General features: G+C 32.0%; 4 protein-coding genes across 11 annotated transcripts; 2 read left to right on the top strand and 2 right to left on the bottom strand.

Moving 5' to 3' along the window:
• Positions 1-8743: 8743 nt before the first annotated feature.
• Positions 8744-22258, top strand: LOC122628530 (retinal guanylyl cyclase 2-like). 6 transcript variants are annotated; one of them, XM_043810913.1, is made up of 25 exons: positions 10774-11368; positions 11447-11599; positions 11881-12252; positions 13190-13330; positions 13840-14152; positions 14607-14770; positions 14861-14987; positions 15061-15213; positions 15652-16018; positions 16090-16388; positions 16469-16571; positions 16760-16862; positions 17001-17189; positions 17468-17548; positions 17696-17872; positions 18203-18362; positions 18470-18619; positions 18703-18874; positions 18984-19124; positions 19184-19376; positions 19479-19650; positions 19733-20003; positions 20178-20189; positions 20295-20890; positions 20998-22258. In XM_043810913.1, the coding sequence occupies exons 5-25, from the start codon at positions 13891-13893 to the stop codon at positions 21246-21248; spliced, it is 4143 nt and encodes a 1380-aa protein (XP_043666848.1). In that variant the 5' UTR covers positions 10774-11368; positions 11447-11599; positions 11881-12252; positions 13190-13330; positions 13840-13890; the 3' UTR covers positions 21249-22258. The 6 variants fall into 6 exon arrangements, with proteins under 6 accessions (XP_043666849.1, XP_043666851.1, XP_043666847.1 ...); XM_043810914.1 differs by lacking the exons at positions 10774-11368; positions 11447-11599 and adding an exon at positions 8744-8868; XM_043810916.1 differs by lacking the exons at positions 10774-11368; positions 11447-11599 and adding an exon at positions 9026-9217 and having other exon boundaries at positions 17001-17168.
• Positions 22259-22741: 483 nt separating this feature from the next.
• Positions 22742-31580, top strand: LOC122628543 (eukaryotic peptide chain release factor subunit 1). Of its 2 annotated transcripts, XM_043810946.1 has the most exons (12): positions 22742-23132; positions 23280-23506; positions 23978-24153; positions 24290-24417; positions 24606-24756; positions 24875-25065; positions 25184-25313; positions 25394-25614; positions 25722-25869; positions 26302-26412; positions 29665-29681; positions 30427-31580. In XM_043810946.1, exons 2-10 carry the CDS (start codon positions 23421-23423, stop codon positions 26379-26381), a joined length of 1311 nt encoding a protein of 436 aa, XP_043666881.1. In that variant the 5' UTR covers positions 22742-23132; positions 23280-23420; the 3' UTR covers positions 26382-26412; positions 29665-29681; positions 30427-31580. The 2 variants fall into 2 exon arrangements, with proteins under 2 accessions (XP_043666881.1, XP_043666879.1); XM_043810944.1 differs by lacking the exons at positions 26302-26412; positions 29665-29681 and having other exon boundaries at positions 22743-23132.
• Positions 31581-33619: 2039 nt separating this feature from the next.
• Positions 33620-42538, bottom strand: LOC122628531 (E3 ubiquitin-protein ligase SMURF2). 2 transcript variants are annotated; one of them, XM_043810919.1, is made up of 13 exons: positions 42127-42538; positions 40956-40994; positions 40772-40880; positions 40555-40688; positions 40199-40463; positions 39649-40118; positions 39314-39563; positions 39014-39186; positions 38764-38951; positions 38280-38677; positions 37757-38217; positions 37486-37677; positions 33620-37251 (listed from the first exon to the last, which is right to left on the bottom strand). In XM_043810919.1, the coding sequence occupies exons 1-12, from the start codon at positions 42179-42181 to the stop codon at positions 37490-37492; spliced, it is 2730 nt and encodes a 909-aa protein (XP_043666854.1). In that variant the 5' UTR covers positions 42182-42538; the 3' UTR covers positions 33620-37251; positions 37486-37489. The 2 variants fall into 2 exon arrangements, with proteins under 2 accessions (XP_043666854.1, XP_043666855.1); XM_043810920.1 differs by lacking the exon at positions 42127-42538 and adding an exon at positions 41289-41827.
• Positions 42539-42620: 82 nt separating this feature from the next.
• On the bottom strand, positions 42621-50624 carry LOC122628553. The gene is made up of 4 exons (XM_043810964.1): positions 50510-50624; positions 45465-45519; positions 43829-43987; positions 42621-43605 (listed from the first exon to the last, which is right to left on the bottom strand). The coding sequence occupies exons 2-4, from the start codon at positions 45507-45509 to the stop codon at positions 43417-43419; spliced, it is 393 nt and encodes a 130-aa protein (XP_043666899.1). The 5' UTR covers positions 45510-45519; positions 50510-50624; the 3' UTR covers positions 42621-43416.
• Between the last annotated feature and the right edge of the window lie 7338 nt (positions 50625-57962).

Genomic DNA, 57962 nt, shown 5'->3' with positions numbered 1-57962 from the left:
ATGAAATGAAATTTCTTTCTGTTCTCCGTTGGTATCGTTTACACAACCAACGTGTTTATAACCAACGCTGGTAGTAATCTTATCATTGAGTACGACCCTGTCGACCCTATGTTTTCTCGTGTCCTATATTCCAAATATTGTAACTTGCATTATCGATAAATACAAAATAATCTATGAAGAAATGTCGAAATGGCAGAAATTGAAAATTCGATATTCGAAGCTTAAAAACATACAGAAATATTCAAAGATTATATTTTTGAAACGAAATTCTTTATACGAGCATAAAGATCAGCATTAGATAAAATAATAAGTTTTAGATTAATTACTCGCGATTCATTACTTGTATTTTTAAGCTAATTACACTAATGAAAAAGTCGACTCATCCACCCATGAAAGGGCGTAGGTCCCTTCGGGGTAGGTAAAAGACGAGTTCTTTATCGCTACGCGTAAAATTTCTATACGAACAGTTAGATATGATTTCTGAAAAAAAGAAAAAATGATTATTTAAAAATACACGATATTCAAACGGAGTAAAAAAAGAAGAAAAGAAAAAGAATTATATAAAAAAAAAGGACGTTATGTGATTAAACATGAATATCTTTGAATTCGAAAGACATACTATTTCACTTGCAAATTCATCTTTTTTGAATATATAGAAGGATAGAATTCATGAATGTCGAGTTGCGTTCGACTTTAATGAATATTTAATTAGTCTACATCATGTGTTTCCTTGCGTTCCATAACGTATGACATTACATCAATACATATTTTCTTTTTCTTACGTTCTTCATCGCGATTGTAAGAATTTCTAAAAATCGAGAGAATCGCATTAGCTTGTATCAGAAATCCTTTTCTTAACTGTTGATTCTAACTATTCTTGATTTTTTTCGAGATCGCAAAAAGAATATCAAGCGCGTTCTGCATTTAGAACGAGCTATTAATAGTATTAGAACGGTTTTGCTTATTAGAAAATCTGTCGATGTGTATACACGCATGATCGGATAAAATAGGTTACGGTCGTGCGATCTGGAAGTAATTTTTCACGTTCCATTATCTGTGTATTGCGAAGCAATCGTGTAAGTGCATCGATAGAAAGAATATTCAACGCGAAAAAAAAAAAGAAAAGGAAGTAAGGTCAGCATCGAAGAAATCAAACAATCGAGCGATTCGTAAAGTTCAAATGATAATAAGACCGAGGAAGTTAAGGGAACGTAGATATTTCTGGAAGAAATGGGGGGAAACTACGTAGATACACACACACACACACACACACACTTTTTTCGAAATTCACATTTTACGTAATTTTTCACAAATTTTCGTAAATCTATCGAAGAGTCATCCTCGAAAGCATGGAAAAACTTTGGACTCATGGAAAGAGGACGAATTCACGTAGTATATTAGTAGGCCACGACGAAAATATTGGAGAGTTGGAAAAGAAAGGAAGGAGAGAAAAAAGGAAAAGAAAGAAAGAGGCAGAGAGAGAGAGAGAGAGAGAGAGAGAGAGAGAGAGAGAGAGAGAGAGAGAGAGACTAGTAATAGCCACCATCTCTAAACGACATTGACCGCGCCCGAATCCATGCAAGCCGTTCCCCGTTCTCTTTATCCTTCGCGGTGGTCGTTAAGGTCGCATTTAGAGAAGTACTTTACGGACGCATTTAGGTGCGGCTCGCCATACATCGTCGTACCCCCGTCTCATGGTTCGCTTTTGTGTCACGCAGTCGCTCGGCTTTATCATCGCAAACCTTTTCTCGAGATTCTCGTCTATTCCCAGTTTGCTACTGTTACAAATTTTACTTTCGTTTCTCTTTTCCCTTTTATCTTTTTCGATCGAAAGTAATTTATAATGTACCGTTTAATGCAGTTTAGAAGTATTTCATTCAAAGTCAAAATATTTCCTAGATCTTTTCGTATTTCCTTTCGTATATTATTTCACGAGATATTAAAATAGTTTTCAATATAATGTTATTTTGTCCGTAAGTCGAGAAAAAAAGTAACAAGCACGGCACGACTCTTGCGTATATCGCGCGTTTGGCGTGCAGAAGTATCTGATTTCTGTAATACGTATACCGGAAGTCTGACACTTGGCTCATAAAGGAACACATTTGCCACGCCTAGATAGAAATAGAGCAGAATGCGTGTAACGCGGCAGAAAAGGATCGACGTTCGTCGTTCTTTTCTCCTCCTCTTTCTTCCTTTTTTTTCTTTTTTTACGGCGCTCCCATGTTTGTCAGCAGCGTACATCCCCCGATCGCCGTATAGTTTTACCAACGAGGATAGCAGGACGATAAAGTCATCCGAGCTTTTCTCATTAGCCTACGTATCGTTACCGTTCACAAAAATATTCATTCTGTCGATCGATAACAGAGAACGACGTTTCATCCTTTCCTATCAAAAAGTACATAATATTTTCGTTTGTTAAATAGTAATTATTTTTCGGAGATAATCGAGATAACTCGAGGAATTTTTCAAAATATCAATCATAAATTGTTGTTTTTACGTTCTTAAATACATGTATCTATAACGATTAGATAAATTATCGGTATTTATCGATTCTTATATATTTACCTTAGTTTGGATCAACATCGAAATAGTACTAGGAAAATATTTGATTAATTAATTGATTGCAATGTAAAGTAATATGTATAACCTAATGGAAAAATAACTCTAAAAGAATTGTTTTCGAAAGATATTTTATGTACTTATTGGATTAGTTTTCTTGCTTGTATCAAACGGTACATATGTAAGTACGTAATCTCTCTTTCTCTCTCCGTTTAGATCTTAAGTTTTACATAATCTTGCGTCATTTCTCGCGGATCAGGTTTAGGGTCGAACAAACATACTCGTACGTCGTATCGGATCATTTTTAAACGTTTTCCCGCGAATACGATCGGCGTCGTAAGAGAAGTTCGTTTTTTTTTTTATCAGCAATATCGACATTGCTTGCACTCGATGTTTACGCCATTCGAGTCCGATTCCTTTGTGAGCGATTTCGGTATCGCTTTGTAGATTTATTTGCTCTTCCAAGACTCCTATCGAAGTTGTGATTCGATTTCAACGAAAACAGCATAGTAAATAATTTCAAATAATTTCAGACGATGAAAAAAAAGAAAATAAAGAAATACCGATTGACAATTTGTACACTATGATTGCATCTATATATATATATATATACATGAATGTATCTATGCATCTATGCTCCCTTTACTAAAGAATAAGTAAATTTCGATATAGAAGAGGCACGAAAGAATACTATAATATTCGAGGAAGGGAAAGACGATAAAACCGGAGCACGACTCGGTTGGCAACACGAGCAGCAATTTATTATGAGAGAACGATATCGAGACGAGTCGTATGTGTCTGTCACGATATCTCGGGTTATCGGTTTCAAGGAGTCAACTTGTAAGGGAGAGGGAGCAGTAACTATGAAAGATCAAGTCGGTTCACGGGTCATCAAGAGGACCGGTGGACTCTCTCGTCGATTTACCCAACTTACTTCCAGCTTGAATCTAGCAGGGTTCGCTTTTATTATAATGTATATATCGAAGCTAATCCTAGCAATTTTCCAGGCCTTCTAGTTTATCTTACCCAATTTCAAGATACAGAGGGAGAAAGAAAAGGAGAGCGAGAGAGAGAGAGAGGAAGAGAGAGAAAATGATCCTTTTTCTTAATTTAATCCAGCAATAAGTCACGGCTAATACGATTCCATAAGTAAGAAGAAAAATGTACAACATAATCCTAATTCGTATGCGAAGATAATGAAATAAGTACGATTCGTTCATGCAAATTTACTTATATACCTAAATACACGTATACGGATACTGCACGTGTCCCTCTTGAATATTTATGTTACGGCAAAAATTCATCGATACCCATCTCCTGGCTCGTTCTCTCTTTCTCCGTCTCTCTCTCTCTCTCTCTCTCTCTCTCTCTCTCTCTCTCTCTCTCTCTCTCTCTCTCTCTCTCTCTCTCTCTCTCTCTTAAGCTCCTTTTTTCTTTCTATTTTTCATTCTTTCGTTCCCTATCTTTTGCGATACCAGGGAAAAAATAAAGTATTATGTTGGGTTAGGCTAACTTGAGGCGTCGTAAAGTCGACGATTTTTAGGGGACGAATCCATTCGATACTCACGTTCTCTTCAACTTTGGAATAGAAATGAGATTTCTTATGGGGGAATCCGCAGATTCCATTTGCAAATGCAAAATTTCGTCGAGGATATATTTCATCGTCATTTCGAGTTTGCTTTTTCGATCTTGGAAATACAACTTGGAACAGGCACGTGATAGAAATCGATTCGATTATCGCCTATAAAATAGTCTTTCGAATCGAATGAAATACTTATTGGCTCGAATAATTATATTTTGTCTACAAGAAAAACTAACTTGGAAGAAAATAACTTGGTCATTTGGATCGACGTTTTATTTGGTAAATTTCCGGCGATGATATCCATCGATATGATTCATTATTAAAGTTAAGAGACCCTATAAAAGTTTTCAAATTTTTCGAAATTTGGCAGAAAGTTGAAGTTTCGGATGCTGCTTTAACTCGATAATAAATGTCTAGAAAATTCTCTCAACGTCTATAAACTCTTGAGTTTTCGTTCGACTGTACTTAATTATACCAGACGTTCTTTTAACGTCACAAGCTTAAAAGGACACGATCGGTAATGAGTCTTTCATTAGAGTTACCATTTTAAAATCAGATTTTTCCTAACACCGTGTTCTTTATCGTCTACTCGTTAGATATATTTTACTTTCTTTTTTTTTTTTGCGAACGAATTATATAACAACTTCGGCGGAATATCAGGCGCTATTACAACAGAATCGTGAACGATTAGAACGTTCTGTTCGAATTCATTTAAGATATTTCTTATCGCATTTTATCCTGAGGATTTCAACGCCATTTTGTTTGGAAAAAATTACATATATTTCTCTATCATTCGCGATGAAGATGAGTTGGAGAAGGAGAAGGACAACGAGGACGATGAGGACGACCCGTGAACTCGACGTTCAACACGAATCGTGCTTAGACACGCATATTGTTGCGATTCTCGCCTCTGGACGAGGTCGCCGTATCCGCTGACGTCACAACGACCCGACGACCCCACCGAACTCCGTACTATCGGACGATATTAACATAACGATTTACAAGCTCACGCATTCCTTTTCGGTTTCCGTTCATTGTCGTATTTCCGTCAATGAGATACAATTTCGCCATGAAAATCGATTCAAAATCTCGATATATCTCTATTAGATGCTCAAACTCATCCCGAAGAAACCATAACCAGATCGGGGAAACGCATGTAAGCCATTTCTCGTGACTTCGTAAATAGAGTTCTCCATTTTTGTCTAACGAAGATAAAAATATAATTGAATAATGAGAATTGTGAAAATGTTAGAGTATGTACAAGTGTCTTTTCATTAATCGTGTCGTAAAGAACATCATATTTTAAGGAATGGAAGATTGATAATAATGTAACAGGTGTTCGCGAACGATAACGTTCCTAAAATATTAGCTAATGTCAAACAATTTGTAATATAATTGAAATCGTACGTACATTCGGTTAGAATGCGATTACGTGCCTAGATGTATATATGTACGTACGTATGTATATACACACATACACACGTACGTACGTATGTATTTCGTTTCTTGCTATCGTGTAAGAGATTAATTCGTGAATACTAGCGCCGACATATAAGAAATTTCGTTTTACGTAAGTTGCTTGTTTTGGAGAGTGTGGTAACATTATTTTTTCGTCGTACCTAAGAGCAGCGCTTCTCAACCTATGAACCGCGTTAAATTTTTGATGGGCCGCGAAATGATAGCTACTACCTTATGTCAAAGCGAAGAAAGCGATTAATTTATAAGACACTTCCAGAAAGTTCTCTCGCATAATGTCCTTCGGGTTCGCGAGTACAGATACCGCTGTAACAGTCGTATCTTGAAAATAATATACAGTGACTTCAGTCTATCGGGTTCTTAAAAATATTATATCGTAAGCATTTGAATCGCGATAACGTTACAAACAATGTATTAGATCGGACGGCGAAAAGATTGAGAAACACTGAGTTAGAATACGAACATGTTTAGAGATTTATGAAATTTGAGCGAAGAAAAACGTATATACTTTTAATGATAATATCGAAGTATTTTTTACGAAATGAGTTCTCCCGACTTTCTCGTATTGCTGGGAGAATGAATAAAAATAAAATTGATTTACGACCTGGACCCAGATTACATCCCAATGGACTCATAAATAATCTTAAGTTATTATTATATTACGGAATACTTGATAGCATTAATGTCATACATATTCTTTATTCAACCGTTAGGATCAGAATATGTATCTTGTTATTAAAAAAATAACTGTGGTAATACAGTTACTTTCTACGCGGAGAATACAACAGTGTAGGAATGTTTATTTATAACATAATTTGTCAAACGCGTTTTCTTCTCCCGAGATAATTAGAAATTGAACGTCAGACTCTAATGACGAATTGCTTCTAACAACTGGAGAGTTTCATGGGGGTGGAAGCTTCAAGTCGATAAGAAAAAGGTCAACGTGGGGACGTCGGGCCGGGCACGTCGTTTATCGGCCTGGACTATATCGTCTTCGCGTTCTTGTGGTAAACTTTCTTGTAGAATTCAAATTTACTAGCTGGCAACGTGAATTCCGAAATACCCCATATTTTACGAAGTATAGCCTTATTGGCTCGCAAATAAGAAAGAAAAATCAATAAACGGTATTCGTTAAACTAAGCTACGTGCCACGCAGAACAAATGATAATAATTAGAGTTTGGATGATTTGACGTAACGTTAAATAATATAATGTGAAATTCTCTTGAAATTATAATATATAATTAATAACAAATATAAAATACTTGCATTAATAAGAAAAATTTTTTAATATAATTAATGTATGTTAATTATATTAATATGAAATATTAATATAAAATTCTCTTTTTATTCTCAAATCTGTCGTGCTGTGTAGCGAAACGACACCGATGTTAGATGAAAAACGATTACGTGTTACATGTGGTTCCCCATACATACATATGTACGTGACGCATCACGCATTCCACTGCAGCTTAAAGATATATAGGGAGAGTTGGGAACAGTGGCAGCTTCTGCCGCTTTTCCATCACCATCAGACCGAATATTAATCCTGAAGGTTTGAAAAACGCATCTTCGAGAAGCGTCAAAGTAATTCGTATATCGTTATAAAACGTTATAAAACAATGCTCATAAAAGAAAGTACTAATATAAAAATGTTTTTAGCATTATTTAGCTTTTTTTTCTTAAGCGACTCATTGTCATTTAAAAAGTAATTACAAATGAATGGACAAATGATAGTAAGTCTTGACGTCAATAGTACCGCCATCTGGTGACGATGCCAACGAAATAGTCATTGACACGCTGTTGTTATCGACCGAATGATCGATAAGGTCGTTGCTAAAACGATACTAACTCCATCTATAGGTTTTATGTCCAAGTTCCCTCGACAAATGAAGTTATAATTTATTATCTTACGAGTATTTGAAAGAAATTAATCGAAAGCATGAATTTTTCAAAGGCAAAATTAACAAGATCTAAAAAGGCTCTCGATCAAGTAAAAAAGTATACCTAACAAATTAAATTTTTATAAATTTTCTTAAGAAGAAGCATCGTTTGATATAACCAATAGTAAAGCAGTTTCAACATTTTAACATTTTAAAAATTACGATGGTTATATTAACGAAGTAAGAAATGTTATAAAAGTAGAAAGCAGAGATATTTATCGATATACCGTGTATCTATGTTATCGACAGATTACGATCCACGGTAGATGAAACAGAATATGTATGTTGATATGTAAGTTTTGAAAAAAAATCAGAATCTACAAGAAACTGGTTGTTATTGGTGATTTCATAGTTTCCGCAGTTACTATCGAGAGCTTTTCTTGTACAGAGTGAGCATTTCTATCCTATCCAATGAATCGATGTACCTTCATTGATTCGGATATATATAATATATAAGTCTTTAATCGAACACAGTACTCTTCAAGTTGTTTTACGTATCGAAAGGCATCGGAAAAGAGAGGAAAATAGAGATAGAGGGAGAGAAAGGAGAGAGAGAGAGAGAGAGAGGGAGAGAATACACAGAGGGAAAGAGATAAATAAACAGAAATAAGATAAAGTAAAGAAAGATACCACGTGGAGTTCAGAATAACGATAGTTGTTTCTGAATACTTACCATATACAAATACACGTTTCACTACTAGTTACTTTAATTGTTTGCTCGATATATACTATTTCATTAGCCAAAGTGATTGTTTTATTCCGAGAAAAGAGAAGATATACAGGAGATTTATCAAAGTCGGCCAGAACGTAGGTGTCCGTCGAGATGTACGTACGTACGTACGTACGTATATGATATATATGTATGTACGTATGCATGTATTGGATATATGTCACAGATCTCGCAATTCTATTCAAATGTCGAATTTAACCTCGATTTAACCTCAAACAGTGAATTATATGTTCTCTTCTCCATTAAAGAGTTATTCGTAAGGTAAAGAAAAATGTGACCTGAAAAGAGAAAGGATCTGAAAGGCGATCTGATAGGGTAATTAATTCGGAAGGAAGGATGCATCGGAAAGAAAAAGAAAGATAAAAAGAAGAGGAAAAAAGGAAGAAAGAAGGGAAAAGTGCTGCCTCTGCCGCCTGTGAGTGTTATTGGTACTGCTGCTCAGCTTCCCCGGGAAGACTGGGGATGACCGTGTGATAACGTTCGTTGTGATAGCAACACGTCCAGCATCAGTAGGTGAGCTAGCGACGAGGAGAGCTCAGTTCGATACCGAACGCCGAAGCGTTCGGATCGTTTCTCATGAGTATGCAGCGGGTTCCGATTTTTCTCTCGTTCTTCTATCTCTATCTATCTATCTATCTATATATACATATATCTCTCTCTTTCTCTCTTTCTATCTCGCTCGGTTATTCATTCACTCTCACTCACTTTCTCTTGTCGTTATATCGTATAAATCGTCAGTCGGGTAACCGACGAATTTACTGAATAACTGATCGAGCCGCGTGTCAAAGTTTTCCTTAATTTTCCCGGTGGTCGCCGTGTGTAATATACAAATCGATCTTACGATCATGATTGATACCAACGATATCTTCGAATTTATTGTGCATCGTTATTAATCGTTGCTCCACGCGGAATACGTGGGATACGAACAGGTATGAATCATATAAAAATCAATCTTAATCTTAATCATTCGTATTTTGTATTTTGTATTTTTTTTTTTTTTTTTGGCATTGCGTTAGATTTAATCGCAGGAATAAAACCTATGGAAATTGCCGCTATATCATCGTATTTATCGGTTCCGTTTAACGCCTATAACGCTTGTCATCGGTTTCAATGTTTATTGGGTTCTACGTTTTAAGCGAACTAGTGCGCGAATTTCGAAACTAAATTGCAACTTAATTGCATTCGTCCTAACGTTTCGCTGTACATGCAAATACCACCGACAGGTTTATATACTCGCGTAATGACGTTATCAACGACAATAAACTCGTACATACATATGTACGTACATACCTACGTATTATGTACATACCAGTTTATAAATCCCGGAGATATGTCGAGTGAGCTCGTAAATCTTTTGGACGAAGTGAAAAATTTGATCGATGAAACACGTGCCGATTCTTAAGAAAGAAAAGATAGAAAGGAAGAGAGAGAGAGAGAGAGAAAGAGATAGATAGATAGAGAGAGAGAGACAGCATATGCGTTTTATCGTACAACTGTGAAAGATATTAATGATAAAATATAGCAGAATCGAAGTACTCACTTTTGGACATTTTATATTTTTTAAATTACTATCCATACATCCAGTTCGTTCGATTCTTTGTTCTTTTCGTTGTTTCTCTTTTCTTTTTCTTTTCCTTTCTTTTTTCTATTATTTTTTCCGGAGAGAGAAATATAGTTCGCGTTGTTTCGTGAAAACTTTTATCAAAGTTATTATGACTTTATTCGATTAAGATGAACAACCATAACGGAGAAACACGATTTAAAAGTTGAAGCGAAGGTATTAACTGTTCGAGGGGGTTTGAGGTTTATCGTGAAGTACGCGTAACTAAAGTAAATCTTTAAAGATAGTTACATGGCAGTTTGCGTTTATATTACTGTAATACGGATGAGTTACGAGATCGTATTCTTTTCCCCTTGTTTTATTTTCTGCTGACATGACACACGTTCCTTCTACCCTACAGAAAAATAAAGATATAGAAAGAACGGAGAATTAAATTATTGATTTAATAGCTAGAAAGCAGCCTTATATAAACAAAATAAAAGAGAAGGAAAGAAGAGAAAAGAAAAGAAAGGAAAAGAAAAAAAGGAAAATAAAGGAAAAAGAATCGAATAACATGTACTTTTGATTCGTGCATTAAATTAGTTTAAACGCGATGATATTCAGAGATCTTACATTTTCCTATTACGTCGGAATCGTCCTACTCATTGGAATATTGTATTCGAAATAAAAGGAAGAGAAGAGAAGAGAAGAGAGAAAAAAATATAAAAAGGAAATAAAAAAGGATAGCGAGATGAAAAATATTAAAGGTCGCGCACCAATCTCTTATTAGCTGGGTCTCCTTAATGAGTTTCGATACATAAATATCGTATAAAAAAGTGAATTCGAGTTTCTCCTTTAATAAAGATAGAGAGGTAAAGAGAAAAAAAGTCTCTCTCCATCCAACGAGTACGAAGTAATTCAGTTTTATTATTTTGCATTTATCAGATCCATTTCTCTGCGCGAATGCATAATTAAGGTAGAATTGCATGTTCGGTGCTTTCGTCAGAACATGAAATTAGATTGCGTAGAGGTGATGGTATTTGAAACTTGTAAAAGAAAAAAAAAAGTGGCGAGAAGGGTGGGAAAAAGAATAAAAGAAGAGAAACAGAAAGAGAAAGAAAAGGAGAAAGAGAAGAAAATATCTCGGTTGGACGTTTGACGGATGGACGGGCAGAGTGAATATTAGAAAATGAACAACGTGTGTAAGGATTTCTCTTTTTTCTTTTTTCTTTTCTTTTATTCTTCTTCTTTCTTTCCTTTTTTTTTTGTCTTTCTTTTAATTAAAAACCATGGTTATAAGTAATACGAACGAGAGTTTCGATCGTTTACGTATCTTGTCACGTGTGTAAGTGTATGCGTAAATACGAGCGCGTGTGTGTAGAGAGACGTCGTATGCAGATTATTTATAGTATTTATCCGATCAGTCTGGCGTGAAATGTTCACAGTGAAGAAACCTACCGTGATTAATTAGTAAGCATCTTTTTTTGCACGGAAGAATGTACACGATCCAAGCCAACGGGCCAGCTACTCTCAAGTATATGTATATATCAGATAAATTTATCATCGTGTTTTATTTAAACGTTGTAACATTAAGGTGCGTAATTTTATCGGTAAACAGTTTTTTCAGTTGAGTCTGACCAACAAATTTGCACTAGCTCTGTTAACAAATGTAATTATCAACGAGAACGTTTGCATATAACCGAGAAGCGTAAAAATGGCAAATGAGGAAAGTTTTTTTTACATGGGATCGTATTGTATAAATATATAATAGGTATACAAAAAATTTCTCTCTCTCTCTTTCTGACTCACATTCCGTCGAAATCATGAATATCGAATTTGCTCGTGAAAATAAAAAATATCGCTCGTCCATAACAATGAATATAATATGCATCGAAATCGAATCGATGCGAAAAAATAACATATTTTTATTTTTTCTCTTTCCTTCTCTTTCTTCTCTCTCTCTCTCTCTCTCTCTCTCTCTCTCTCTCTCTCTCTCTCTCTCTCTTCCTTTTTCTTTCTCTCTATCTTTTCAGTTGTTTTCATATATTTTAGATAGCAATATGCATCGTTCGCATTCGCGTCCATCGATAGAGATGTGCACGTTGCCAAATGGAAATGGTATAAAATTTCCCGGACAGTCGAGAATTACTGGATGTTTCGCGAATCTAGATACGCAATTATTCATGATATCAATTCGAAAAGCAATATATGAAAGGCAAGAAGAAGCTTGATTGACTTTCCCACGAGTGGTCTCCCGAGATAGAATAAAATTCATCGCGGAGGAAGAGTGTGGGGTGTATAACTGGTAGGAGGACAGGACGATAACGAATCAATGCAATGAGTTACGATAAATGGAATTGAAATTTAATCGAAATTTCGGAGAGAGGGAGAGATGCTGTCGTGGACCGATGTGGACCTAGAAAGGTATGTGTACATATATATATATATATATATATGTATGTATTTCTCGATATATGCATACGTGTAAAATATAATAAACGTTTACTTTCTTTCTTTTTCTTTATCTCAATTTTTCAACATTTCTTCTTTCGATACTTTTCATTTCTTAGATTTACGCAGAATTAAAAAAACCTCTGTTTTGTCATACCATACCTTCGCATACCATTCCGTTCTCTCTTTTTTTCCTTTTATTATTCTCTTCCTCTCTCTCTTTCCCTTCGTACATATTTCTCTAGAATTCAATTGCTTTGCGAAATACCTACATGCATTCCGCTTTTCTTTTCCCGTTACGAATAACGCAGGATTCCCGATTATGCAGTTTTCTTTTGGAAAGCAATATTTGAGAGCGAGAGAAGTGTTTGTAATTGTTCAACTCGAAGCAAACTCGGTATTACCAAGACGCTTGACGAATGAAAATAGCGTAACATTGCACTTTCACCAAAGCACTGCGTCGAGTGACACTTATTAGACTGCTTTTCGTTCTATCGTATAAAGCGACAAGAGAAAGAAAGAAAGAAAGAACGAAAGAAAAAAAGGGAGAGAAAGAACGTACTGGATTCCGTTTGAACATTTTCACTGAGAGATTTGCAGAGCATTTTTCTTTTTCGTTTTCTGTTTTCTTTTCTCTACCAGCTGAATAATGTTTCTTCTTATACTCTTCAATATTTCTTCAGCTAGTAAAATTTCTTTCAATTTTATTTCCTGTTTTGAAAATCAAAGAATTTTTTATTTCCATATAATGTCACACCTTAAATTCTCTCGATTTTTTTCGCTCTCTCTTTCTCGCCTTCTTATACGAAATTCCTTTGGATGATTCAAGGACTAAACTATATACACCATACGGGATATTGAATTTGGAACGTTATGCAAAGTGTATAGGAGGCTATCCCCTAATTTACAGGAGGCTCCTTCGCTATATCGCCGAGCGTTGAATGGATAAACCGCCGCTAAAATCCGTCGATGGATTGAGGATGTCCTTCTCTATTTGGAACGATACCAGATATTGCTACGGTGCTTTATGAGCGTCGCTGATAAATAACAGGTTCCTTTTCTGAACGTACTACGATCCCTCTTTGTTTTCGGTATCACGCTCGTCGCGATTTGTCCTACGTTAAGCTTTTCAAAAAGAGGAAAAAGGGGGAAAAAGAAAAAATGATATTACGTTAAGAGAGTACAATGTAATCCACTTTACGGGAAAGTTATTCACAGGATCTAAACCTCGATCGTAACATTTTACTTTTTGTAGATTCAATCTCGTCCTAGCGATGTTTATGAAATCGTATATATATTTTTCTTTCTTATACGAAATGAGCGAATAAAAAGAAAACATAATTACGAAACGTGCAATTATGAGAAAAATGAAAGATAACTTTTATAATTAATATCGTCTTACATCTCCAAGAAAAGAGAAAGAGAAAGAAACGTCATTGTGATCATTAATATTATAACGAAAAACATAATAATTCGTTATATTCTGAACAACGTTTAGTTATTAAGAGATCAAACCGGTTGTTAGATAAAATTACCCGATGAAGTCGTATTTGTGAACAGGCAGTAGAGCAACGGTGGCAACGGTATTAACGGTAACAGGGGCAGGAGCCCATGGCTGGAAGTTATCTGTACCAGTGGTGGTGGATCCCGATCGTGATCCTATCTAGATGCTGTCTACTTCTTACTACCGATAGTAACCTACCTTACTTATCGCAATATCCGGAAGAAGAGTATTCGGAATTCCATCCGATTGATGACGAGGTAGTCGTGTTCCTTCACGAACAATGCAACGAGGAGGTCAATTTAACCGATATTCAAAGTCAGTTACAGCATTGGAGCGTGAACCTTTCCATCAGTATATTACCGAGATCTCGTGAGTAGTTATGAACGAAGAACGTGTGTATGTATCTCCTGTATTATATATATAAAGTCACCTGATACACGTCCACACTCTGTCGTTCTATGTTAATTAAGAGAATGTATTTTAGCATCGACTATAACGTCGGGTTACGTCGATATATTGTATATTATGCAACAACGCGAACGGCTACGTTTTAGATAGGGAGCTAATGCAGTAGATATATACAATATCGATTTAATACCTATTTCCCCCGTGGAGATTTATGTCGTAATCAGATAAAACGTAGTAACCTTACGGCGAAGTGGCGCAAACGCGTTAAAACTATTATTCTCGTCCAATTGATTTTAACCCCCCTTTTCGTTTGATCGCCGTTATTACGTAGCGTACTTCCATCATGCTGCCGCGACTCTATATACACCTAAATAGACGAGAGACGACGATGACGCGAAGTGATAAATGTTAACAGTGACCTGTGAAACGCGGTCCTGGGGTTTCGGTGCTCTGCTATATTCTCTCAGCCAACCTACAACGAAGGCTTTGATAGCCGCACTCGATAGCTCGAGTTGCGAGTTCGTTTCGAAATTGGCCCATACTTGGAACAAGCCTCTATTCACGTGGACTTGTCCTTTGGTAAATAACGTTTCGTGTCTCATACACGTAGATCCTCCGATCGATGTCAACGAATCAAACGATTCAATATTTGATCTACGTTATTTACAGAAAAACTTGGAAGATCGAAGATTATCGAACGTAGTAAGACTTTCTCCGGCTTTACCATCACTTGCTCAGGCTTTGACAGAAATGTTTCTTCACTTGCAGTGGAGGTCCGCAGCGATTATTGGCACGGGTGAGGCGTACACGTGTCTATATTTACTATCAAAGCAACGTGGTCTTTAAAATAACGTGCTTCTTTTCAACAGACGAGGAACCATGGTCGAGTCTAGACAGGGTCGTGGTCGATGCTCTTCGAGGTATCGGCATTGTACCACGATATCACGCGATATTACCGCAACGCGCTACCTGGAGTCAAGTTCGAAGGACTTTGAAACCTCTGCATTATATATCTCGCAGAGGTAAATATAGAAATGTGAAAGAGAATTGACTGATGTATAGAAAGTCGCACGGTCTTTACACATGCCGCACCTGTATATATTCGTTGTTCGAACGAGCGCTTAGTCTGCACTTATTCGCTGATCACGATTGCGCCCTAACAAAAAAAAAAAAAAATAAAAAAATAAAATAAATAGACGAAACTCCAAAAAAAGAGAAAATCGACGAATCGTACGCTTTATAGTGAATCTCTGTCCTCTTTTGCTCATATGCTCTCTCTCTCTCTCTCTGTCTCTCTCTTTCTGTCAGTGCACCGAGATGAATTTAAAAGGATTACGGGCGAGATGGAAATGAGATGGAAAATAGTTTGCTATTCTATCAGATCGCGCGTAAGGGCAACTGACGCATACCATATAAGCGCATGAATTTTCGGCTCTCTCATCTTTTCTTTCTTTTTACAGCTACGGTGCTTTGCTTGCCCCTGAACGACGATTCGACGAATCGTATTTTGACCGAGCTGGATGTATCACGGGATTCGAGCATGTTGACTTCCATGATTCTGATGATCCACACAGAAGATAATGATCTGTTTCTTCCGCAGATTGTGCCTACGGCATCGCCACTTGAGACGCCAATTTCACTTTCGTTTACAAGTACTCAGTCTTCCAACTTTTCTCCTTCAGACCTTCCCCGAACTTATACGATCGTAGATCAAAGAATGGATGTGGGAAGTGCATATACGAATCCATCTCAACGATACGTACCGTCAAAAAATCTCAGTGGTACCACTTTAGACAATCTGCTTATATTAATGCCACTCGATCAAAGGTGAATGATCTTCTTTATAAACTTATATATGTATATGCATTGCTTCATCGTTCGATTTTCGTTCATTGCAGATACGATATTCAAGAGATGTTAAATGGCACGGAATATTACACGCAACCGACATTAATCGAACGTTTAAACGAATCACTCGGCATTATGATGCACGATAATGGTACTATAAATTCTTACAATAATAAAATGTACACTTACGTTATAATGGACTGGCGTGTCGATAACTGGAAACCTATCATGATGATATCCGAAGAGAAGGAAGGTTTAACGGTGAAAAGATTAACTACCAACGCTCGCGCCTTTTTCACAGTAGAAAATATCGATTTTATTCCTTGCGATGCTGATAATGATTGCACGAGTAATTATCAAACAAACCTTGAAATTAATCGACAATACTTCAAAATAATTAATATAATAAAATTTATTCGTATTCGGCAGATGGTCTATTGGAGATATCCGTCCATTATACGCATATCGTAGCTGCCATTTTGGGATCCTTACTCTTCGCTTTTCTTCTTGTCCTCCTAGCAATATTTATCCGGTAAATCATGTGCTTCACATCTTCGTGCGCCTTCCATTGTCGTTCCGATGCCTGTTTTATTTATGACTGTTATTCTTCCATTAATCATGTTAATCGTCAGCATTTTTTCCAAGTTAACATCAACGCTATTATATTTTATTCATTTTGCTTGACGTATTACGTGTAATTCGATTATATTGTTTTTGTAGAAAACAACTACTCAAAAATAGAATATCAGAAGGCCCCTATAAGATTATTCTAACGGCATCCGATTTCGTCTTTTCGCAGACTAATCACACGGATTCAAAAACGGTTAGTATTAAAATGTAGACTACGATGTAATAGCGGTTGACTAGAAACTAGGGCAAAAGTTCGACTTCGTTAAAACATTTCGCAGTGTTCTTTGTCGTCTAACTAACTGAAAATACGTTATTTTATCCATCATTTTAGGTCGATAAGGGGGTCGAAACAATGCTATGCTGCTGGTTGCAGCCGTTGCAGGAGTTTGGTGGACCAAAAGTTGAGAAACCTGATTTGCTTCAAGTAGGCACCCTCGGTTCCCACAGGCCCTATCTGCAAACTAGTACTGGAAATTTAGCGAGGCAAACTTTCTTCAAGGTCCGACGTGCTATGTATAATGTAAATACGTCTCTGTCTTCATACGCGTCATACGCTTACATGAAGATAGTGTTCGCTATTCATTCACGCAACTTATAAGCCACTCGGTTACGAGGCATCCTTCTTTACTATATTTTTAAAGATACATTTTAAATGTATTAACATTGAATTTCAATCGTCATATTGATATACTTGTTATCAAACTGGACTGCTTGTTTGATTGCGTGGATATAATTCGCTTTTTATCAAATAGAAGAAATAGAATCAATATACAATGTTTGTACTTTCAATCTACTTAGGGCGATTCGGTTCAACTGAAGGAACTATCTTGTCAAGGTACATTCGAATTGAAGAATAAAACAATGGGCGTTTTAGTTACGGTAACGAAAATATATTCTATCTAATTTGTTCTGCATGTTATTTCATTAAACCGAAGTCTGATAATCCACGGGTAATTTGGAAGCACTTAAAAAGTTAAAGGAACAGTTCTTTTACACTTTTTTAATTTTTAACACTTTTATGAATAGATCCATGGCCTACGACACGAAAACCTCAATCCCCTCATTGGATGCCTGAATGAACCGACAAGACCATGCCTCGTATCGGAATATTGTTCGAGAGGATCGCTAGAAGATGTACTGGTTCAAGACGAGATCAAACTTGATTGGTCATTCAGATTGTCTTTGCTTACGGATCTAGTGCGGGTAAATTTAATATTAGCTAAGGATAATCGCTGTCCAAAATATCGACTCGTGTCTCTCTAAAAAAAAAAAAAAGGAAAAGAAGAAAGAAAAATCGATTTCTTCGTTCCGAACATTTTATGTCGTAGAATGTAAAACTTATACTACAATACACATAAAAGCATTACAATGGTACTCGGATTCAAATAACAAGAAAGAGATTATGAAAAATGCATCAACACGATGAAAATAATTGGAAGGGGATCGAATAAAAATAACAATCGCCTTATTTTTATATTAATATCACATTACGAAGTTAAGTAAAGATTAAATGTAGCATTAAATTTGTTTAAGGGTATGAGATATCTTCACGGTACACCGATTAGGGTTCACGGTTACCTTACATCACGGAACTGTGTAATCGATGCACGTTGGGTCCTTAAGATTACTGACTATGGCCTTCCAGCATTTTACGAAGCTCAAAACATGCCGTCGCCTTCTAAATTATCTCGCGGTAATACGAAGCATCATTATTTTTTGATTTACGTATTATCATTTAAATGTCGCTATTATCGAATTTAATTAATATTTTCATCTTATTTCATTCGTTTTACTTGGCAGATCTTTTGTGGACAGCACCAGAATTACTTCGGGATGTGAATCTTCGAAAGAAAGGTTCTCAACCAGGAGACGTTTACAGTTTTGGTATCATCATGCAAGAGGTCATTGTACGCGGTGAACCATTTTGTATGTTAGCTTTATCTCCTGAAGGTAAAGGATCTATAAAAACAATGAATTATTTTAGAATCTTCGTACGATCATAACGCGAAATCTATTTACTTGTTACCGTATAGATATAATAGAGAAAGTGATGAGTCCACCACCATTGATCAGACCATCCGTTAGTAAAGGTGCAGCACCGCCAGAAGCTATTAATATAATGCGCCAATGTTGGGCCGAATCTCCAGACATGAGACCTGACTTTAACTGTGTCCATGATTTATTCAAGAAATTAAATTATGGCAGGTGAGATCAAGAAATTAACAAGTAATAATATCTTTTTTTTTATTTTTTTAATTTTTAATTTAAAATCAAATGCGACGTTCTTGTTTTCTTCTTCTTCTTTTTCTCACAGGAAAGTAAATTTCATTGATACTATGTTCCAATTGTTGGAAAAGTATTCAAATAATTTGGAAGAATTGATACGTGAACGTACGGAACAGCTCGATATGGAGAAAAAAAAGACGGAACAGCTGTTAAATCGGATGTTACCAAAGTGAGTCTTTCAAAGATTTTATATAAATATTTAAGAACTAAGAGACTGATAATTCTCAGCTCGGTGGCGGAAAAATTGAAATTGGGCATTCCGGTTGATCCTGAAGAATTCCGCGAGGTCACCATCTACTTTTCGGATATTGTAGGTTTCACGACAATCTCCGCTCATTCAACACCTTTTCAAGTAGTAGATTTATTAAACGATCTATACACGTGTTTCGATGCAACCATTAATGCATATACTGTCTATAAGGTAAGGACGAGCATAAAAGTAGTATTATTATATAATATTATACGCTTTGTCCTTTAAAAATTTATTTTTCTTTTTTGTTTACTAAAATAATGATTACTTCAGGTGGAAACCATAGGAGATGCTTATATGGTAGTTGGAGGATGTCCAGTTAGGATTCCTGATCATGCCACTCAAGTGGCTACCATGGCACTTGATTTGTTACATCAAAGCGGAAGATTTAAAATAAGGCACCTGCCACAGATGCAATTAAAATTAAGAATCGGTCTTCATACCGGTTCATATCGTCAAATTTCTATTTTTTATATTCGATATTAATGTATTTTATTTATCTAATACTATGTTTAATTGTTCTTTAGGTCCTTGCTGCGCTGGGGTCGTCGGTTTAACGATGCCACGTTATTGCTTATTCGGTGATACTGTAAATACTGCATCGAGAATGGAATCAACGGGCGCACCATGGCGTATACACATTAGCCAAGCAACGAAAGATCGATTAACGCAAGCTGGCGGATATAATATTGAATATCGTGGTACTACAGACGTCAAAGGAAAAGGAAAAATGCCAACTTATTGGTTACTGGGGAAGGAAGGCTTTGACAAGAAACTGCCAACACCTCCACCATTCGGGTACCTTTATGTTTTTTCATAATATAAATATGATTATCGATCGTAATGATAAATTATAAATGCATTAGTATTGTTAATAGATTTTGATATCGATTGTTTACTGATTTGCCTTTTTGTTTAAATAATTTACTTTCCAGTTGTCTGATAATTTATCTATTTCCATGCTACCAAAAGAGAGGATCATGGGTAAGTTAGTTGTGTATTATATTTTTTGTATATCTCCGATCGTTTGAATTAGAGATATATCGAATACGTATTAAAAATAAAAACATAATATTAATATTTTAAAAGATTGGATGATAGCCTAGTAGTCAAGAACTCATTGAACGATGGACAAGTGGAATCGAAGACTGTACGACGCACATTACTCGCGAATATTAGAAATTATAGCGTTCACGACGAAGAAGATGATGAAGACAGTATCAATGAGAAAGGGAAAGACAATGATAACGTAAAAATCGTTGAAGGGAATTCTTCGAACGCCTCTTCGTTTGAAACGTCGGAAACGAAGAAAGTTAATGTATCTGTGCACGATGAAAAAACACTTGAAACGAGTAATTCGGTAAAGTCAACGGAGGATCTATTTGAAATGTTGAAAAATGAACGTATGAATCAAAAAGCGGCTGAATTTAGCGATGTACCGATTAAGAAAAGCACATCCAGTGATACACAAATCTCAAGTAATATACTAGCGGTATCCGATGCAGAAACAACTGCGACAATCTTAGATGCTTCGACTACTTCTTTGACATCGATTGCTAGCTCCGTTGCTTTATCTTTTCGATCAGCTGCGGCGAGTAAACATAGAAGGCTCGTCGGTGGTATCGACGAGAATGATCTTAGTACTCCATACAATCGCTACAGATGTCTTTCTCCTAACGAACATAGTAAATATATTTTACATTTACGTCCATAACGTTTGATCCTCGATTTAAGTCAAATATTCGATCATCGATTTGATTCAAATATTCGCTAATAATATTAACTATTTCAGACAGAAGTTCTAGTGGTCGGTTATTGAGAAGGCAATTTAGTTTGGACAGAGGTGATGAGCCTGTATCTATCGCCATTCAAGAGCCAACAAATCAGAAAACAGTTCAACGACTTTTCAAACAAAATAGTGCAGGAGCAGCAAATGATTTGGAAAGAATCGAGGAAGTACCATCTACTCCTGGGCATATTTCACAAAGATTTCGTCACACAGCATCGGTTACACTCTCCGTTGAATCTTTAACGACCCATTAAAAAAGAATTACTGAAGTTAAAGGAAATGTTCAATGTTCAAAATCGTCATGTTATCTGTCAATACTCGGAACTAGGGAAAGTATCAAATTGATTCGCGATATCAACAGTGTTACAACATGTTCATTATTAAATATTCCTTTAAATGTGTCATATTATTGATCATAGTAATGCAGCATGATTCTGCAAACCGAATTTGAAGATACATCAATGATTAAAAAACGTTACATTTATTGCTACTTTAGAATACTCACAGGTCTAAACTACATTACTATATCAAATCGATATATAAGACTAAATGTTGTTACAACATAACTTTCTCATCTCGATATGAAATCATTCTGAATGTAAAATATGTTGCATGTTATGTTATTAACTGTTCCTACGGTAGCTTAATAACTTTTCTAATCGAATATATAAGCTCATGAATTACAAAAGACATAACTGCAAACATAATTTAATTGAATTAATACGTAGGCATGTAACAGAAGCAAAATCATTTCTGTTAAGCATTTTTGTGTAATTGCATAATTTATTTTACATTAATGCTTTACATTAACGAAGTAATACTTTTTATATATTTATTTATTTATTTATTTTATATCCAATTTTTTATTTAAAAAATTGCTACGTATCATTTGCATTCATTTTCATAATACTATAAAAGAAATTATAAAAGAAATATGTAGAAGACAATCGTTGAATGATAATTAAGTGAGCCATCCACTATTTTTACCATGAAAGGATGTTACATTTTGAGAGATTATAGTTCTTTGACGTTATTAAATGGCGCGTATGATGGATGTAAATAATCCACAAATCTTTTTAATCTTACTTGTATGTATTGTATATATTCACGTATTAAAATGATATATTAAGAATATATTGTTTAATTCAAAGATATTATTGAATAAAAATATATGTACAATTGTGACATATAAATGTAATTACACAATTATACTAACGGCAATTGCCTCAGTAATTACTCATAGGAATAAATCATTGGTTGTGTAGATCGATTTTTCATTTAAAGACTTTCAAAAAGTAAATTTAAAAAAAATATATATATATATATGTGCCATATGTGCGCGCGCTTACTAGTCTCAATTTTTCCCGCGGAACAGAAGAATGTTTCAAAAGAAGCAAAGTTTGTGACGTCTCGAAGACAGGCAACTCTAATAGCAAAATCCGATTATAAGTACAATCTCATTGTCGATAGGTGCGCTGATGTAGTCGAATTTACCGTATAGTTTGATACTAAGTTAGTGGTTTATTTTTATTTACGATTGGTTAATGTGTCAAGTATCGGAAGGATTACTTTATTGGATCTTGCCTTGTGATTGGTCCAAATCTTTTCCTCGCTTTATATCGGTCATGCTATTGGTCGGTTCGAAGCTCGTTGAAACCGTTCATTCGATCGAGCTTTGGACCGCCTACAATTATACCTGCGTCTCTATGCGCGACGAAAACCTCGGAGCACCGTTCGCGCATGTAGCTTCCAGTCTTTGCTTCCCATTTTGTAACGTGCAGTACATACGTCTAATGAGGTACTGACGTTTTTGGGTCCTATTTTAATTTGGTCCGGGTCCATTAACACGTTTTTTAGACCGAACGTTCATTTAATAGCGGGACTAAGGACATAAAGGGTCTGAAAAACATCACGAATCCTGCTAGTCGAGAAAATATAGCTTTACGTTGTGAGGAAGAAGTGGAAGAAAGAAAGTTGTGGGAAAGAAAGAGAAGTACTGACGTCCCGCTGCGGTGTCGCATGGCCGACGTGTGCATTTCGAAATCTATCGTCGCGTGGTATTCGCCGTGCAGCAGGTATAGACGTTAAAGAGGAATTGCACGTGGCAAGACGATCCTAGAAAGGAACATACACACAAAGTGAGTCCATCGTGCGGTGTATATTTCGACTTAAGACTTATTCGAGTACAGCGTGTACACGTTATGTTGAGCACGTTCTCTGACATAATCTGGTATGAACTGGATCAAAGCAGAAACGTCGGTAAATGAATTGGCCATACGTTTCAGAAGCGAACCTGTGGTACCCGGTTTTCGCGAGGACGCGGGCCACTTTAATCTTTCCAACGAACTTCCTCGATAAATCTGCCGACACGTATTAAATCCGACGAAGATCTCAGAAGCCGCGACCACGCGACTCTACGCACAGCAATGTCCAACGAGGAAACTTCCGCCGACCGCAATGTCGAAATCTGGAAAATAAAGAAACTCATAAAGAGTCTCGAAATGGCTAGAGGGTAAGTAGGTCGACGTTAATCCTGTTCTTTAAGATATCGTCGATTATTTTATTTTATATTCTGACATATGGTTTCAATAGAAAATGATATCTATGTAAATTGAATTGAAAAGGTATCAGAATATATTATTTTTAATAGTTTTATGCTTTACGAAGTGGGAACGTATCGTACGGTATTCGGAGCCTGATAAAATATCCTTTAATGTTCCTACGTAAACTTTTCTAGTGACGGTTTTCGAAGCAGCGTTACCAAAGATTTAAACACATCTAACAAAATCTATGTCGAAGTAAACATATTGTGCAAACATATCTATTCGTTACTTTTAGTTTATTACTTTCCAAGTTTTCTCTTTAAGTATTTATATTATTTCTTAATATACGTAAATAATAGAATTAATTTAAGGTTAAAATTTCTATTCTCTTATAATTATTTATGACATAAGATAATTAAATAATGAAAGTATTTTTATAGGAACGGTACCAGTATGATTTCATTAATTATACCCCCTAAAGACCAAATATCAAGAGTAAGCAAGATGTTAGCTGATGAATTTGGAACTGCGTCTAATATTAAGTCCCGTGTAAATAGATTATCGGTTTTGGGTGCAATTACATCTGTACAACATAGGTTAAAATTATATACCAAAGGTAATAATCTTTTTACTTATAGAAATGTTTTTTAGTTATAAAGTTTAATTTAATTTAATGTTTAAAAAATATAAACAAAGAGAGCGTATAACCTTTGTATTATTTCTGACATTTTCTGAATAATTATCTGTTTTAGTGCCTCCAAATGGCCTGGTAATATATTGTGGTACTATTGTGACCGAAGAAGGCAAAGAAAAAAAAGTCAATATTGATTTTGAACCATTTAAACCTATTAATACTTCTTTATATCTTTGCGATAATAAGGTATATATAATATTATTTTTACAGTTGCATAATAACTACCAAGTTTAGAATATTAAATATATATGTCATTTTATAAATTTGTATAGGTTATGTTTTTAGTACAAAAAATATTTACACGTTAATAATAATTACATATTAATTACATATTAATATGTTTAATAAAAAATACTTACATGTTAATTGTCTAGTTTCATACAGAAGCCCTTACTGCATTACTAGCGGATGATAATAAATTTGGATTTATTGTTATGGATGGTAATGGGGCTTTATTTGGTACTCTTCAAGGAAATACGCGTGAAGTTTTACATAAATTTACTGTTGACCTTCCTAAAAAACATGGTAAGTTTTTAAAGACATTAAAGGATTTAAGAAATTAAAAATTAATAAATCTATGTCATTAACCTTATTTCTGATATATGATATTGTAAATTTGTAATTCTATTTGTAAAATTTTTAGGTAGAGGAGGCCAGTCAGCTCTTCGTTTTGCACGGTTACGTATGGAAAAACGACATAATTACGTCCGAAAAGTAGCTGAAGTAGCTACACAACTTTACATTACCAATGACAAGCCTAATATTGCTGGATTGATATTAGCAGGAAGTGCAGATTTTAAAACAGAACTTAGTCAATCAGATATGTTTGATCCTGTAAGTAAATATTTAAACAAAACTCATTTATAAAACTATACATAACGTTGATATATTTAAAAAAAGAAAGGTATTGCGTTTATATTATTTTAGTTTTGTTATCATCTTATTATTTTAGAGATTGCAAGCAAAAGTTATAAAGTTAGTTGATGTGTCTTATGGAGGGGAAAATGGTTTCAATCAGGCCATTGAATTAGCAGCTGAATCTTTACAAAATGTAAAATTCATTCAAGAAAAAAAACTCATTGGTAAGAATATAATCATTTATTCTTTCTTCTTACAAAATATATTTATTAGTTTTTACAATATTGTAATGTTTTTTTATTAGGTCGTTATTTTGATGAAATATCTCAAGATACTGGAAAATATTGTTTTGGCGTAGAAGATACATTAAGAGCTTTGGAATTAGGTAGTGTAGAAACGTTAATTTGTTGGGAGAATTTAGATATTCAACGATATGTTCTAAAAAATCATACAAATGCAGAAGAGAAAGTATTACATTTGACACCGGAACAAGAAAAAGACAAAACTCATTTTACAGATAAAGAGGTATAGTTTAAGTTCTTTGAATCTAACTATTAATGAAATTAAATTAAGTTTATAAATATACGTATATAAAGTTCAAAAAATGTAACGAATAAGTATGTAATTTTTAGAGTGGAGTAGAATTGGAACTTGTGGAATGTCAACCACTACTTGAATGGCTTGCGAATAATTATAAGAGTTTTGGTGCCACCTTGGAAATTATTACAGACAAGTCGCAGGAAGGATCACAATTTGTCAGAGGGTTTGGTGGAATAGGAGGTAAGTTTTTTTGCGCATATAATAAATTTGTTAATCTTTATTTTTTTTTTTAAGCAATTTATGTATTTATATAAATTGTGGAAAATTATTTGTATTACTAATCTTTCATGGCTTCATATCTTATTTTTTAACGTAAATATGAAAAATGGTTGCGTGTACATATAAACGAATTATAACTAATTTTTGGTTTGAATGTAATGTGCTAATAGTATTTTTAAACACTATGATCATTAACGTACTTGGATAAGGTATATTTACTAATTACCATTTATCATAACAAATGGTATTAAAAATTTAATATCTTTTCTAAAAAGCAAATTTAATTTTTATAAAACGTGTCCTGATATCATTGTCAACAAAAACTTTAAAGAATGGCAAGGTAATGAAATGAGGTGCATTAATGTAAACTATAGAGTATATGTTCGTATATAGGAATCCTCCGCTACAAAGTTGACTTCCAGTCACTGCAGGCCGATGAGCCTCTTGATGATGTTGACCTCGATGATTACTAATTTCATCCATGAGATACTCAAAGTCAACCAGGTAGCTGTTTCTCTGTCTTGAGTGCATTCATGTACACTTTGTGTATTATAGATTATTATTTAGAAAACTGGACAAATTTATCAAAATGTTAATGTTAATCAGATGTATATTTTAAATTATATGTTTTTTTACATTATTTCAAAATTAAAGAATTAATATCAATTTTTTGCTACTCGTCATTCAACAATAATCATTGTCATTCAACAAAAATCATTTTCATTGGCATTGCAGTGTTTAAAAAGATTCGTATACATTATTCTTTTTTGATCGTTTCAACATTGACATTAACAAAAGTTCGTTAACTTTAATTATTATTCTAATAATCATACCGGATAAATTAATTATAAATTAATTATATGCATTTTTGTACATTATAGTGAAATTTTATATATGTGATAACTAGAAAGAAATGATATTTATATTGCATGTTCCTGATTTTTATGTAGTAAATTTGTCCAGAATGTTTACAGTTATTTTTATTGAGTTTCTCACTAAATAGTTTAGTTTTGATTCTTCTGTACAAAAGTAGTACATAGATGTCTCTTGCAATGATTTTGAATGTGATAGTGAAACCATTAAACACACAAAATTCAGAGACAAAGATGTGCATTCAAAGATGTTATTGAATTTTAAAGATGCTTTTTTGCGTAATGGTTTTCCTTAGAGGGTGAATAGAAATGTAAAATAGGAACTATATAATCTTTTACAATACATTCTCAATTTAGACCATTATATTTGTATGATATTCAGTAACAGCAAAAAATTTTACATGTAGTAAGGTGTATTTTTTTGTAGATATTCTCATTCAGTTTTTAACGAAAAATTAAATAATGAAAGGGATTTTTACGTTCTATTATTATGTATTAGCAGACTGTTTTTTCAACATGGAAATGTGTATTTGTTAGTGATTCATATTCCTTTTAGTTCACAAGTTATATTTGTTTATATTAATATTATATTGAGAAGTAATTATAATAAAGTAGGTCAATATAACATGATGGAAAATTATTTAATGAATGCATTATCAAATGACCACACAAAAATCTTAAAATATTTAATTTTTTTATGTTGCACATGTAGGAATGTACACAAGAAAACTGATTTATCAATATTAATTTAAAAAAATAAAAAGAAACCTATTTTTTTAGATGTATGTGCATGTATATTGAGAGATTTAAACTCATGTTGTAGCAAAGATGTAATGATTTCCACATTAATAAGATTCTATTAAGTCTAATTCATTTTTTGTTATATTAAATATTTATGTATGCAAATATATACTACATAATTAGAGTTATATGGATTAGGTGATATTAAGAGGTGATTGCAAATTTAGTAAAATTATTTCACTATCACAAAAACATGTATTTGTTAGATAAAGGATATACAAATAGTATATTATTTCTATAGAACATAAACGAAAATCTTTTTGTTGTATAATTGCATAAGAAAAAAATCAATTTAAACTGAACGTAGTTTTAATTTCTAATATATAATAATTGCACTGCATAGATATATTTTTTGAATGGATTTATAAAGAAAGAATTTAATGCATCTTTACAGTACAAAAAAAGAATGTCTGCGATATCATGAAGTTACAACCTAAATATTGGCTTTCGTTATAATAAAAGGTCAATATTAAAGAGTTTAAGAAAATCTGAGATTAATCTATAAAAATTGATGGATTAATATTTATGCTATAATATAATAACTCTCAAGTAAATCATATAATAGTCATAATTCTGTAATTGTTGCATTCTCTTAATCTGTAAGATACACAAAGTGTAAAGTTATTTTAATGCTTGTTTACACTTTTATTATACTAAAGAAAGCCTGATTTAATGACACAGTATGAATTCAAAAAAAAAGCTACTCTAACTAAAGTCTGATTATTTAAAGGAAAATTAATGAACTCACATGAATAATGAATATACTAACTTTACTAATGATTATTATCCCTGTAATCTTTAAGGGAACGATAATTGTAATTATACTAATGATTATTAACTACTGGTTTTCTTACAATATAATCTAGATTTAGAATGCATCCTTGGCATTTTTATAAAAAAAGCCAGTGACTATCACAACAGTGTGTAAGTCACTTGTTTTAAATAAATAAAGGTTTTATATATTCTGGTTGAGATATGAAGCTTCTTTGTTAATATTATCCTATATTTAAGAATGTTGTGTAAATCTATTTTACATTCCAAGTCTTTTTAGCAATCACCATGACTATAAAAAAAATTAAACAAGTTTTTATTTTCTTTTTTTACTAGTTATTATTTTTATAAGTGAAAAATTGCATTAGAATACCAATGGCAAATTTTAGATGAATTTTATTAAAAGCACACTCAAATATTACACAAATTTTATTATTTTATACACTTTTTCTTATTTTATATTTCTATATATTCCTTTAGAAAAATGTGTGAATATTTGTTCTTCTTTTGTTTTGTTTAGACAATGTTGCTTTTGCACTATATTGCTATAACTACTATTTGATGCTTAATATACAAAAATATTAGCTTTACTATATTTATTATTACAATATATTTCTGCTTGATTCATTTTGTTTTATATCTCGCACGATATATATTATAAGTATTGTGATATTTGGAGATTCCAAATTATATATATTTTCCAAATTATATTCAAGTTCAATTAATTGCATTTATTTTATTTTATATCAAAATTAAGAAAATAATTTGTTTTATTTATTTACACAACCGTACATTATATATGATATTTTTTTTTACAAATAATAAGATATATCAATATATCTAATGAATTCAATATTAAGTAATGCATAAATGATTAAGTATCGCTTGTTGCATGCTATGCTATAAGCAATTTTAGATTGAATCCATCACCAAAGTTACAATAACAGTGTTTTTTTGTAATTAATTTATTAAATATTTTTTAATTATATAGTTTTTAGTTTTATTGGGCCAAATTTGCTTGAATTGGCAAAATATAAATTATGGCAATTTTCTAAGAAACATATGCAACTGATGGAATTATCATAATTTGTTTTTTATTTTGTTTTAATTTAGCAGATTATTTATATTGAACTAATCATAAAATTTCTTGTATCATATTTTTTTTAATAATACATTTAATCGATAATTAAAATTTCTATTCATATTAATACTTTGGCAATGGACATAGATTATGAATAATTGTAACATTCTCACAATGCTTAACAGAGCTAATCTCTTTGAGAAGTACTAATTAAAGTCTTGTTTCTGTTAGCTCGCATACTGGGAAAGGTACAGTACTTGCTTTTTATTAAGACTAGTAACAAGAAAAAAATTAAATAATTATTTATTTTTGACCTTTACTATTTTAGAATGTTATACATTGTATGCAGGGAATGTTTTGTATTATTACAATGTAGGAGTATTATAGATCATGAAGTAGTAAAATTTTTTAATTTTTTTTTAAGATGTTTAACTTATTGTAGAGATCCCTTTTAGTAGCTATTAGAAGCAGTGGAGCACAATAGTCATTTATACTGCCAATTAATACAAAATTTAAATTATACATTTGAATGATATTTATTATTGAACCAAAACAATCCATTACACTATGTATAACATTCATATGAAATAAAACATTATAATGTTAATTTATATAATTACTGTTAACATATTAAATTTTCAACTTCTATAAATATTTATTTTACACATTATAATATATATATATATATATATATATATATATATATATAATTTTTTTCTTTTCTTTTTTTTCATGTTAATGGTCTTAAATTACTATTGTCATTGAAACAATGTTTTTTTAATTTGAATATTTCTTTGATATCAAATGGAACTAGCATTCTGTTAATATCATAGAAATTTACAAAAGCACTGTTATAACAATATAAATTTGATATAAAATAAAAACATGATATATTAGAATATGAAAAATTTTTTATTTTAAACAGATATTTATGCACTAGTATTATTATTATATTATTTATTTAATGATAAACATTCGTATGTTGTTTTGCAGGTATTCTACGTTACAAAGTGGACTTTCAAAGTATGCAGCTGGAAGACATTGAAATTGATAGTTTCGATCTGGATGACTATTAAATTCCCGATTTGACAAAAACACGATCCTCTTAGCTTCGAAATGGAAAATAGCACGTACCTCTTTGCATTATATTTCAAGAAAACTATGCAAAGATGCACGTTGCAAAATAATTATTTGATGCGGTACATAGGGTATCATCAGGAAATTATTGTCTAGACTATGAACATCAAGCAGCTAGCAATTTACACAGGACAGTGCGGAAAAAATGGTGCGTTGGTAACAGTTCATATCTGTTAATAACAACAAAGGCAACTCGAAGACTGTGACACTTAATTAAGCCAGCTTGATATCTGCCTACTCCACACATTACCTACTATGTTCTTTGATTATTCACATGGATTTATTTAATAACTCGCTCAAACAATGGTATCATGTAGAATTGTACAGTATATGATTTGAGGTATATCATTTTCTCTCACATCGACGTTTATCATCTTGTCATCGTGCTATTAAAAAAAGTGGTTATTCATAAATACAGTTCTAGCATAATTTTTGTTCACATACGATCATGGCTGAGCTGTAATAAACTGATTGTCATAAACTTAAATGTGCGTATCGTGCATTCTATACCAATTGCAAAATTCATATGAATAATAAAAAGCTCTGTACATATACATAAATTTTTAATGGCACAGTTGCCTTAGGAGAAACAAAATCTTTCCGTCTTAACGAGTGATACACATACAAATGTAAGAACAGTTTCTTAAAATCGATATTGCTTTATTGCTGGCTCGCGATTCTTAGATTTTGTACACCCACGACTGTACATAACAAATGCTGTATAAGCGTATCAACCTAATCTCTTAATTGTTGAAGAGGTTCGCCTCAATGGTAAGATAAATTTTTGCAATATAAGAATAACAGTTACTAAAGATATTACAAATATTATAATTAAATTTTTAATTTGTCTTGCTTATTTGTACAATGCCTTTGTAATAAACAGTACTGTAAATGTATAAATGTGAAGAGAATGCAATGTGCGATGTTGGCAATGTATCCTTTATAAAAAAAAAGAAGAAAAATATTATAAGGAATAGTTTTTTTCTTAATGCTGTGAAATTTTCGATAAATGATGTCTGTTTATTTACATCATACAATACTTCATTTACTTTACGATTTTTCTGTGCAAGGCATGCATCCTAAAATACTATTTTACGACGAGCAAGATCAATGAAAATTTGATTTGCTGTCGTGTACAACGAATTTTTAATAGATTAAAAAGAAAAAAATAACATTCAATCTTTTAATTTAAATGAGAGAAATTTTTGGATGTTCCAATCTATATAATATAATATCAAAGATTTAAGAGCCATAATTAAATGTATCTTGGATAAACATATAACTAATAATTTGAAAATATATTTTTAAAGAAAATAGTTTGTGTGTTGTAGGTTGTTCTAATATGTTATGTTTACGTTTCTGACGAACATTTTTTATTTATTTTGTTTTTAATGTTTCTAAATGTAATTGACGTGAGTTATTTGTTGGTATAAAGAATCGCAGAAAGTATGATTTTAAACATACATAAAATTTTAATCAAGATTCAAGTATCATGGGAAAAGTATTGCGAAATATGAAGTTTCTTGATTAGGCATAATAATTCGGAAAAGAATTAATTTAAATCATAGCCATAAAATCCATAGCGTTTTAATCTTTTTGGTAAGAGTGGAGATGTTTATTACACTGCCGAATAGTACGACGCAATAAAGTATCGCCGAGCACAGTATCTACTATAAAAATAAGTTCAATTTGGAACTGTTCGTTGTTTACATTACTATTAGCTCGTAATTTACATTTAGAAGTTCATAGATTATTTTCAAACTATTTTAATATTACAAATGTATCTTATTCGATCAACGACCAATTAACATTTAAACGAATGAACGAATGTTATGCTATCTCGATCATCATGATTTATTATCTTTTATTCGATAATAAATTTTCGTTCGATAAATCTTCATAATATTCATGAGAAGAAGACCAATAGATTTAATTCTCGATTTTGTAAAAAACAATATTTATGCAGAGGAACTCTTTCGTACAAGTATGTAGGAATTATAGCCTATTACGAGGGGTCAAGAAGCGTACATTCATATGTTCATTCGAATTGGGTAACGTTCCAAATGTTAGATTTAAATATCAAATTTTTAAGAAAATATGTTAATTTGATAGTATGCAATAAATGAGAAAATATTCATCTAGGATTTATATGGAAAATGTTGCCGCGCAATTGACAGTGCATAGCAGCTCAAACCTGATTGGCTACTATTTGAATCCACAGTAACCACGTGATCTTCAAGTGATACAATTTAGTACAGTTATTAACGTTATATTACTGTGATTAATAAATATATTTGATTAAAAACAGAAAAATGTGTGAGTGATAATTTAGGTGTGCCACAATATACTGTAAATTGATTATGTATATAAACATTTACAAAAAAATAATTTTAAATGTACAAATAATTCTAATCGAAGTTTTTGCACATTATGTAGGTACGATGTCGCAATGTATTGGAGACTTTCGATATCATACATTCCTCGAGTTAAAATAAATAAATATTATTAAATTTACGTATAATTTATATATATATATGTATGTATGTATATATATATTATTTAAATAAGTAAATAATTTTTAGGAGAATCTTGATGTCGCCTAATCGAAGTCTTACATTGGATCGAGGTGTTATCAAATTTCGTGGTAAGTTAAATTTCAATGTTAGTTGTTGTTTATGTCCTTAATAACTTGTGAACAGTTCGTGATCAGTCGTGGAGTAGTTTACAGTGATGCTGCTTGCTCGTCGTTTACGCTCCTAAGAAAACTCGTTTCAAGAGGTGCAGGTAAGATATATATATATATATATATATATATATATATATATATATATATTCTTAAGTATAATAATGAAATGTCTGTATCGCTAATAATCTGTAATTTTTAACTGTAACTTTTCCGTCGATTGAGGAGTATTTTACAATTTACTTGTTACTGTTTATTGTTTACATTCCTAAGAACTGATCACGCCAAAATACAGATAAGTATATACGCACGCACACACATTTCTGTTTAATTATAATAGAAACGATAATAAATGAAAACTACGCGTTAAGAGAATTCGTACCTTTGGACATTTTATTAAAATATACATTTCATCCAAAATACAAAAGGAAAAGATGTATTTACAATTGCGTCCGTCGAATGTTATACGTAAGAATGATACTAGTAATAACGCCACATTCGCGAAAATAGCAAGAGATATAATCGTTTAGTAACAATAGTACTGTTTCATAAATATACATATTATATCAATGAACAGCGGCAGATCGATGGATTGAGTTTGATATAGTCTAATATGAAATCGTTCTTATATAAAACGATTCTTAATTTATTAACAGTGCTATATATTCTCTCTCTTTCTAATACAATTGGCTTTCTAACCATTCTTTTTGTTTAGTCGAACCACCGACGGACTAAGAAATGACAATTAATACCACATGAACTTTACTGATTGACTTAGCTATCGTAAACGAACAATCTTGGAAATGAGAAAGCGTGTAAAGTCAATAACTATAGAGAATGAAATATATAATATATAAATTATTATATAATATTTTTCTTGATCGAAAACAGAAATTGCAATAGCGCAATTGACAATCGTGCTTTGTATTATTTTCTATGAAAAATGTTCATTATTGTATTTCAAAATATTGATAATATATATGCATTTATTGCATTTACTTACTTATGAATAGATTTCGATCATTATTTTGTGAAATTTTTTTAGGAAGTTAAGGCTAAGTATTAGATAAAATGTTTTTTTATCAATACGTCATACTACATCTTCCTTAAGGATATTGTCTTATTTTCTGTATTTTCTAACACCTTAAACTTCATTTGAGACATGATGTTCATTAAGAAGTTCATAAATCTATCATTTTAATTTTTCTAAAAGCATTTAACAATCGTGTAATATATATATATTTTTTTTTACTCGAACAATACCAATATTATTTTATTTGCTGAGATTTCGTAAAATTATGTAAGTAAATTGATCCTAAATATTTCTTTTTGTCTAAGAGATTATTCTTCAAAATATTATTTCAAAATATTTTTATATATATTTGATTCTGGTATTGTACACTTTGACATAACAGCAATCGAAAGATAATTCTTTTGTCGTGTTATACATATCTCTTTTTCAAAATACTTCTTTAACTATTCATATCTTTATCTTGTTAATAGTATATGTATATATTATATTAATTAAAAAATCATAATAAACTCTGCAAAGATTTATATAATCTTTATAAAGATCGTGATATGTTATGGATCAAGCATTATTCTCAATGAAATTCATATCTAAATTTAAAGGTCAAATGCACCACTTCCTTTTCGTAAAAATATATCGACACTATAGAATTCTCAAAAGCAGTAACTATACGCAAGGCACTATCAAGGCCTACTTCTCATCTAAATAAAAAAAAATGTTTAATGAAGATCCTATATTATCACATACAAAAAAAAAAAATATTTTTTTAATAGTATAGCATATAGCTAAAAATTTAGTACCCTTTTTCTTAATGAAAAAAAATCATTATGTGCAACGGTGCATATATCTGATTACATTTCTTTAATATCTTTCCGTTGTCCGTTTACTGCTTTTGTCATATTTTATATATTTAATTATAAGCAAGATACTATATTAATTTTGAAGTTGCAATAAATCAAGAAATTATAGAATTTTTTTTTTAAACATATTATGTTAATTTAAAAACAATTAACCCTCTATTGATAATTTGGTTTACTATGAATTGCAACATTAACTTATTCCTTCATTAGAATAAACATCAAAATTTGAAGTATAAAACTTTGTGACTACCCTTACATAAACATCAATACAAGTAACAATAACTACATTTCCATAATAACCAAATTGGCAAATATTAGTTTCTAATCATATCTCTTAGCCAATATTATAAAGTGTTACTAGCATTCCATGCCCACTGATATCTGTATGCAAGTACAATAGAAAGGCAGTGATAATTGGAATGTTAACAATACTTTGTAAACTCAGCTAAAACTTAAATATGAACATTAGATATTTTTCATTACAAAAGTGTCAATAATACATGATAATTCGTTTTTTAATTTTAATGAGACATATATATGCCTTCGTTTCATTTTGGAATAAGATTAGCAAAATATAAATATCAAAACAACTTATTTATATAAAAATGAAATCAATCTGCCAATTTTCCATGGTCTGTAAAATATTTTTTTTTAGATATTCCATTCGTTATTCAATCTCATTTTATGATATGTTTGATCACAGTTATGTGCACATAATATTAAAACATAATAATATAATAATACAAAACGATCATTAGTGCTATTGGATACTAAATATCTTTACAATGTTCGAGTCAAATATTAGGATCTAGATGAAGGATTTGTATGATAAATAAAAGATTACTCTATATCCTACCCCACTATCTCAATATAAGATATAGGCATGTGTGTGAACAAGCAAAAGAATCAATACAAGCACATTATAGTAGATGCACATGTATGATGTTTTTATGAATTTACTATTTTCTTAAATTTTAAATTAAAGCTAATGTACATAATGTATGCTAGAATAAACGCATTTTATAATGTCTTGTCAACTATCTGATTAAGACATTATGTGGTACTATATTATTTTTATATTAAGCTTTACTAAATTATGTACAAGTTGTTATATTGTTTGGTACTAACCACTTTTGAACAAGCAATAATAATAATCTTTATGTCATAATTTGCACAGCAATAACAACTCTTATCAATTGCATTATGCAATTTTTTAACATAAGTGTTATATTGCAGAAAAATCCAGAGAGAAAATATCTTAGTTTGGAAAATGAATTACGTATTTATATATACTTATGATTACTAATAAAAACACTACTTTATGCTTCTAAGCCTTGATATAAAAACATATTATTAAACTTCAAATTTATTTACATACATTTGTTTATACTTTTAAATATAAAAGAGAATGTTAAATCTGGAAAATGAGAAAATTTATAAAGTTTTATTGGAAAGTTTTTAATGCACTTTAACGCAAAAAAAATTTTTTGATATATGTATTTCATTCTTTCATATTATTAAACTAAGATGTTTTTCTCTGCTGGTAATTATATATGACAGAAATACTTCGTAACTACTCTCATAATTATACTGATACATATATACAAATTTTACTCATATTTCCCATAGACACCATGGACCGTTATAAATAATACAATTTTAAATACTAATTTCCCATCACTGTTACTATCTAATATTATAATTGTATTCATTAGGATAATTTTTTTTTTACAATAACTATCATTTATCTGACTGTACATTTCTAATTTTGTGCTATTCCAAAAATATATGAATACAGGTATTGACATCTGCATTTTTGTTTTGTTTATACTCATTAAGTATATTGAAAACTTTAAGAGGCAGTTATATACTACTACATGCATGAACTTATTTTTATGTGCATCATCAATTTTTTAAATAAAGGATATTGTAATTTCAGTCCATGTTTGTGTTAGAAAAGAGTATCATGAATACTCCAACATCATCTTATTTGTGCATTCGTAATGAAAACAAAGCCTTAGATACAAATGTATGTATGTATTGGGCAGTGATGGGGTATGTTGGAGATAATTCTGTCAGTATAAGAAATCTGCAAACTTATAACAATCCTGTGAAATATTAAAAAAATATACTTAAATATTTGTATGCATTAATATTATTGCACTATATTCAGTTTTTATTAATATTAATCTAGAGTCACTGTATTTTTTTGCTGGATTTGTTTCTATTAATATAAATATTTATTTTTATTTAAATGTAAATTTAAATATGTAATATGTAGATTTCTTACTAATACTCGAAAATTTTTTGACGATTTGGAAGTGTATAACGAATACACATACCTTATTACTCAACAGCAAATCCACAAGTTTCTTCAACAGCTTGTGTAAGTTTATCCAACATTTTCTGATAACTTGGATAGCTTTGTGGAATATCTATCCTATTAAAACAAGTATGTGCTTTTGGCAAATTTTCACTAGGTGCATCTACAGCATGAATTGTGAAGAGGCGTGGACCTGAAGCTCCTGTTGAGCCTTTATTTTAACAGAAAAAATAACAATTCATTGTAATATCTTTCTGTTTTCTTTTTTTAAGCATGTCATCGAGTATTACCTTGTAAAGCCTTAAATCCTTGTAATGGAACTCTCGAACTGCCAGTAACAAATTGAAGCAATCTTGCTCTCATTTCTTCTCCATAAGATTCAACTATTTGCCAAAACCATTTTACTACAGGTGTGTCGGGTGTACAATGTTTTAACCTTGTATGTAGTTTCCAGTCGTTTATGTCAATAGTACCTAAACCTCCAATAACTAATTCCAATTCGCGTTCGTCGAATGGCCTTAATAATGGCGGAGGAATCAACTCATGAAAGCCTTTTTGTAATGCCAAAAATTGTTGTTCGATTCCGCGCATAAATCGATAATTTACATATAATCGAACGTATTCCCTTTTATTTTCTTCCGTGACTTGTATATCTTTCCCACCAGGTTTTAACTCATGATTTTTCAAGACTCCGAAACTGCTATGTTCAACAGAAAATGTAGCATCCAAGACACCATCTATGCTATTTTCTCTATTAACATAAAAAGAAATATTAGGATATTACTTTACAAGAAAATATAATCGATTACTTACAACATCCATGTGAGACTTCTATGCAATTCAGGATCAACTCCTTCTATATCACTGAGAGTAATAGCTTTATTTAATAGCATCTTATAGAATGGAGTGGTAAAACCACCATCTATATGATGCCCATGAAAAACTGCTATTCCTATGATTCTACCGGCAAAATGAAAGTATGATAAATGTTCGGGATTTATCCCCGAATCTGGATTTATTTGTAATGTATAATTGTCATCTCTTGAATACTGAAACAGTCCATACTGAGGATTTAACATTTCATGTGATAACAAATAGAGCCATTCTCGTGCTACTCCGCCATAATCAAGACCTTCTTCTCCTCTAAATTTAACCATAAGTCTTTTACGCATGTCTTTTGGACGCATTTTCATAATCAGTCTGTAAGATTCCTAAAAGAGATAAAAATAACTTCATGTAGACATAATTAAACAATTTTATAAATATTTCATAATCGTGAAAGTAACGTTCTATCTACCTCAAATATTTCGTTTCTTGATACTTCCAATCTACAGTGTCCACTTTGTGGTTGAAGTGCATTTAATTCTGCCCTTAGACATTTTAATTTAGCTACCAAATCTCGCTTGTATTTTGGAAGAAGTTCGCTCTCCATAAGTTCTTTTGGCAAATCTGATACAGTCTGCGTTTGCGGTGTTGAGGTTTCCACTACAAAAAGAATATTAAATAAATAAAATAAAAGAAATAATTAGTTCGTCGTTTCAACTTACATGTCGGTGAATTATTATTGCTTCCATTTTCAATTCTTGGCCTTTGTTGATTAGTGGAAGGTTGAGGTACAGACGATACAGGAGTATCCACTGCTACTGATTCATTTGCCGTTGTAGGTGAATTACTAGGATTTCCAGAGACCTGATTACTTGTGCTGTTGTTTTGTCTCCTACTATATAATAAAATAGATATGTCGTCAGTTCGCATTAATGAAACATATTAAATTTCGTTAATTCGTAATTCGATTATGTGACCGTTTTTTTTTTTTAAGGACGTCGATAAACATAAAAAAAACTTACTTTAATAGATTACTTATGATTTGGCTAGAGAGCCGTGGATCTGTAAATTGTGTTGTTCTGTTATTATGGTCTACAAAATATACACGTCCGCTTTGTGTCTGTCTCATTTCCCATCCACTAGGTAATGGCCCAAGTTCACTTGCTAATTCATTGGCTGGTAAGTCACGTGGTATTCGGGGATCATGCCATGTTGATGTTCCAGTTGGAACGTGATAAAAATATACTTGTCCTTGTTGAGTTTTTCTCATTTCTATAAACAATATTGTGTGTTTATATTTTTTAAACGTATGTAATAAGCCGGATTAGTTTCTCGTTTAACTTTAAATTAAATCTACCATATCCTCGTGGTAAGTCCATAGGTTGAAGAGGTTCGTTTCTTCTCTCAGCACTGAGCGCTGCATTATTTCTGTTTCTGTTGCTTCGATTAGGCCTTCGTGGTTGAACATTATTAGAACGTTCTATACGCCCGTTCGCATTTTGATTTCCATTTTGTTCATCAGTGCTTCGTACAGGTCGCCGATCTCTTATCGCAGACGACGGTGGAGTATTTCTTATGTGTTGTTGACTTTGTTGACTCCTATTTTGTTGTTGAGTTGGTGTATTTCTAGGAGTATTTTGAGCTGAACTATCTCTACTAGGCGTTCTGCTAGACGTTCCTTCTCCATTCCATTCTGGTGTGCCTTGTAGAACGGTAGGACTATCTGTCCTAACATTCGGTGGACTACCACTGCCACTGGGGGAAGTAGGCTCTGAATTAGGTAATGGTGGTGGTTCTGGAGTAGTCGGTATAATAGCATTGCTAGGCCTAATAAAAACAGTAGATATTAGAAGAATATTACTAAAGGAAAATATTTCAATTGTTTACGTTTAAAAGAACTATAATACCGGGTATTTGGACGAATCCATTGCGTCGTTCTGGTGTAATGATTAATGTAATATAATCGTCCACTTTGAGTTCTTCTTTCTTCCCATCCATCCGGTAGGTCAGTTGGACAACTTAAATCACCGAGAACATCGACTACAGCGTTATGGCCGACTGTGTTACTCACAGCACCATTATGTCCATCTCTAGATAACAAAGACACAACTATTTGCCCTTTGACAACATCTGTATCTTCGGAATGAGCTTTGCAAAGGTCTAAACGTTGATCTAAAAGTAGGTGATAAATCTAGTTTTAATAACATTATCTACTATCGATACTCTTAACGTATCAATAAACGAAATAATGCAAAGGACATACACCCAGTATCTTTCAATCTTTGTATTGTGTTCGATAATATACGCACACATCCTAGAAAACCACCACCTTGTTTCTTATGAATTTTTCTATGATTCCACACTGATATTGTAATGCCATCATTTTTCCCAATGTACCTATAAATATATATTTTTCTTATATAATATACGTATAAATAGATAGATGAATGTAATTGCATTTACGATAAAAAAGAATTTACAGATCATAGTGCTGATTCCACTTAGGGGCTAATGTAGCTTTGCAAGTATCTGTACTGTGACACTGACCAGAACCATCGACGGTTATTTTAGCAAAGGGATCGGGCAGGCCTAAAAACAGATTCTTATCTTAATCAAAATACTTTGCGAAACATAAAGTACATATAAAGAGCAAGAGATACTCACGAAATAGATCTTTTCTGGCAAGATTACGGGCACATAAAACTGAAAATATTTGAAAATTATTATTTAAACGGCAGTCAGAATTCTTTGAAAAGTTTTCATTATGAACCATATTCTTGTACGTTACTAACATATTAAAAAATACATGAAATATTATTTTATACCAAAACATTGTAAAAAGGCGATAAATGAATGATAAGAAAAAAGATTTTTAGAGTTCAAAGAATCAATTAAACTACATTGATAAACAGCGTATAATATCACGGTTGATGTATTTTTTTATCGATGTAGGGAAATACATTCTAATATTATATATATCATATGTTCAACACATACGTTCCATTTGATTTCGATTCAAGCATATCTTTTATCTTGTTAATAGAACAAAATGCACAAATGGAAATAAGGAATGACAATGAAATTAAAGTAAATGAAATGAAATTAAATTAAAATTAGATATGATTTTGGAAAGGATTAAAAAATAGCGGGTAAAAGTGAAGTAGTTTTAAGGTCGTAATTCCGGTCAATTCGCAGATCGTTTCAATCGGTGTTACATCCATACGAGGGGAGAGCGATGGGGGAGAGTAAGCGAAGTAATTAAGTTGAGAGGAGATAGAAAGAACGGTCGGAAACGAACGTCCTCGAGAAGGAGCCCTCCCGGAGCGCGCCTATCCGTGGGGTCTTGACCTCTGTCAGGGAGTTGCCATAACCAAAACGATGAAAATCGTCGTGACGAGGGATTAGAGGAGTTTTTGGTGGGGTGGACGAGGACGAGAAAACGAATGAGAGAGTAGCCGAGATGTAGCATTTTGACATTTAACGATAGCGCTCGCGTCCGAGCTCGTCGGTTTGCGGAGTAAAACTAAGTTTTCGTATCGGGTGGAAAATGAAACGCGTAAGAGGGAGAATTAAAGACGGTAGTAAATCTTACGTGTGCGAAGATAAGTTTAAAGTGAGCGAACGACTAAAGAAGGAAGAAGAAAAACGGTAGGAATGAAGGAAGGAAGAAAGGAAGGAAGGAAGGAAGGAAGGAAGGAAGGATGATGTAGGAAAAAAAGGAAGAAGGATAGAGTCGCGTGCAAGTCGTCCGGCCAACTTTCACGCTCCTTCTCCTTTATCGAGGTATACGACATCGTCGTATCATAGGCATTGCCCTTTCTCGTCCTTCACTCACTCGTCAAACGAATCTTCATGGCCCCGTTCCTCCTGCTACCGCCGGGATTCGACATTTTCCACGAACATTTAACGCTTCTCACCGCACATCGGCACTCTAAATTGGTAAATAAAGTTACTCCTTACGCGATAGTGTACATCACACACGCGCAACGATCTACGATCGACTGGCCTCCAGTCGACTCCCCGCGATTCTCGATTAACTAACTCCCACTTCGATATATCGACCGCCATCTTCTCTTTGAACTCGTTATACTTTCATCGAGATTTCAGGCGCCTCTTTCAACGGTAGTCGTTTCTCTCTCGCGATTTAACGCTAATTGCTTCCATTTAATTGTCTCTTCGAACTTGTTTATCACACGTATATACGTAGAATATTAAAAACTCATCGATTTTAATCATTATCATTGATTTATTATCGTTTTGATAATAGCATTACAAAATTTTATATATATATATATATATATATGTATATAGGATAAAGAAAAGAAATAATTGCTAACATACATATATGATTTATTATATGAGTAATAATAACACACGTATAAAAATTATGGATAATTTTTGTAAAACGACGTAAGTGTCGTAGAATGTGAACGGTGTATCTCTTATCGAACGTGTAATTTGTGACAACAAGGAGTTATTTTTTATCAGCTAAATTTATTTTAAAAAGGGACCAACGCTCATGAACTTTGTGTGAAAATACGTTCTTACAAATATTATAATATAAATTCCTATTTCTATAAAAAGTGTACTGTAGATTGTCATAAAGTGTATAAATTGGTATTAATTTTGCATTTTTTTTTATAGAGATGTTACATGTTATATAATAATTCAATATCTTTGTAATATATCGATTTTCACGAGGTAAGCAAAGTTTAATAATCAATAATAGCAAAACTAAATGGGCTTTATCCTTTTTGTACTCTTAATACTTTTCGTCCGGCCTCCAGTCTATTTTTATTTGATTTAATAATATTTGATTTATTTTATTTTATTTAATAAGCGTATCTTCGTTTTTCGACGTTTTCTTATGAAACGTGGATATTTTAATATGTATGTTTTATATATATATATGTATATTTATATATATATATACACACACACATACATATACGCACATACATATATATGTATAAAATAAAAAAAGAGAGAGTGTCAGCTGTCTTTGGCAGTATATGTAACATCGATAACACTTCTTGATTATAAACGAAATATGCCTGCGTTTATTAACATCATCGAATGCCGACTATGTAGTCCCTCGATAGCGTTGAAAAATGTTTTTTGTTTGTTAAGCTTCCCCTCTAAACGTGAGGAAAGAATCGATGAGGAAAAGTGCACCTTGAATGATACTAATGGATCCTTTTGTTAAGCCTATGTCACGAAAAGAGGATTTATATGCAAGTTCATCGAAGTATTGGATATTCAAGGCGCCAGTAATTATGAATAATACGCAACCAACCAATGAGAAGAAAAGATCCTACAACATACAAATAAAAAATATTCATTATTAAGATTGTTACGTAGGTGTAGAACGGGTTGCATCTCTGTTATGTATTTTTTTTCTATTTTACGTTGATTGAACACGCGTGATCTAATTGAAATCAATGTTTATGAAAGCAAAAAGAATGAAAAGAAAGAAAAATGAAAAAATATGAATACGGTAGAACTTCGTGTATATGTAGATATGATTTTCAACGTACCACACGACGGTTAACTGGAGTACCCATTATATTGCCAGCAAATAAGCCGACTAGAATAATGAGGTATCCACCAAAGGTACCCATTGTGATCATCGCTGTATGCTGATTCCCCCCATTAAAGGAATGGTAATGCAATCCGATAAGGATACATACCAAGATCTGAAAAAGCAAATATATATATATATATATACATATATAAATGTACACGAAATGCTAGGTTTTTATATTATACAGATGAATAATTATATTTATTATAATTATTCATTTAGTATTAGCAATGTTCATTTAATGTCTGTTCGAACAAAATTTGTGTAAGGAAAGTATAATAATATTATATAAATGATTTTATATTTTTTGTATGGTTTAATATATAAAAATATCGATAAGCTTAAAATTCAAATACTGAAAAATCTATTAACATACTGAAAATAATATTGAAGGTCGTGTTAATTCGTAATAAAAAGTGATAAAGTGTGATCTTTTTTAAAATAGAAGAAATAAAGAGTAGAATATGAACTAAATCAGGCCATCGAAAACAAGAATATTGTCCTCGTCGATGTAGCTGTAAATAATACATTATAGTTTCTGTTGCTTTGCTCTAGTTAGGAACTTCATTCTATTTCCAGGACTATTCGAGCAGCAACAGGTAAGTATTTTCATTATGGACGATCGTACAGGCTCGAGAATTATAGGCGAGGTAATACGTATACGTGTACGTATTTCTTCTTATAGTATTCTTGGGTCATCTTTAATGTTATATTCATGACGTTTCTCTCACTAAATTAATTGGCAAGACAATAATGGAGACGCAAATACAATATGATCCGTGTGGATATTGTACGCGTGTGTGCGTATATACATCGTATAAGAATGGATGTCAATTTTGTATTAAGTCGTCAACGATTTCTCGTTCTAATAAGCATTTAATATTGCTCATAAAATCACAAGAAAGATGATTTAGAAAATGAATAAAATTGATTTCTTCGAATTATGAATAATTTATCGAGTATGAATAATTTACCGAATGAACTTTGATCAATTTATTATTTTCATTTAATATAATACTAATGTGTTATATTTGTTACAACTTTTTATATATTTATTGTACAAAAATGTATAAATCGTGTCAATATTTTTTATTATCACTGTATGTCAACATTGTTATAACTATTAATTATTATGAGCCGTGAAATAGTCAATTGTTAAATACTTATATCGAGAACTTCCTTTAGAGTCATCACTTTCTTTTTCTGATAAAAGCGTCTGTTACTAAAGTGAATCACCTTGAAGAGGATGAAACGACTCCTGTCTCGAGGATAAATTAATTAACTTCTTTAGACTACTGTAAGATTTTCGATGCACGTGTACGATTTGTTGTTTTATATATATCTACCTTAACACATACAGTAACGTTTGGCTTATTGTTAGCTAGCTTATCGGTTTCCGGTTCTCAAAGTAAATTCAACAGAGAAATTATTCTATTATGGTCGTACACAACATCGATTATGTCACGATTTATTTATATAGGAAACGTATGATTAAGATTAAAACATCAACAAGTCTCTAATGTTTGTAATTCTAATGTATTTTAATTGTAGATTTTGAAAATGTAACATAACGTCGTAGTTATACTTACAAGTTCAATGAACTTTATGATTGAAAGCCTTGTAAAGTTGGCCATTTTTGTTTATCTGAAACAAATAGATAATATATGAATTGTGTCGTCGATGTTATTTGAAATATTACGATATAATTTGAAAAAAAAAATCCTTATGATGACGTTAGAAGTGACATGGTCGAATAAAAAAAATTAAACCTTTATCAATTAAGCAATTTTACTTTACTCGATTCTTAGAGGCTTAACAAGTTTTATTTTTCGCATCTTGCAAAGTGGTTATATAATCTATCGTGTATTATTATTGGATTGAAAATAGTAAAATGTATATTTCTACGGGTGAAGACGATGGGTTTTTATTCTATTTAACATTATTAAATAAAAATTCATTTAATATCATTACATTGTAGTGCAGTATCAAAAATAATATAAGAAAAACAAAGATAACACCGTGGAAACTAATTATGTCGATATTAGCATATGAATAGGAGAATAGTTTGCTTATGGACAAAAGTTTAGAAGAACTAAAACTTATTAAATTTTTTATGAACTTTAAATGAGAAAAGGAGAAGTCTTAAAATCGATATGAACATACTATAGTTGAATAAACTGACGTGACTCCGGATGTGGTATTTTATGGTCATTCGTGATAATATTATATGCCGATAAGACACTTTTTATTTTATTTTCTTTGATCTTATTTTTATAAATAACATGCAGGATAATTAAATCTTATGGATAATCGAATTCGCTGTTCTTTAACGCGTAGTTGATCGAATCGAAGCGTAGATGATATTAGGTCGAGTTGACTGACGTAACCCTATACTCCCATGCTGTTCTTTTTATAGTAATGATCGGTACGAGGCGATTGTTAACCGTGTATCTTTGTGACGGATCAAAGATCAATTTTAAGATCATATATAAACTCATTTCAATCGAGAAAAATAAACTAAAAGTCTTGAAGCAATCGTTGCAGAGATTAAAGTACGATATATATGAAAGGTATTATATTCACCTGATATTCTGAATCTTTCGTCTTTCGACAAGATTTTTTTTATGAATAGATCTTTTTATTACGTATTCTAATAAAATAGATCAGCTATTATGTAATTGTGGAAAACGATATAATCATCGATGTTTTGACGGAAATGAGTTTGTCTCGCATTTCAATAACAACTGACTATTGACATTTTATTTTTCATATACCTAGTGTCTCAGAAAAATGACACTTTGATGATAATATTATAAATACGAAGAGTAACTAATATCGCGAGATTTATTTTTTCTTTTTGTTAATATTCTTCTCTTGGCTCTTGGAACGAATAGATTCAGGACGTAAAAAGAAGACGTAATTAAAGTACCATATATATTTCTCTCTTTTTTTCTTTTTCTCGGTGAAAATTTACTGAACGAATGGGATAAGGTATATATGTACGTATGTTTTCATTTTTTATTTGCTAGTAGAGTTTTATTAAAGTCAGACTCTGACGCTTAAGCTGGGTCAGTGGTACGAAGCACCCATGGCCATGAGACACCAAAGATGGATAGAACGTAAAAGAAATTAACGATCGTACGTACGTACGTACGATATAGGTATTTATACATGCATGTGTGTAGTGTTGCGTGTTGTGCATACTTATGTTATGCGTCAGATACAAGGACGTTATGTCATACTGAATTTTTTACTTCTACGGTAATCACTATATAAAAAGATTCTATACTTAGATTTTATTTTATTATTGAAATATTCATAATTTAGAAGTGTTAAAATTATTATGATTTATATTAATTATTATTATATTTGTTATAGTTAATGATGAGATAGCGATTTAAAATATGATACAAATGTAATGACTTTAAACTCTACGAACATTGAACAAAGTTTGTTTTTATTTGATTGAATGGAGATCGTTTAAAAGTAGTTTCTTGTAATTTGTTTTGCAACACCAAGTGTCTTGTATATAGTAGGAGTTTTGAGAAGCATATAATCGCCCGTAAAATCGTACGTATAAAGAGGTATTTGTGAATACAAGTAATCAATGCGAATCACGAACGAATCGAATAAAACATCGTTCATTCGTATTTGGGTTAGCTTAAAATATCTCTGCAGAATATCAATATTAATCGTAACATTTTTTAGTATATCGAAATATAGAGAAACTTTGTAATCTTTAGTTAAATTCGATATAATATTTCAAATAAAATGATAATATAGTTTATTTTTTAAATGAAAACTACAGAAAACGTTTATTCGTTGTGCGAATATGGCTATCTTAACTTCGCTAACGTGATTAGCAACACGCGCGTTAATTATCGAATCCGATTATTTGAAAAAAGGAAAAAAAAGGAAAGAATATAATATTTCTTTAGGGACCGTGCATTACAGGAATGTTAACTTTTTTAATTAAACGCTGCTTTATTAAAACTAGATTCGTCCAATAAAACCTGACTCCGATGCATGTGTGTATTTAATTAAATGTATTAAATCTTTCTATGGGAAGAGGTTCTTTTTTTAAATAGTTGAAATTTGTTTATATATAGGGTAGTACGTTAAATTTGTCTATCTAAATTATTCCATTATTTTTAATAATATTACAAAATGTTATATACAAAAGGGCGTAATTTGCGAGATATTTTTTTGTAAGTAAAGAAGTAGTGGTAATTATTAAAATATATATGAAACGTAATGATGAAAATGGATAAGGTTGACTTTTACAATTTTATAATTTAAACATGATTTTTTCGTTGGAGACCTCAAAGTAATAAAAAGAAAAAAATGATATTTCTTTTTTATGAGCTATTCTACTACAGTAACAGAAGTATACTGTTCCATTGAAAAAAATGAAAATGACTGCAATCATTAATACTTTTCTATTTAGGAAAAAAATAGCTTACACCAAATTGCATCCCTTTTTGTATCGTACAATTTTTATTGTATGGAATATTTTGTAATATTATTGAAAATAATTCAGGTGGATAAAGTTAATGCCCCATCCTCTATATATAATACGAACAATCAGACTAAATTGGACTATGTTCTCCCGCATAACTCTGCCTTCCCCTTTAAGATAGCATCGGGCGACGCTATTACGCAAAACCAGTATATTCGAGACTGATCCTTTGGATGGCTATACCTGCTTGTGTGACCTCGAATAGTAGAAAAAGAAGATCACGAAGAGAAAGGATTCCGAAATATAGGCTTCTCACAATCAATGTTACAAACGGTTGTTTTGTAAAAATAAATAAATAATCGTTTAAGAACCGACAAATATTTTCCTATGTCTTTGTTTCTTTTATCGAGAGAGCTTTAAAGAGCAATAAGGAAGTAACGAAGGACAAATCGCTTTTGGAAATTGCATTAAGCCTGTCTTATTTAATTCAATAATCAAATGTCTTATTTAACTGATCGGTGCCAGTAAATCATTTTATATATATGCTCTTATATGAACAGACTCTATTGTACTTTAATTCAATTTTTAATAAACTAGTATAATGTACAGAGTGTTTCAAAATTCAATACACAAACCGTGAGAATTAGTTAAGGAGGTCAAGGCTAACATTTTTTGTCCGGCAGCATGGAGTCGATGATGTGTCGTTATCCCATTACGGAACCAAATTGTCAGCATAAAGTTTGAAAGTTATCAACTAATATTTGCTCTGGCAAAAGTAGTTTGTGCAGATGAAATGATTTTCATCAGTCAGTTGTCAAGTTTGTGTTTGTATGAGCAATGTAATTAACTAAATTTCGTTATTATTTCATAGCTATTCGGTAGTTGCGCAGCATCAACGAAGTGTTTTCCTTTAATTAAAAAAATGTTTGCCTTGACCTCACTAATTTTCTCTCACAGGTTGTATATTGAGTTTTGAAACACTACACACACACACACATACACACACATATATATATATGTAGTGTACACAAACACATTTTCCAGTGTGGATTAATATAAATCAATTAATTCTAGAAAGAAATTGTATATCAATTATATTAAAAGTTAAAAATTTTTCAAATTTTCATATTGATTTAATAACTATTTATAATTTATATGTATTATAAATAGCTCTTGAACAACTCTAAACATATTTGCATATCGGCACGTAACGTAGAAAAATATACGTGTTTGTTAAAACTAAACAATTTTTCATGTCCATGTAAAAAAATTAAAGTGACTCAGAGATAATTGTGTCATCTTCTGACTCATTTCTCACTGATAGCTAATTAAAAACATATCTTGAGTAGTAAAAAAGTACGTAGTTATTTTATATATCATCGATTCTTGAAATAAATACGAATTATTCAGCGACAAAAGATAAAATTGAATCATGCGATAGGAGTAGAGTGACGAGAATCTCCAAAAATAGATGTGAGAAGTTCTTATTAACTTTTGATTCTGAGACGATTGTTTAACTTGATTCATTTTTTTGCCTTAATAAAGAATTCAAAAGTAATTTCTCAGATATATAGTGTTATAACACGAAAAGAAATACTACGTTAATATTTTCACTGATTTTATATTTATGCATTTTAATTAGTTTATTTTATTAATACACAACGATATGATAGCTGTCATATATAGAATACGTTTACACTTAACATCTTGCATCTTGTGATTGAATCCAGTTTAAATTTCAAAGGAAAACTGCGAAACCAGGTCAGCCGTACGACGGTAGTATAAGAATATTTCGGAAACGAAAGAGGCGACACGGCTTCTGGCGTCAAAACATGCAGCGAAAGTCGATTTCTTACGACGCACGTTCGTCGACTTCTTATAAATCAATTCGGAGATATATAACGTGGATGTGAAGTTATTTAAAGCGTACACTACAAATATTATATATGATCATACAATATAATATGATATGAAATATAATATTACAATACGATTTCTGTTTGAACGGAAATGTTATTAAAAGGATAAGCAACATTAATTTATTTTCTTATTGATTTTAATCCATTAATTTATATCGAATTATTATATTACGTTTCTCTTTCTATTTTTAAAGGATAATTTATATATTGAAAGGTACACTTGTAAAACTTGTAAAAACTTCAATCGTTTACTTACGTGTTTTGAATCTCGTCGCAGTTGTTCACGTTACGATGGTTCAACAGCGACTGACGCCGTAACCGAGTAACCGAAGTCGCGCGGGAGTATTCTGCTAAACCATACTTTATACGATTCTCGAAAACACAATGGCGTTTACGAGTACGCGTCATGGTGTGTGATTGTGTGTGGGCACGTCTGTTCTATTAGAACGAAGAAATGACTTTCATCTTATCTTAGACGATGACGGATCTATCTGCACTAAAAAATTTAATCGTACATGCGTTTTATTAGAATCAATATTATTTATCAGCGCACCGGTGTTTATAACAATCACGTCTTATTTTTGTTTAATTTTTGTATAAGATAAAATCCGATAAAAATTGATAGCGATTAAGATATTGTTGTAATATTAACGTTTTAATAAATATAAATACCGATTATTGTATTATTTCTTAGATAGAAACTTCTGTTTTAATTGCTATAATGGTATAGAGTTATAATATATATATATGTGTGTGTGTACTAATGAGAAATGTCCATCAGAATTATTATGAAATCTAGTGATTTCTTCGGAAAACGCCTGTATGTATTTATAATCAAAGTAATATAAATTTACAGAGATAGTCTGAATCATTAATGAATTAAAGTGTATATCTAATTTAAGTCCCAATTACGAAATTATGCAATTAAAAAGTTAAAACGAGTTACGCATTTCTAATCTTAATGGCGCAGATTCATTGATTTCAATCTCTTTTTTTTCTTTTCTTATATTAAAAATATTCGTTGTATTCTTATCGTTGACTCGATATCTTCGACTTCATGTCTGTTTATAAAAAATGTGACTTATTTGTGAATCTTCAATTTTTAATTTTGTTCTTTCGAGCGATAATTATGATAAATTTATTGATATTTATTATAAAAAAAAATTTGTTTAGATACAAGATAATTTCATACAAAGATATGATTCGAAACAGCCTTTTTGATGTTAAATATTTTTAAACCGACATTATGTCGTTAATTAGAAGAATGACGTCACACATGGTGTGTCACATCAATAAGAACGCAGGAACACATTCGATCGTATGTGACACGAGTACGTGTCTACGTATACGTGTAGGAACGCGCCGATTACGTCATATTACTTGATAAAGCTTACTTAGCAAAGAAGTGCTATAATAGAAAGATAGATTCAAAGACCCGTTAAAACGGTTTCGTATTAATGGATTTGTCCATTGTGATTGTCTATTAAAAATAAGTAATAAATCATTTTTTTAGTTTTATGCGTAAGGTATTTAGTAAAGTAAAAGTAGAGTGAATATGTCATAAATTTTTTTTTTCTTTATTTTTTGTCTATAATCTTTTCATTCAAAATCTAAATATACATAAGGATTATTTGTTGATATTAGTCAAATCAAGTATTTATTTTTTATTGATTATGTACAATATCGATTTATAATAATTTATAAGAGAATCATATATTCGAAAATATTACATTTAAACAAGTTATTAAATTCTGATAACATTGTAAATATATTTTTTGTGTATTATGCAAACAAAAAGTCTACACGATCAATCGATCAATTAAATTTGAGGTTAGAAACCTATTTGATAGTTGGTATCCCTTCATGGCGTTATTTTCACGATAAGCTACGGCAGCGTCACCGATCGATAAAAAGTGTAACTACGTATCAAGATGGTAACTGTTAGTAGTCGAGATCTGTACTAGTCAAAGCCATTGAGGAGTTTAGGTACTTATTGTTCAGACATTGCAAATTATATTTGTTTTATAGTCAATTTGACTCTTTTAAGAAGTCAAGAGAAATTCAGAAAAATTTTTTACTCCCGAGAAAAATAGAATGCCTTGAGGAAATTTTCTCTTTTTCTTGGACACAGTGTAACAATATAATTTCACGTTCCTTCGTTATAATACTTCTTCTTACGTTAGAAGAACCCACTGACGTTTTTTACCGTGGCTAATGAAGCGCAGCATGAGCAACAGAACTTTCTTTCCTTCCATTTATCTTTTTTTTTTTTTGGGTTTCTTTTTGGCACGACTCGAGAAATTAGATAACGAGCTTTTCCAAGGCGAGGAACCGTAGAACAAGTAAACTACAAGTGACGTGAACGTTTCTCTATCCTGCGAATGGACAGGGCGAGTTCGTACGTTGTACATATGGTCCAGCCGGTAATAACTTGCAACATTTCCGTGGCTAATTTATTTATCATCCTGCTGGACGTAGGACCCTCTCGGGAATGTACGGACTGCCGCGCAAACGACGAGGACGAACGCGGGAAGGAAGACATTATACCGCCGACAATGCTCCGAGGGCAGTGTATAACGCTTTGCCTTGTCACTCCCGTCTGCTCTGGAATACTTCTTTTTCGAAATTTAAAATGAAATCGTCCGTGTAAAGGCCATCTTTTGTTCTATTTAAGTTACGTGTTTTGTTCGCCAGTTTGAACACTATTTTTTAATTTTTACAGAATATGGTTAAAAATGACATCCAGTATGTTACTCGGCGTTCACACGATGATAATACGATCTTCACTGATATGAATTTAGTGGTACAGGATTGTTATATTTCCGTTATAATCCATGTCACATTTATAAGCTTCTAGAGAATACTTCTTTGTTCTTCTTGTAGACAAGTAGATATTTCTTCGTGATATATAGGTGACACGTGTACATCGATACTTTTTAAAATTCCTTCCATTCTCAAGACGATGAAGGCGTCAAGATTCATCCCGAGCGATTTTGTCTACGAGCAATATTCACCAAGGCATTATTCGTGCTACGGTCGAATTCGAAGGCGACATAGGTGCCATAAAAAAGGCACTGTGCAGTGATTTAGAGCAAGGGACGACGAAGTGACCCGAGAGTATGCCGCGGTCGAAGAGAAAAGAAACGACAGAAGTAAGGGAATGGAAGGGAAAAAGAAGAAGAAGAAGAAGAAAAAGAAGAAGAAGAAGAAGAAGAAGTAGAAGAGGAGAAGGAGGAGGAAGAGGAAGACGTCGGCTTCCATTCGAGTGGTAGACTCGAGTAGCAATAAAAGTCAGTGACTTCGGGTAATCGAGAAATCCACCCCAACGATTCGATACCCCATTTCTATGCGATCGTTCCAAGAGCTTCTCGACGCTTCTATGATCGCGTAGAACGCACCAGATGAGATTGGACAACCGATCTCTTTCGAGATGATTTTGTTGCTGTCCTCTTTCTACGATCTCTACGTAGGTTCGGAGTTTATTCGTTGGCGATTAAGGTTTGACATTTCACGATCATTCCTTTCAAATTTTTTGCAATGGTAGTAATTCGGATTTAAAGGGTTTAAAAAAAGAAAGGGAGACATTTCGAAGGAAAATACTTTTCTTATAAACGATTGATACCTATGTACATCATACGGCGTAGGTTACAAGAGACGTTTTTTCTATCAGCGATCAATTATCGTATTTTAGCAAACACGTAAGCGTTTGCGAGCATAGGGTAGGTATATGTTATCCATTATATCGAACCTGCTGTTCGATGTCGAGTTATTGGCAATAAAAAGAATGAAAAACAGTATACCTTGTAGCTATATCGTATCGGTAACATCGGGTACGAATATCCGCGCGATCAAGAGCCATTTTAGATGAGACTGTTAAACGGAAAAGTATTGGATTTGTAACGTCTATGCAGGTTATTATTTCAGAAATCAAAGATACGTTTTTCCTGCAGTTTTATTTTTACGAGAGGACGTTTTAGATTGCTCATATATTTTTATAACAGTTGTATTCTTACAGTGTAGCATTTTTAATTACATAATAAAACGTGCAAATGACCAGTTCGTTTAAAACGTGAATTAAATTGGAAATTTACTTTTTAAAAGACTAATGATTAAGTTCTATCGACAAAAGACAACTTTTAGCTCGTATAACTCAAAGGAATATATACAATTTGAATAAAGCTAGTCGCGTTCGATTCAACTTTAATAAAAAATGCGTTTGAGAAATAGAGAAAATTTCTCGGTGTCGAGAACGTCGACAAACGAAGAACGAGCTCGAAAGAGAGAAAATAATGTTGTACGCTGTCTCCGTTGGTCAAAGTTGCCAAGACACACAATGGAATATAAAGATTCGAGCTGGGCCTTTCCCTCGAGAGAAAGCCGTTTCTTATTTAAACGGGCTCCTTTTCGCTTTTCTCAAACATATACATATAATATATATCTAGTATATATAAACGATATATTCACATATACATACATATATATATATATATATATGTATGTATATGCATAAGGGTATATGTATGTATATACATATATGTAAGTTCCTATTTTTCATATTCACGGTTTCACCTGGTCCATCGAGCATACCAGGTCCACTGAATAAATCTCCTGGAATATATAAAATTGTCTTGCCGAGCTCCAGACAGTCCCATGGAATGAGGTGCTGGAGAAAGAAGAGAAAAGGAAGAGAAAAAGTTTTCAACTTCCTTGTTAGACCGTCTTGTGCGGTTTCCCGCGGCAGAATTTTACAAAAATGGGGTAAAATCTCTGAACAAACGACTATTCCCTACGACAAAATACAGAAACATATGAACGTAATCATTTTATAATTGTTACGATATCACATAAAAATTAGTTTTTTTTACTTTATTAAATTCACGTCCGCGTTTATAAATGTAGCATTTTCTCATTTACGATTTACGATTTAAAACGTAAACATTTCTTATTCGACTCGCTGGTTAACTTCGATGAGAGCCTTCTACAAATTCTAAAAGCGATTTCTCGTTGGTCTCTTATTCTATTTTTAAAGAGAGGATTTCATGGATACGGCAGCTTCCATGCCGAAAAGGAGATCCATAAAAATTCTTGGGATTCACGGGTTTGCTCTTCTTCCTGGCCAACTATATACATACACTATATATATGTGTTTGTGTGTGTGTGTACATAGGTATATCCTTGCCCAATATTTTCTATGTGTCATCTAGTGAATTATGCAAGTAGCCACGTAAGATCTAACCATAGGTAAGGATAGTATCTGACTCTTGAGATTTCATATACATCCAAGAAGCAACTTCATCTGTATGCGTCACTATGTATGTGTACCTATCTATGTGGCTATCTATCTTCTTCTCTCTTTCGCTTTTTTCATGCTCAGTTATAGCTAGCTTCGAGAATATGTATACTTTGATATACAAATATAGGACGTAACGTTGTGATATATATATATATATATATATATATATATATATCTTATCATGAAAATACTGCATTAGGACTAGACTCGAATATTATCATTTAATTAACTTTAAAAATAATTTTTGTGTTTTATCATAATGTTTTATTATTATTTATACTCTGAATATACATTTTAAGTAATTTTTTATTTTTCATTTATATCAAATATAATTTTGGTTTGAAGTTACTTATTTAATAATTTATTTTTGTATTCTCAGTGCATTTTTATTTATTAGTCGTTATTTATTTTCCTTTTGTTTCGTTATATTGTATTACTTTATAAATATAATGATCGATTATTCGTTAAAATTTAATCGGTTACGAAAGATAAAGTTTTATATTACGTTTTGTATAATTAAAAGCATTTGTTAGTCTAAATATCATTTAACTAGAAAATAATTTCAAATAAAAGTTTATTGATTTAATAAAGAAATAATCTTTTTAAATGATCAGTTTACCTAGCTCGTTCATTATTTATTATTTTTATGATTTCGTTAAAGAGTATTTAATTACGGTTAAAACTTTTTTGGGTATATTTCGATTTTCAGAATTTTTAAAGAAAATCAAGGGTTGACCCTCGTATTTATTTTCTTCTTTCTCGATTTATCAAATTTTAATGAAACTACGCTACGAAAAACGAATTGGATATTTCAATTTTTCATCTTTGATGATAATGAAAATAATTTTGATATCGTTCGAATTCTATCATCAAATCAAATAAAAAGTGAAATATAAAAGAGAGATAGGGAAGAAAGAGAGAGAGAGAGAAAGGGAGAGATAGAAAGGAAGACTGCTGATGCTTTAAACATAGAAAACAATTTTTAGACGACCGGTTCAGTCTTTAATAATTTTCATTAAACCATCGAAGATCATTAACCATGGATACCGAGGAGAACTTTGAGCGGTTAGCTTTACTCGTTCGGAAGTTCATACGAGCGAGGATGGCGTATATAAGATTTGCAAGGCGCTATCCTATTACGCGTGTTTCTTGATGTTAATACGGTTTAACGGCAGCACGTTGTCGGACTAAAAGTAAATCTGCTTCACGTCGTCTCGCTACATTCTCGGTTTTTCCCATGTATATGCGAATTATAATGCATAGGAAAATTTATAGTACTTTGAAAGTTAATTTTGATGCTAATCCAGTGATTATAAAAATATATTATTATTTTTTATTTGATATCTCGAAATCTCGAATGTCATGATGTTTCGATTATTTAGCAAGAACGATAAAATTAAATTAATTGAAAATTATTCACAGATAATATTTTCTTTGTAAGAATTTAATGGATTTCACTCATCAGTCATAGATTCCTTTTGTTTCTCTTATCGGATTTAGGATTTTAAAACAGTTTCGAATTAGCTTCTTCCCTTTACCGTCACGTTCACTTCGCTTTGCATTTGAAACCGTCCAGGGAATCGTCCAGTTAAAGCAAAGCAAAGTCGACTAAGGGTAGTTTCGTACGATACGAGCATATAAGTGCTATTCCGAAATTTGAAAGTTCGCTCCCCTCTGACTAGAAGTTTATGCACAATATCATTAAAATGTTACTAAATTGCAATTGTTACGTCCAACAGATAGTAGATATCCATTATTTTCAAAGTATTTTTTTGTATTTCAATATCTTTCTTATACCGAAGAATATCTCTTACGTTTTGCATTACAAACGTAATTAACATTAAAAAAGAATTTCACTTTAATCGAATTGAATTAAATATTAAATATTGATTAATCTATAGATTGATAACAGTAGATCAATTAAATTGAAGCCCCCATTCAATTTCATTCGGTATAATACACATTAAAGACTATTATCCTACCAACTGATATTTCATTGTTAAGTACCATTAGATAGGTAGGTGCTAACCTTCCGTGACCCTTAGGATCCTCTCTACATTCTCCAAATTCTACGAACGATCGATTTCCTCTTTGCCAAGTAGCAAAGCGAATCCTTCGAGACGCGACTGTATTCATTTGTGAGTCTCTATGTTTGGATCAACGAGAAATTGATTCCTTTGATTTGTCATTCTACTTGTAAGGACTTGTCCTACTTCGTTGGATGTTATCGTCTGAATCTTAAAAAATTTGCACTATTTTCTTGATTCTTGAAGATCTCAAAAGACAGCATATTTACGATCATCTTTAATTAGATATTTGCTAATGGTTTACTAAAATTTTCCTTCATTTTTTGTCTCGCGTTGCAATACGAAATAATGTTTTCCAACGTGTAAGAACAATTTTGATTTTATATTTC

The sequence above is a fragment of the Vespula pensylvanica genome, chromosome 4, assembly GCF_014466175.1.
Source record: "Vespula pensylvanica isolate Volc-1 chromosome 4, ASM1446617v1, whole genome shotgun sequence".
Lineage (NCBI taxonomy): Eukaryota > Metazoa > Arthropoda > Insecta > Hymenoptera > Vespidae > Vespula > Vespula pensylvanica.
The sequence above is the reverse complement of the archived record's forward strand: the minus strand, read 5'-3'. Positions and strand labels throughout refer to the sequence as shown.

Excerpts from the sequence above, each read along its gene's own strand:
- LOC122628543 (XM_043810944.1), top strand. The coding sequence starts at position 23,421 with ATGTCCAACGAGGAAACTTCCGCCGACCGCAATGTCGAAATCTGGAAA. Across the intron at positions 24,154-24,289 it reads GTTAAAATTATATACCAAAG|TGCCTCCAAATGGCCTGGTA; the intron begins GTAATAATCTTT and ends TATCTGTTTTAG. Across the intron at positions 25,066-25,183 it reads AATCAGATATGTTTGATCCT|AGATTGCAAGCAAAAGTTAT; the intron begins GTAAGTAAATAT and ends TTATTATTTTAG.
- LOC122628553 (XM_043810964.1), bottom strand. The coding sequence starts at position 45,509 with ATGGCCAACTTTACAAGGCTTTCAATCATAAAGTTCATTGAACTT. Across the intron at positions 43,988-45,464 it reads TCATAAAGTTCATTGAACTT|ATCTTGGTATGTATCCTTAT; the intron begins GTAAGTATAACT and ends TTGCTTTTTCAG. Across the intron at positions 43,606-43,828 it reads CTCCAGTTAACCGTCGTGTG|GATCTTTTCTTCTCATTGGT; the intron begins GTACGTTGAAAA and ends TGTATGTTGTAG.
- LOC122628530 (XM_043810914.1), top strand. The coding sequence starts at position 13,891 with ATGGCTGGAAGTTATCTGTACCAGTGGTGGTGGATCCCGATCGTGATC. Across the intron at positions 16,019-16,089 it reads TTAATGCCACTCGATCAAAG|ATACGATATTCAAGAGATGT; the intron begins GTGAATGATCTT and ends CGTTCATTGCAG. Across the intron at positions 17,873-18,202 it reads TGCTTACGGATCTAGTGCGG|GGTATGAGATATCTTCACGG; the intron begins GTAAATTTAATA and ends AATTTGTTTAAG.
- LOC122628531 (XM_043810919.1), bottom strand. The coding sequence starts at position 42,181 with ATGTCGAATCCCGGCGGTAGCAGGAGGAACGGGGCCATGAAGATTCGT. Across the intron at positions 38,952-39,013 it reads CAATAATAATTCACCGACAT|TGGAAACCTCAACACCGCAA; the intron begins GTAAGTTGAAAC and ends TTCTTTTTGTAG. Across the intron at positions 37,678-37,756 it reads AGGATTTAAGGCTTTACAAG|GCTCAACAGGAGCTTCAGGT; the intron begins GTAATACTCGAT and ends GTTAAAATAAAG.